Source organism: Gopherus evgoodei, chromosome 1 (assembly GCF_007399415.2).
Source record: "Gopherus evgoodei ecotype Sinaloan lineage chromosome 1, rGopEvg1_v1.p, whole genome shotgun sequence".
Taxonomy (NCBI): Eukaryota; Metazoa; Chordata; order Testudines; family Testudinidae; genus Gopherus; species Gopherus evgoodei.
Window position 1 is genome coordinate 300848325 of NC_044322.1, and position 72089 is coordinate 300920413.

A 72089-nucleotide genomic window follows, 5' to 3' on the forward strand; every position below is an offset into this window, starting at 1 on the left:
CACATGTTTTGGAAAAAGCTACCATCATGCTTTGCCGAAATCCTTTACATTTGAGAAAATATTCAGAAACCCACTAGCTTTTGTCACAAAACCAAGCTAACCAATTTAACCATTTTCTCTTCAGTAGGCCACAGAAGAAAAAGAAAGAAGCCTTTCAAAGTGAGCGCGAAGCTCTTCTTTCTTGGAAACCTAGCTCTTATTGCCAGTAAATATGGAGATGTCTTTTACAAACGTCACAGATGGTGTGGTCAAACTAGCTGAAAGTGGAGCAAGATGTATAAAAATAGAGAAACAAAAGTGATCTATCAACACATCAGCAATAAATTATCTATATGAACATCTCATCAGAGAAGCTGCTTTGAGGGTTAACAGAATTAGGTTAACCTTTGTCATCTAACTAGTCTTGCTATATTCCACAGGCTGCTGTGACTATACCAGAGGCAGGAAGGAGTGGGGAGAATGATCCTGTATTCTCTTTTCAGGTCTGGTCTTCTTTTAGTTCTACTGTGTCTTTTCATTGCTGAAGGCAAAAAGGCATCCTCAGGCAAGAACAGCTGTCGAAAAGGAATGATCTCCAAAGTGACAGAGAACCTATACGTCAAGGCAACTACTTTAAAAGCATCTATTCCAGTAAGTTAATCCCATTGGTTGGAAAGATTGTATGTTCATTTTTACTTATTTACAGATGTTTCTGTGGCATCAGAGTATCTGAGCACTTGGAAATTTTAATAAATTAATCCTCACTACACTGCTGTGAGATCAGACAGTATTGTTAGCCCAGTTTTAAAGATGGGTAAAACGAGGGGGCATAGACAGGTTAAGTGACTTTCCTAAGGTTATGGAGGAAGTGTGTGGCAGAGCTGGGAACAGAACTCAGATCTCCTGACTTCTAGTCCTCTGTATTAATAATTATTATTATTTATTTGCATTACCATAGAACCTAGGAGCCCCAGCCATGGCCCAGGACCCCATTGTGTTAGGTGCTATAGAAACACAGAACAAAAAGTCCATCTTTCCTCCTTATGGTCTGGAGGAGAAGGTTAGATGTATATTAATCTGAATTAATATTAATTCATTATTCTTTATAGAAAGATCTCATCAAGAACAGAAGATTGTTTAAAAAGACAACCAAAAAGTTGTTTCTGGTAAGATCTGGATTCTTTGTTTTCCACTTCTTTACTTTGAGCATATTTAATTCTGAATGAGGGCGGAGCGGCTGATCAAAAGGGATGGTTTCTGATGGAGAATTTGGTGATTTGTGTTTAATTCCAAGAGACAATATTAGACTGAAAACTATAAATTGAAAAACTCCCTGCTGAGGGTATGAGTAACATGTTGGCCTATTAACACTGAAAAAGATTCTCTTACAGGCCACAGAGCACTGGGATGTAGGGGGATGGAATGGGAAAGGGAAGGGCTGAGTGACTGTAGTGCCAGGTTGGAGCAGTTGGAGGCACTTTGTCCCTGTATAAGGTAGAGGCTGGCATAGTATCTAGGAGGATAATTAGGACGACAGTAGTGGTGTTTGGACTGGGGGGAAAAACATGCTCAAAAAGGCACTTGCTACACCAGTGAAAACAGTCTAGCAGGTGCTCTTCCCCAGTTGTACTTTCCAAGGGTAGCTAGTTCACCAAGACCACAGTTATGCCCCCAACTTGCCCCCATATGACCTATTAGGGGTGTGTATTATGGCAGGAAGGCTAGTGACCTCATATAGCACTCAGGAATCCCAAACAGCTGCGTTGAATCCTCCCCACCCCCCGCATATTGCGTGGAAAGAGGAGAATTGGACTCCTGCCTCCCAGAGAATCCACATAAGAACACCTATAATTGGCCCAAATAATGTAATACAGGGTTCACTATATTTGCTCCATGTCTATGTTTTGCATTTTAGGACAGAAAATAATAGATTCATTAATTGTACTTTTGTTAATGATCAGTCTCTGGTGTATTTTGCTTTTGGGTTAGCACAATATTGCACTGTCTTGGTTGCAACCTCAAATGGTTGTCCACTGAGATGATAAAGAAATTGACAAAAGGATTCCTATTGCCTGTGTGTTTTATAAATGCTGAATTTGATCAAACTTAAATTTTAGGCCAAATTTGATGTGACAATTTCACACTAAATAAATGTCTGACTTATTTTGTTTTCAGAAAAATTGCAGCGTTCGAGATCAGCTTCTCTCATTCTACATGAAAAATGTTTTTGGAGGCCTTAGTATTGGAAGTGACAAGGTGTACATAGTTAGTGCCTTTCAGACCCTGCAGGAGAACCTAAGCAACTGTGTGAGTATCTTCTTTGAAGCTAAATGAGCCAGGCTAACCCAAGTACTAGAAAAGAGCTGGATCATCCCTTTAGCAGGTGGGGTGATTCAGATCCTTGGGTGAGCACTGGGAGCTTTCTGTGGAGCTCAGAGCATTCCTGGGGCTTGCCAGTTGTGCCGGGGGAAAATTTTACTACACCCATTTAGCATATGCCTAAAGCTAGCCCTGCTCAGTCTCCACCTACTGCTTCCAGGGTGCAGCTACAACATGAGTACTGAGGCTGCAGTTGGACAGGGGGGGTACTCTGAACTCTAGCCAATGCCCCAGCACAGCAGGCCACAATCTCCTGGAGATTAGATGGAGGTTGTCTTGTGCCGACACAGAAAACACTCTGTGTGAGGGAAGCCTGAAGACAGGGTGTTTTCCCCTCACAGAAGACTCCTATCTCCACTGACCTCCACAATAACTAGAGGTGCTCACACAGCATAATGCCTGCTATGTGTTCCTACTTCAGCAAAGTACCTTTAATGAGTGCCTAATTCTTACTCACACTTCTTTAATGCAGCAAAAAAATATATATTTCCATTTGAAACAGCTGCTCGTGTTTCATGAAAAATAAGACAAGGATCCCAAAGTATTTTGAGACTGTATCATGAAACTTCTGTTATTTACTTTCCTGAGTTTTATTTGTACGAAAACAGGACTTGGTCCTTAGAAATTCATCTCCTCCACCTGCATTTTTCTCATTTGAAATCACAATCCCTTGCCATGTCATAATCTCTTCCAGGATTGCCAGTCACAGTGTCACAAATAGAGGATTCTGATTATAAGTGACCATAGGCGCTGGAACTAGGTGTGCAGTGGGTGCCGCAGCACCCCCAGGCTTGATGTGGTTTCCACCATATCCAGGGTTTACAGTTTGGTTCAATGGTTTTCAGCCCCCACCCCCACCCCACTGTACAAATTGTTCCAGCACCCCTTGAAATGACTAGCTGTTTATATACAGATAAGGAATGAAAGAGGGGAGAAATGTATGGCACAAGTTATAGAATCAAAATGTATCTAATTATATCTATTAATAAATGTATAAGAAGTAGATGTTAGTTTGATATAAATATTTGCAGTACAAAATAATCAGGTATAGAGAAGCCCTTGCAGCATTACAGCTCAACTAAACACATTCTACATGTTTGTACCACATGAAAACATTAAAATATCAATGGGAGAAACCCCACCAGTACTCAGACTCTATAGTTAAGGACATCCCAGGTTTTTGTATGTTATAGCTTTTAAAAAATATATATATATATACTACATTCATACATACATGCATGAACACCCATTATGTAGTGTGCCCTAATTTGATGTCTTTCACATGTGCAGATTGCCATATTGTATTTAAAATGTAAAGAAATTCCACTGTTTATTCTGAAAATCAATTATACCATTAAAGGCACCAACACATTCCAAGAAACTCAAACTACCAGCAATGGCTGAATTATGAATATCAATTACTACTAAATAATTGCACTTTTTGCAACCTGTAGTTCACTCTAACCTACAAATAACTTGGATCCTGTACTGTATAACTATGTAGACAAGATACACTGGGTTTTGTGTTGTAATGCTCATTTAGAGCCAGTGCTTACTAGATAAAAATCTAAATATGTTAGAGTGTATATTTCTGGAAATTGAAAGGAATTGTACTGAAAAAATATTAATAGAAGGGAGAAGTCCCCCTCTCTTTTTCTAGAAAAAAAAACAGGTATTTGAGAAAAGATTTAACATTAGCTTTCAGAATTTACTATAGGGCAAGATTTCTCATTTTTGTCATTTCAATAGCACTTTAAAAAATAAATGCTACACTGATTTTAAATCAATGATACAAAACCATATACAAGAATAACATAAAATGTGGACAAAGAATAAAACCAATGAATGCTTTACACAAAGTCCTGGATTGCTATAGTGCTTCATCCCCAAATAGCTTAGCAATCTCAGGATCCTCTTATTCGCACATCTGTTTCCTCCTTTAGATAGCATATAAATCATAAAAAGGAAGAATGTCTTATGTATGAGATGCTCATAAGAAGGCATTTCTTCCATGTCAACATACTGGTCACGGAGGAGTGGCACACAACGATGGTACCACCTTCTGGGAATCAAGTTCTTTGGACAACAAAGGCAATAGTAATTCATTATCAAACAAGCATCTTGTATAGTCCCATGTACTCCAGAAGAGTCATATAGCTAAGATAGTTCTGACTCAGTCAGTAACATATGATTCCATACTATATATAAAAGCTTATATTTTTGACCAAACATTTCTGATATAAAGGCATTGCCAAATAATGTGTAAATATCGTTGTTTCTTACCCCATCAGCTCAAGTTATTGTCCAGTAGGCTATGGGAAATTTTTTCACAAGCCTCTATGTGATTTAAGAGACCAAATCTCACTTTCAAAAGTGACTTAGGTACTGAGGACCCTCATTCCCATTTATTTCAATGAGACATGTTCTCTGGTGCCTAAATCTCTTTTGGAAATGGATTTAGGCTCCTATGTCACTTAAAGCTTTTGAAAATTTTACCCTACATTTGAGCAGTGATCCCAAGTCCAACAAATTCATTGCATGATTTGAATGGTTGCAATTTAATTTCGGACTCACTAGCAGATCTTACACCACAGCCCAAACATAATCCACCTAAACATACAGAGAGCTCACTTTTCCATTAGGTGGAAAGAACAGTGTGTATAATACATATGAACACTTGGGGCAGAATTATTCTCTAGAAATTATTTTGGGGCAGTTCTATGGTAATTCACAGAAGGTCACATTAGATGATCACAATGGTCCCTTCTGGCCTTGGAATCTATGGCTCTATGAACAGTCATTTAAATAAATAAACTCAGTGTCGTCTCTTTTGGATGCATTAGTTCTGTGGCATACTGTATCACTGTTTACAAGTATAAAGAATCATGACTAATTTGCCTAAAAAAAGCCTAAAAAGAAATGTTTAAATATTTTGTATAGAAAAGTTATAGCTTATCCATTAAAGTAGCTTTTGTTTACATTTTCACTTTCCAAGGCACCTCTGATAAAGGTTAAATGCAATCTAGACCTCAGTAGTTTTTTGCTTGATTTGTTCATAAGACATATCAGATCTTGACTTCCTCTTTTGCAGGAGAACTCCTAGAAGGGATGAGAATTAGTGGGACTATGACATCATAAAAGATTTAAACCTGAGTTGAGAGCAGTAGGGATCTTAAGTCAGAGTGTCTCCATTTTTAAAATAATTTTCAAATCACTTGGAAAACTTCTTTTAAAATGAACATTGCTAGTAAAAGACACTGTCAATGGCTTCACGCTCCTGACTTTGGCGGCTCTGTGATTTGTGTGTGGGGGAGTCTTTTTTGTGTGTGTGTGCTCTTTGGGAGAGTGAGTCTCCTTTAAGTTTCTCTTCTAGTCTGTTACACAAATTCCAAACCTGGACTCCCTACTTCGCTATCAAGTTAATCCGTTCACATTCTTATTATTTGTATTGTGGTAGCACTCGGAGGTGCCAGTGAGGTTTGGAGTTCCATTGTGCCAGCTGATGTGCAGACACAGCATAAACGACACTCCCTGACCCTAAATGCCAATTCAGTCAAAGAATCACAGCCAATTCAACAGGGATGGCTCAGTGATCTAAGCATCACACAGGCTCCCTGGAACCATAGGTTCAGGCACCAGCTGCTCAGCTCTTCATCCTTCTAAATAAAGCTCCTGATTTTGCCCTCCTTATGATGAGCAGGACCTTACTCCTGGAGCAGGCTCATTCACTATTTAACTCCAGCAGATGAGTCGTTTTGACAGTTTTTCCTGAAGAGTCAAAGGTAGGAAGTCTTTATGTTTGCTTTTTTTCTCTAATGTTGCTGCCAGCGCTCTAGGGCCCCATCTGCTGACTGATGCCATGAAGGTCACTGCAGAAGGGACCGTAAGCTGCAGAAGGGAAGAAAAAAACATTCAGAATGATAAAAGCAATGTGCTGGACCAGTATCTTACTGAATCCCAATCTTTAGTTTTTACAGTATGGGTTAGACTAAATAAACTCTTTCCCTCCACACCCAGATTCATTTTGATCCTTCAGTGATTACATAGATCTATTTTTCAGATATCCGCATGTGGCTGATTGGACACCACTACTTGACACTTACATCTATGGCTTCCTTGCAAGATTTAGTTACAGGAGAAAATGGTTGTCAGGTTTTATTCCGACAAAACTCCCAATGACTTCAATGGGAATTGAAATTTTGCACTTAAAGATTGCAGAATTGGGCCGTTAATTAGCACTAAAAATGGGAAGAACAATCATTAAAAATTCCACACGGAAATGTAAATTAACTTTGTAAGTAGCTTTAAACCCATTTTAAGTAACCATGTAAGGGAACAGAATTGCACTCACTATTTTGCATAGGGCTCTTAAAAGAAGGAGGTTCCCAATGTGAGTGGTCCCTTGTACAAGTTTCACTGTTTTATGTTTTACAGCTTTCCCGAGTGTGCTCACATATCTTCCAAAAGCTTATATAAACTCACCCATTTACAACAGCAAGTATGGCCTAAACATTGCCACCTTTACATATCTGTATCAGGAGCCCCGAGAAGGCCATATGACGGGCTCTGTTCTTACTTATTGTCAGTTGCTTACACTAGACTCCACATTTCAAGTTCTTCTGATTTTCTTCTTGTCCCTTCAGCTACCGTGTGCTCCAACCACTAGAGTAACTACAGCTGTCAAAAAAATTAAGAAAACGTTTGATAAGGTAAAGCCCTGGTAGTTGATTTCAAAGTTGCACTGTTTGAAAACATGGCTGACTTCTGCTTCTAACATCTTTCTCTTACTGACAGCTTGGAGAAAAGGGCATCTACAAAGCCATCAGTGAACTTGATATTCTCCTTCACTGGATTCAGACTTACATAGAAACCATCAAATAAAAGTCAAGGAAAAGGACACAAGGAAAATGCCACCATCCTGTGCTCGCTAATCAAAACAAAAAAGCACTGCAAGTCATCAGAAAGAGGATTATGCAATCAGCCTGTCAGTAACTGTATCTCACTGAAAAAGTGGCTTTGGTCCATAATGTCATCAAGGCTGGGGTTTCCAAGAGCGCTCAGAGTTGGTCTAACTGTTCCCATTGAAGTCAATGGTGGGAGAAAATTCAGGCCTACCTGGAGCACTTTTGAAAGTTCCACCCAAAGACCATACATTCCAGTAGCAATGCCAGCAAATTAGTACAGTACCACTGGCAGCTGACACAGCCCTTGCTAGTACTTCACTCATTGCTTTGTACTTCAGGATAAAGCGCTATATCTAGTGATTTTAGTTTCAGCACAAGTGGTTCTAATTACCTCACTGGCAACTGTCTTTAAGACTTACTTTTGTGCTTTGTTACAGTGTAGACACTGCTGGTGTGTAATGTTATATATGTAAATGAGACACGTTAAGTGTTTGTCATTACTGTTAATTTAAGGTACTTCATGATGTCTAATAAACATATACCATTGTTAATGACAAAATATCTACCTATTCCTCATGCGTGTTCTTTGAGATGCTGCTAACTATCCCTGAAATGATGCAATGCAGAAAGCATATCATAGCATGGAATGCAGAGATGATAAATAAATTAATACAATCACTGATCTGGGAGATTGGGTTTGCAAGGTAAATTTAGCCTAAGTGTAAGTATAATTAAAATGAGGCTAAGGATTTACAATGAATCTTTCATATTCTGTATAATTAAGAAAGAGCTCTAGTCTGAAATAGAACTGACTATTCATACACCTCTACCTAGATATAATGCTGTCCTCAGGAGCCAAAAAATCTTATCACGTTATAGGTGAAACCATGTTATATCGGACTTGCTTTGATGCACTGGAGTGCGCAGCCCCTCCTGCTCCCAGAGCATTGCTTTACTGCTTTATATCCGAATTTGTGTTATATAGGGGGGCGTTATGTTGAGGTAGAGATGTATTTTAAAAAATTCCCACTGGAGACTAATCAGGAATTCAAAATTATTTTAATCCATAGTATAAAGTATATATGTTAGTGTTTGCAAATACATGGTGGTATAGGTTTGCAGCACCAAGCTGCACAGTAACTAATGTTCATACATCACTTTTACTGACCCAGTGACACATAGGGCCACAACTTGCCTTGTGCAGTAACACTCCATAACCCAAGGGTGTGTTTTTTTCTCTTAGGGCAAAGGTCCCCAAACTGTGGGGTGCTCCCCCCAGGGGGTCACAGAGGAATATGCAGGGATGGGGCATAGCCAAGCCCACAGGAGTGTGGGGTGCAAGGAGGGAGCGCCACCCAGCTCCGCTCCAGGTCCCAGCTCCGGCTGCTGGTCCTGTGCCCAGGGCTCCGTTCCCGGCCCAGTGCCTGGGGTCCCGGCTGCCAGCCTTGGCTCTACTCCTAGCTCTACCCTTAGGGCTGCCCGGGGGGGGGGAAGTGGGGCAATTTGCCCCAGGCCTCCACAAGAATATAGTATTCTATAGTATTGCAACTTTTTTTATGGAAGGAGCCCCCGAAATTGCTTTGCCCCAGGCCCCCTGAATCCTCTGAGTGGCCCTGCCCACTCTTGCCCCCAGCTGTAACTCCAGCCCAACCCCCCTTATCCCTGTCCACATCCCCCTGTCCCAGAGCTCCTGGCTCTGGCTCAGGTGGGGGTAGGGTTTAAGCCTTAGGGCATTGTGCACTGGAGCCCCAGGGAATCTCATTGCAGGTGCTTCAGTGGCTGTGGAGCCTGGCCAGAGCAGGCTCTGCAGGGGAGGTTGTCCCCTGTCGGAGGAGTGGCGCCACACATGGCTGCTGGCCAGAGGAGGGTCTGCAGGGGAGGGAGTCCCCTGAAGGAAGAGTGGTGCTGCACATGGCTGCTGCCTTGGGAACAAAGCCCAGGGGACGGAGCAGCCCTGCGCTCCCTGGGACAGTACTGGGGCCAAGTTTGGTGGTGGGGTGGGGTGGGGTGAGATGGGGTGAAGATGGTGCTAAACCCCTGCCCGGAGGGCTGCTGCAGAACCTGTGAGTTAGGGCGAGAACAGGCTGGAAATCACTTCCCTCCCCCGACCCACTCCAGTGATGTTTAGAACCAAAGTTGTCTTAGTTTTTTGTTCATACCTTAAATTTTAACTCTTTGGCCTCCCCACTTCTACAAAGGCACTTGCATGCTACCCCTTATTGAGGCTGGAGCAGGGGGTTCCAATTCACCCTTTAGTGAAGACCATTCAGATGTGGTCCATACTGCCTCCCACACAAAACCTTCTTTGTCTTTCACAGTCAGGATTGGTCAGGGACCCACTGCATGGCTGGCTCTACTCTGCCTCCTCAAACTGCGCTGCTATATATTATAAAAGCAGGATTTTGCTCATCGTATACACAGTATCAACAAAATATCTATGTACCGTGACATGCAAAGACAACCAATATGCAGTGGCAATTTGCAAAGCTCTCTAATTTCCTTTAGCATCAATTACTTCATTTTAAAAATGAATACCATCATTTTGATAGATTTCTGGAAACCTGTCAGAAATCATAGCAGCATTTACGGATGACAACCTATTATTTTCAATCCATGGGTTAATTATAATGATTGATCACAGACTCTGTCACTCACACAGGAGAACAGAAAACAATCTCTTTATATTTACATATAACATGAAGAACGGTGAGATGAAGAAAGGAGCCTTTCAACACACGCAATGAACTGTCATAACATCAGCTCGCCATCTTTGCATTCTGGCAATTAACTTTCAGCAGCAGTATTTACCACAGACTGAAATAGGGGATTTTTTTCCCTGTTAAATTACAAGGACTGCTGTTCTTGGACAAATAGCATTGATTGAATAGTGTGTTTTGACAGAAATAGAATAAATTTCAGAGACAGAATGTATTTCATTGTTCAGCTAGACTGAGTGCAGCAATACCGGCTCAGATTCTTTGCTGGTATAAACTGAAGCAGCTCTGTTGACTTCAGTGGAACTATGTTAATTTGCACTATCAGGGAATTTGGTACACAGTGTTTGAAGAACTGAACTAGACGTGTCAGCACAAATACCACTGTTGTGTTAGTCTTGTAGCTATATACAGTGACATTTGTACTTACTAGACTTGCACTTATCAGTCCCCCACATCATCCAGAATAATACATTATATACATATTCCATATATTTGGTGAAAATAAGAGAATCTGGAGAGGTCTAAGCAGAGGAAAAATTGCAGCAGTTTCATGACCATGGACAATTTGCAGGTAAATATCTATATTTTTAAAGTTAGGAAATCAGATGCATTCACATGAGAAAATAACAGCTTTGAAAAAAAACCTTTGGTATCTCTTATGTGATTGATCAATGGATGACTGACAGCCTCCCAATGTTCAGTCTTTACTTTTCAATCCACATCAACCTTTTCACTTCATTCTTTCCTTACACTGCTGGAGAAAGCTAATGATTTTAAGTACCCAATGACAAAATGCATTATCTAGGTTAAAAGGACAGGAGAAAAAAGGAGGCGCTAGATGCTGGATGTTGAAGAGTAGAAGACTGATGTTACTAGAGTCTGAGAGTTTAAATTGTCACATAATATCTGTTAAAAACCTGATAAAATGAGCTGTCTGATTTAGCTGGAAGCACTTCAGTTTAGCGTGGCTTAGAAATACCTAAAAATCATTCCTGATAAAATCAACAGAGAATATATCACCTACCAAAAGTAACATCAGTTTACAATATTTTGGCACCACAAAGCCAAAAGTTCTTACTCAGAGAGGATAGTAAATATACCAAATGTTAGACTTACACATACCTTCTTATTCCACTAAGGGGCAACCTTGTAATAGTATTGTTCATTGTGATAGTAACTTTTGCAGGCACCTGGTAAACCTGAGCATATTTACAGCGACCACAGCACTATATTAAGCAAGAAACACCTGGCCCAATAACATCCCTATCAGAGTGCTCTGTGGAAATTCTGACCTGCTGCCATCTGGGCAAGGCCGGCTCCAGCTTTTTTGCCACCCCAAGCGGCGAAAAAAAAAAGAAAAGAGAAAAAGACAAAAAGACAAACCCGATTGAACTGCTGCCAACGTGCCACTGAAGAGGAACAGAAGGAGAGAAGGACCTGCTGTCGAATTGCTGCCTCAGACCCAGACATGCCACCGCAGCAACAGACGGGTTGCCGCCCCTTTCTATTGGCTGCCCCCGGCACCTGCTTCCTTCGCTGGTGCCTGGAGCTGGCCCTGCATCTGGGTGTTATAGGATGGGAGAAGCCATGTCAGGGCAGGATTGGGCCCCTTGTATATTTTTCTAAATCTTTCAATTGGATATTGACACTAAGCAATTGTGTGACCGTATCTGCTGAGGATTAGGAACGGTGTAACTGCTAAAGAAGGCATTTGCTTGCTCACTTGTGAAAACTCATGACAATAGGTTGCAAGGCACCTCACTCAATGCCACTTGGCTGTGTGGTGGTGGGGTCTCTGTTTTTCCTGTTGAAGCTGTTCCATTCTGTACATGTAATTCAATAGTCATGGGAGCAGAGGGGCTGGAATTTGGGTCTCCCACCTCCCAGGTAGGGGTCCTAACCACTTAGGCACCTAACTCGGAGAGAGCTCAGCTGAGAATCCCAAGAAGAGACTCTCTGGGCCAAACCTCAGTGCCTAAATCCTATTGAGAGGTGGGGCTTAGGTACCTTAGGTATTCTTAGGTACCTATCTCCCCCCATAATTGTATAGGGAGTCTAGGTGTCTAACTGGGGGCTGTGGATGCCACTGGGTGGCAAGACACCTAAAAGTTGGGAGTAGGAACATTGAGCATTGCAATTCCTATGTCTGGAGCGGCAGAAGCGCCCTAAAGGTGGGTGGCTACAGGGGCCTGAACCATGGTCCTTCTCCCCAGTGCCGTCCCCTGAGACCCCATCCCTACACCGCCCCTTTTCCCTCAGGCCTCACATTTGCACTGCCCATTCCCCCCAAGACCCCACCCTTTCTCCCTGAGCCCCTGCCTTCACACCACCCCTTCCCACAAGACCCTGCCCCTGAACCACCTCTTCCCCTGAGGCCCCGCCCTTGCTCACTCCTCTCCACCCCTCCTTCCATTGTTTGCCCTTAAAGCCAGTAAAAAGTGAGAGGGCCATGGCCCCCTGGCTCCCTTGTTCTGGCGCCCCAGCCTAAGTCCCTTTGTGGATCTAGCCCAAAGTTACTTAGCAGTTTTCACATCTTCAACAACAATTTACTCTGTGCAGCCAAAACAGCATGGCTAATGTAGGCAGGCTGTGCCATTACTATTTAGATTGGCGCTTTCCCACTAATTTTGTTCTCTAGTGTAAATGCAGCCCTAGATGCAAATCTAGGATCCAGAACCAAAATTCTCCAGAGCTAAGAGGTTTTCTGATGCCAGGTTTGGTTTAGGCCCATCTCTCCTTCAAAGCAACATGCAAATCAGATTATCTGTGAAAATAGTTTTCATATGCAGTGTTTACTAAAATCTACCTGCCAAAAGGAGGGAGCAGCTTCTAGCAGTTACAGCACAGCAATAGGAGACACAAGTCTGTGGTTCTATTCCTGGCTCATCCACTGATTTGTTGCATGACTTCAGTGACAAACTGCTTCTGTGGCCTGGTCTACACTACGTGTTTAAACCGATTTTAGCAGCGTTAAACCGATTTAACACTGTACCCGTCCACACAACGAGGCCCTTTATACTGATATAAAGGGCTCTTTAAATCAGTTTCTGTACTCCTCCCCAACGAGAGGAGTAGTGCTAAAATCGGTATTACCATATTGGATTAGGGTCAGTGTGGCTGCAAATCGACGGGATTGGCCTCCGGGCGGTATCCCACAGTGCTCCACTGTGACCGCTCTGGACAGCAATCTGAACTCGGATGCAGTGGCCAGGTAGGCAGGAAAAGCCCCGCAAACTTTTGAATTTCATTTCCTGTTTGTCCAGCGTAGAACTCTGATCAGCACAGGTGGTGGTGTAGTCCCAAATCCAAAAAGAGCTCCAGCATGGACTGTGCGGGAGATACTGGATCTGATCACTGTATAGGGAGACAAATCTGTTCTATCAGATCTCCGTTATAGAAGACGAAATGCCAAAGCATTTGCAAAAATCTCCAGGCTGTGATACAGAGTCCACAGCACAGTGCTGCATGACATGAGTAACGGAAAGCCAAAGAATCAAATGGACGCTTATGGAGGGAGGGAGGGGGTACCGAGGACTCCAGCTATCCCACAGTCCCCGCAGTCTCCGAAAATCATTTGCATTCTTGGCTGAGCTCCCAGTGCCTGTAGGGTCAAACACATTGTCCGGGGCAGTTCAGGGTCTATCTTGTCAATTTACCACCTGTCCCCCTCCGTGATAGAAAAGGAGGAAAAATCTTTTCTTGACTTTTTTATATGTCATCCTATGTATACTGCATGCTGCTGGTAGACACGGTGCTGCAGCAGTAAACTGTAGCATCCTCTCTTCTCCCCTCCCTGGTGGCAGATGGTACAGTGCAGTAGGACTGATAGCCGTCCTGGTCATGAGCCCATGAGTGCTCCTGGCTGGCCTCAGGTGAGGCTGGTCGGGGGCGCCTGGATAAAAATAGGATTGATTCCCAGTCATTCCCAGTAGATGGTACAGAACGGCTGGTAACAGTCCTCATCATAGCAACTGGGGGCTGAGCTCCATCAGCCCCCTCCCTTTCATGTGTAAAGAAAAGATTCTGTATTGGCTGGACTATCATAGCAGCGGGATGTTGGGCTCCTCTCCTCCACACCACTTAATGTCCTGCCTGGACTACCATAGCAGCTGGAGGCTGCCTCCCCCTCATTTTATCTCACTAAAAAGTCAGTGTTTCTTATTCCTGCATTCTTTATTACTTCATCACACAAATGGGGGGGACACTGCTACAGTAGCCCAGGAAGGTTTGGGGAGAAGGGAAGCAATGGGTGGGGTTGTTGCAGGGACACCCCCTAGTATGGCATGCAGCTCATCATTTCTGCGGGATCTGACACAGAGTGGCTATGCTCTCCGATACACTGGTTCTCTAGTACACTTGCCCCATCTTCTAGGCAGGACTGACTCTATTTTTAGATACCATAAAGGAGGGATTGACTCAGGAAGTCATTCCCATTTTTCTCTTTGAGCCCCCAGCCAACCTCAGCCAGGGGCACTCATGACAGCAGCAGAAGGTACAAAACAACAGATAACAGTCATCTCATTACCAATTTACAATAGCGCAGCAGATGGTACAGAACAACTGATAACTGTCTCTGCTGTCATGCAAAGGCAAATGAATGCTGCTGTGTAGCGCTGCAGTATCGCCTCTGTCAGCGGCATCCAGTACACATACGGTGACAGTAAAAAAAAGCTGAATGGGCTCCATGGTTGCCGTGCTATGGCGTCTGCCAGGGCAATCCAGGGAAAAAAGGCGTGAAATGATTGTCTGCCATTGCTTTCCTGGAGGAAGGAATGACTGACGACATTTACCCAGAACCACCCGCGACAATGATTTTTGCCCCATCAGGCACTGGGATCTCAACTCAGAATTCCAAGGGGCGGCGAAGACTGCGGGAACTATGGGATAGCTACAGAATAGCAACCCACTGTGCAACACTCCGGAAATCGACGCTAGCCTCGGACCATGGACGCATACCACCGAATTAATGTGCTTAGTGTGGCTGCGTGCACTCGACTTTATACAATCTGTTTTACAAAACTGGTTTATGTAAAATCGGAATAATCCCATAGTGTAGACGTACCCTCAGTCTCCTCATCTGTAAAATGAGTGAAATAATACTGCCAGGCATGGTGCAAGGCTTCATTCATTGATCAATCAACATGTGTAAAACAAAAGGATACCATTGCAGAGCTGCAAAAAAAAATCATTATTTAATAGTGGAGTATTAAATACAGCAAAAACAAGCCATTTACAAATCACTTAACAATAGTATATTTTCTATAAAAAATTCTTTAAAACACATAGCAAAATAATTATTAAAGGACATTACAAAATATTGCACATGGCCTAGAATTCATTATATTTTTGCATCATACACGTTAAATAAAAAGCCATTTTATATTTCAGCTAAAACTCTAGATGTCAGTCTTGGAAAACATGACTTAGGCCGGTCCAATTTTCTTTTGCTTCCTGTGTTAGTGGAGAAAGTATTAGTCTTTGTCTCAGAGGTAATTCCTGTTAATGTAACACTGAGGTGGAAGAGTCCAGTGATGCATTTCAAACTTTCTTATATAACTGCCACAAGGTGGCTGAGAATTGAAATTTAAGGTGCAAGGGAAGAAGAACGGGTGTATAGTGAAGGACCAGTACTAGACATTAATTCCTGGATTTGTCACATATTCTTTCTTTACCTCACTTTTCTCATTTGTAAAATGGGACTAATAATGCTTAAGTATCTACTATTAGGAGAAATTAATTCCTGTTTTCAATGTTTGCAGAAATCTTCAGATGGAAGTCAATATACAAGTGTTGTAGTATTATTAGTATGCTATGGTCTTATTTGCATAGCACAATTCACCTTACTGCAGTGTTTTTTAATCTTTTCATATTGACAACCCCTTATTCAAAGTCTTTTTTGTGTGTGTGACTTACCTTTATTATAAAAGTAAGAGTAAAAATGTATCATTGATAACAAGAAGCCTATATAATATGGGTGTGTGTGAGTGCATATTTGGAGAGATTCTCAGAGAACCTCTGGAATGAGATCTGGAAGGGTAAAGGTGTGCAGTGCATGGGGAAAGTGATTTTCTTTGCTTTAAGTTGTAATAAAATTTTCAGTGCCTCATGACCTCCCTGGGACTCATGACTGACCGGATGAGAAATACTGCACTGGTGCAAAATGACAGCACTGCATACACTTCTGGCACTAGTCACACAAAATAACAAAAATAATATTAAAACTAAGAGAAAGTCCTCTGAAGTAAATGTGTCAGCATGAAGCATTTCTGACTTCCCCCCTACTCTTTGTTTATCTTGTCTATTTAGAGTGTAAATTCTTCAGTGCATAGAGATAGGTTTCAGAGGGGTAACTGTGTTAGTCTGTATCAGCAAAAACAATGAAGAGTACTTGTGGCACCTTAGAGACTAACAAATTTATGTGGGCATAAGCTTTCTATATATAGTATATGAAAGATGTGGGTTGCCTTACCAATTCTAATGAGACAATTCAATTAAAGTGTGCTATTATCAACAGGAGGAAGAATCACTTTTGTAGTGGAAATCAGGGTAGCCCATTTCAAACAGTTGACAAGAAGGTGTGAGGAACAGTAGGGGAAAATTAGCATGGGGAAATTAGTTTTTAGTTCTTGTAATGACCCATCCACTCCCAGGCTTTGTTCAGGCCTAATTTGATGGTGTCCAGTTTGCAAATTAATTCCAGTTCTGCAGTTTCTCGTTGGAATCTGTTTTTGAAGTTTTTTTGTTGAAGAATTGCCACTTTTAGGTCTGTTATTGAGTGTCCAGGGAGGTTGAAGTGTTCTCTGACTGGTTTTTGAATGTTATAATTCTTGATGTCTGATTTTGGTCCATTTATTCTTTTGCATAGAGACTGTCTGGTTTGGCCAATGTACATGGCCTCAGTGGCACTGCTATGGGTACCCACATGGCCCCACAATATGCCAACATTTTTATGGCTGACTTAGAACAATGCTTTCTCAGCTTTCGTCCCCTAACATCCCTACTCTACTTGCGCTACATTGATGACATCTTCATCATCTGGACCAATGGGAAAGAGGTCCTTGAAGAATTCCACTAGGATTTCAACAATTTCCATCCCACCATCAGCCTCAGCCTGTACCAGTCCACACAAAAGATCCATTTCCTGGACACTATAATGCAAATAAGTGATGGTCACATAAAAACCACCCTATACCTGAAACCTACTGACCGCCATACTTACCTACAAGCCTCCAGCTTTCATCCAGACCACATCACACAATCCATTGTCTACAGCCAAGTTCTAAGATACAATGCATTTGCTCCAATCCCTCAGACAGAGACAAACACCTATAGGATCTCTCTCAAGCATTCTTAAAACTACAATACCCACCTGCTTTATAAAGCCGTGCACAAGCGAACAGGGAGCTTGCGACCAGGGGCTGCTAACAGAGAGTTTTGCAAGGGAGTTCTCCAGGTGAAGGAGGAGCAAATACAGCATATGTGAGGTAAGTGACTGTCTGTAGTGTGTGTGTGTTTGTGTTTGGGGGTTACTTGCTGTGTGCTGTGTGCTGAGCTTGTGTTTGTCAGTCTGTTTGGTTGTTTGGTTGTTTGAAGGACCATGTGCTGTGGCTGGCAGCTGGAGGCCATGAGCTTCAAAGGAAGGTTTGAAAGCTTGAAGCCTCTGGTAATTGGCTGAGCCTTAATCAGTGGGCGGGGCATTAACTCAGGCCAGGGCTTTATAAAGCCACGCACAAGCGACCAGGGAGCTTGCAACCAGGGGCTGCTAACAGTCTGTTTTGCAAGGGAGTTTGGAAGGGGAGTGGGAAGGGGCAGGGGTCCCTTGTCGGTCCTACCTGTTCCCCTGTAGTCCCCTTAAAACCTATAATCCTAACTATATCCCAAAACCCCTTTCTTTAAACCACCCTTTCATTAACTAGGAGACAATGCAGGCAGAAGCCCAGCAGCAGAGTGGGGGCTATCCAGCTGATTGCGCTGAGTGTAGCATGTGTGATTACCTGCCTTGTGGGCGGGTGGCGTATGTGTGCAGTCGGTGCAAGGAGCTCCTGGCCCTCAGAGACCACATACGGACTTTGGAGGCCAGGGTGGCGGAACTGGAGGAACTAAGAGAGGCAGAGAGGTATGTTGATGAGGCTTTCTGGGACATTGTAGAATTGTCCCACCTCCGCTCAGACAGCCTCTGTGCTGTTGAGGAGGAAGAAAAGCCCAGGGAAGCAGAGCAGTCAATGAGAGCAGAGGGAAACCTTCCCGTAGTTAGGACCCTCCTTCCAGATGGTGCTGGGGTTGCCTCTCACACTGAGGTTACCTCTCCGGGGGAGGGAACTCCAGTTGCTAGGAAAAGGCAGGTGTTAGTAATGGGAGATTCGATCATTAGAAACGTAGATAGCTGGGTTTGTGATGACCAGGAGAACCGTATGGTGACTTGCCTGCCCGGTTCAAAGGTTGCGGATCTCTTGAGGCATCTAGACAGACTTATGTGTAGTGCTGGGGAGGAGCTGGTGGTCGTGGTACATGTAGGTACCAATGACATAGGGAAGGGTAGGAGAGATGTCCTGAAAGCCAAATTTAGGCTGCTAGGAAAGAGACTGAAATCCAGCCCCTCTATGGTGGCATTCTCAGAAATGCTCCCAGTTCCATGCGCAGGGCCAGGTAGGCAGGCAGAGCTTCAGAGTCTCCATGCGTGGATGAGACGATGGTGTAGAGAGGAGGGGTTTACGTTCATTAGGAACTGGGGAAACTTTTGAGATGGGAGGAGCCTATATGGGAGAGATGGGCTCCACCTAAACCAAAGTGGAACCAGACTGCTGGCACTAAACATTAAGAAGGTTGCAGAGCAGTTTTTAAACTAGGAGATGGGGGAAAGCCGACTGCTGCAGAGAAGCATGTGGATCGGACACAGACTTCTTTTAGGGGAGAGTCTGATGATAGGGAATCTCCAGGTTATAGTCAGGAACAGATGACTGATGAGGATAATGTAAGGGCCAGATCAGATGATAAACAGTCACGTAAAAAAGAATCTGGCACATCAGAAAAGGGCAGACAAATAAACAGGGACAAGTTTTTAAAGTGCTTGTACACAAATGCTAGAAGTCTAAATAATAAGATGGGTAAACTAGAGTGCCTTGTGATAAAGGAGGATATTGATATAATAGGCATCACAGAAACCTGGTGGACTGAGAGCAATCAATGGGACACAATCATTCCAGGGTACAAAATATATCGGAAGGACAGAACAGGTCGTGCAGGAGGAGGAGTGGCACTATATGTGAAAGAAAATGTAGATTCAAATGAAGTACAAATCTTAAGCGAAACCACATGTTCCATAGAATCGCTATGGATAGAAATTCCATGTTCTAATAAAACTATAACGTTAGGGATCTATTATCAACCACCTGACCAGGACAGTAATAGTGATGATGAAATGCAAGGGGAAATTAGAGATGCTATCAAAATTAAGAACCCAATAATAGTGGGGGATTTCAATTATCCCCATATTGACTGGGAACATTTCACTTCAGAACGAAATGCAGAGATAAAATTTCTCGATAGTTTAAATGACTGCTTCATGGAGCAGCTGGTACAGTAACCCACAAGGGGAGAGGCAACTCTAGATTTAATCCTGAGTGGAGCGCAGGAGCTGGTCCAAGAGGTAACTATAGCAGGACCGCTTGAAAATAGTGACCATAATACAATAGCATTCAACGTCCCTGTGGGGGGAAGAACACCTCAACAGCCCAACACTGTGGCATTTAATTTCAAAAGAGGGAACTATACAAAAATGAGGGGGTTAGTTAAACAAAAGTTAAAAGGTACAGTGACTAAAGTGAAATCCCTGCAAGTTGCATGGGCCCTTTTTAAAGACACTATAATAGAGGTCCAACTTCGGTGTATACCCCAAATTAAGAAACACAGTAAAAGAACTAAAAAAGATCCACCGTGGCTTAACAACCATGTAAAAGAAGCAGTAAGAGATAAAAAGACTTCCTTTAAAAAGTGGAAGTCAAATCCTAGTGAGGCAAATAGAAAGGAGCACAAACCCTGCCAGCTTAAGTGCAAGAGTGTAATAAGAAAAGCCAAAGAGGAGTCTGAAGAACGGCTAACCAAAAACTCCAAAGGTAATAACAAAATGTTTTTTAAGTACATCAGAAGCAGGAAGCCTGCTAAACAACCAGTGGGGCCCCTTGATGATCGAAATACAAAAGGAGCGCTTAAAGACGATAACGTCATTGCGGAGAAACTAAATAGATTCTTTGCTTCAGTCTTCATTGCTGAGGATGTTAGGGAGATTCCCAAACCTGAGCTGGCTTTTGTAGGTGACAAATCTGAGGAACTGTCACAGATTGAAGTCTCACTAGAAGAGGTTTTGGAATTAATTAAACTCAACATTAACAAGTCATTGGGACCAGATGGCATTCACCCAAGAGTTCTGAAAGAACTCAAATGTGAAGTAGTGGAACTATTAACTAAGGTTTGTAACCTGTCCTTTAAATCGGCTTCGGTACCCAAAGACTGGAAGTTAGCTAATGTAACGCCAATAGTTAAAAAGGGCTCTAGAGGTGATCCCGGCAATTACAGACCGGTAAGTCTAACGTCAGTACCGGGCAAATTAGTCGAAACAATAGTTAAGAATAAAATTGTCAGAGACATAGAAAAACATAAACTGTTGAGCAATAGTCAACATGGTTTCTGTAAAGGGAAATCTTGTCTTACTAATCTATTAGAGTTCTTTGAAGAAGGGGTCAACAAACATGTGGACAAGGAGGATCCAGTGGGCATAGTGTACTTAGATTTCCAGAAAGCCTTTGACAAAGTCCCTCTATCATAACTGTAGTCCCAGATTTGGACCTTAGTGCCCAAAATATGGGGGTTAGCATGAAAACCTCCAAGCTTAGTTACCAGCTTGGACCTGGTACTTGCTGCCACCACCCAAAAAATTAGAGTGTTTTGGGGCACTCTGGTCCCCCTGAAAAACCTTCCCTGGGGACCCCAAGACCCAAATCCCTTGAGTCTCACAACAAAGGGAAATAATCCTTTTTCCCTTCCCCCCTCCAGGTGCTCCTGGAGAGATACACAGACACAAGCTCTGTGAATCCAAACAGAGTGACTCCCCCTCTCCGTTTCCAGTCCTGGAAACAAAAGCACTTTCCTCTTCACCCAGAGGGAATGCAAAATCAGGCTAGCAAATCCAACACACACAGATCTCCCCCTGATTTCTTCCTCCCACCAATTCCCTGGTGAGTACAGACTCAATTTCCCTGAAATTTCCCAGAAAAGAAAACTCCAACAGGTCTCAAAAAGAAAGCTTTGTATAAAAAGAAAGAAAATACATACAAATGGTCTCTCTGTATTAAGGTGACAAAATACAGGGTCAATTGCTTAGAAGAAATATGAATAAACAGCCTGATTCAAAAAGAATACAAATCAAAGCACTCCAGCACTTATATTCATGCAAATACCAAAGAAAAGAAACTATATAACTTACTATCTGATCTCTTTATCCTTACACTTAGAAACAGAAGATTAGAAAACAGAAACTACTTCTCCAAAGCTCAGAGAAAGCAGGCAGACAGAAAACAAAGACTCAGACACAAACTTCCCTCCACCCAGAGTTGAAAAAAATTCGGTTTCCTGATTGGTCCTCTGGTCAGGTGCTTCAGGTGAAAGAGACATTAACCCTTAGCTATCTGTTTATGACACCCTCAACAAAGGCTATTACATAACTTAAGCTGTCATGGGATAAAAGAGAAGGTCCTTTCATGGACTGAGAACTGGTTAAAAGACAGGGAACAAAGGGTAGGAATTAATGGTAAATTCTCAGAATGGAGAGGGGTAACTAGTGGTGTTCCCCAAGGGTCAGTCCTAGGACCAATCCTATTCAATTCATAAATGATCTGGAGAAAGGGGTAAACAGTGAGGTGGTAAAGTCTGCAAATGATACTAAACTACTCAAGATAGTTAAGACCAAAGCAGATTGTGAAGAACTTCAAAAAGATCTCATAAAACTAAGTGATTGGGCAACAAAATTGCAAATGAAATTTAATGTGGATAAATGTAAAGTAATGCACATTGGAAAAAATAACCCCAACTATACATACAATATGATGGGGGCTAATTTAGCTACAACGAGTCAGGAAAAAGATCTTGGCGTCATCTCTGAAGATGTCCACGCAGTGCGCAGAGGTGGTCAAAAAAGCAAACAGGATGTTAGGAATCATTAAAAAGGGGATAGAGAATAAGACTGAGAATATATTATTGCCCTTATATAAGTCCATGGCACGCCCACATCTCGAATACTGTGTACAGATGTGGTCTCCTCACCTCAAAAAAGATATTCTAGCACTAGAAAAGGTTCAGAAAAGGGCAACTAAAATGATTAGGGGTTTGGAGAGGGTCCCATACGAGGAACTAATAAAGAGGCTAGGCCTCTTCAGCTTGGAAAAGAGGAGACTAAGGGGGGATATGATAGAGGTATATAAAATCATGAGTGATGTGGAGAAAGTGGATAAGGAAAAGTTATTTACTTATTCCCATAATACAAGAACTAGGGGTCACCAAATGAAATTAATAGGTAGCAGGCTTAAAACAAATAAAAGGAAGTTCTCCTTTACACAGCGCACAGTCAACTTGTGGAACTCCTTACCTGAGGAAGTTGTGAAGGCTGGGACTATAACAATGTTTAAAAGGGAACTGGATAAATTCATGGTGGCTAAGTCCATAAATGGCTATTAGCCAGGAAGGGTAAAGAATGGTGTCCCTAGCCTCTGTTCATCAGAGGATGGAGCTGGATGGCAGGAGAGAGATCACTTGATCATTGCCTGTTAGCTTTACTTCCTCTGGGGCACCTGGCATTGGCCACTGTTGGTAGACAGATACTGGGCTACATGGACCTTTGGTCTGACCCAGTACGGCCTTTCTTATGTTCTTATGTTCTTAAGAAACAGATTGACAGAGCCAGAAGGGTAGCCAGAAGTCACCTACTACAGGACAGGCACAACAAAGAAAGTAACAGAACGCTACTAGCTGTCACCTTCAGTCCCCAACTAAAATATCTCTGGCGCATCATCAAGGATCTACAACCTATCCTGAAGGACGATCCCTCACTCTCACAGATCTTGGGAGACAGGCCAGTCCTTGCTTACAGACAGCCCCCCAACCTGATGCAAATACTCACCAGCAACTACACACCACACAACAAAAACACTAACCCAGGAACCTATCCCTGCAACAACCCCCACTGCCAACTCTGTCCACATATCTATTCTAGGGACACCATCATAGGACCTAACCACATCAGCCACACCATTAGAGGCTTGTTCACCTGGACATCTACCAATGTGATATATGCCATCATGTGCCAGCAATGCCCCTCTGCCATGTACATCTGATGAAGTGGGTTCTAGCCCAAGAAAGCTTATGCCCAAATAAATTTGTTAGTCTCTAAGGTGCAACAAATATTCCTGATTGTCTCCTACTATATGTTTTATACAGCGTCTAGCACTATGGGACTCTTATCTCAGCTGGGGACTCTAAGCACTACCATAATGCAAATCATACATAACAATAATGATGATTTTCCTGAGAATATGTTACAGGGAAAAATCATTTGCCTGGTGCCTGGGAATGAAGTTTTGGACACTGATTATTATAACCTGGGTTTTGGTTGGCTATTTGGTCACTGTTTTTCATTTGTTACAGCTGCACACTAACCTCCAGGGAAAGTAACAACTGGCACATCATCACAGAAGAGAATGTGTGAACAAATTGGAAACCACTGTGCCTTGTCCTAAGGTCTAGCAATAGGCCTCCCTGGTCCTGCCTCCTACAGCCATCACAGGGTGACCTTTCAAAACAACAAATAAAAAAGTCTCCCTTATTGTCTTAGAGCTCTCAGATGACCTTCTGTTTATCAGCCTCTCCCTATTTCCCAGGTGTTTGAAAGTGACCCACTATCCTTCTAAGACTTCTAATTTATTTCTTGTTTTAGGTTTGAATTAACTAAACTAGAAGGCAAATCCAGCTCCACTTCCTGTGGGGTCTCCTGCTAACAGAACCTGAGCAGTTCCAGGGTGCAGGGCATGGGGGACATGGATTGCACCCCCACCATTGTGCAGCATAGCGATCAGCTCCATTATGGCCAGCATCCAGGGATAGGCAGGGCACAACAAGGTGCTACACATATCCTATCCCACAGTCCCTACTTCATGATGGGGAGTATGAGATAGGATATGTGTAGCACCATATCTATCCAGACAGTGGCTGCTTCTGTAGCTGTGGAATGACTCTGCAGTCATTCACTGGCCTCAGGTAGGAGTTCATTTTAATGGTGCATCTCCCCTGTTTCAGCCCAGTTACTTTTTAAAGTAAGGCTGCTGCGGTAGCACCTGCTAATGAAGAGCGACAATAGGTGTAGAGGATAGAGGATCATAAGCCACAAACAAACAACTGGTGAGGATCTTATTTACTTTAACTAAGTGTTTACCTTTGAAGTTAATGCCTGACATACTGTTTCCTATGTTTCCTTCTAAGATTATAGAGAGAGTTGGAAACTCTCACTAGGTCCATGAGAAGCATTACTGGAAGGGAAAGAAAGATAATGAATATTCTAATAGAGATTGAAGTTTGGAGACTGTCATGGTAATAAAACACTTGGTGACATTTTACAGTGAGTTGACAGTAATGCTAAATTGCAGAGGAATTCTATGAATACCATTATTTCAACCCCAGGAACATCAAAAAAGCTTGTCATAGTTAGCAGTATTAGAGTGACTCTGAACGGCATTAATAACGAACAGTGAAAACATGCTGTTGGAAAGGCCAAGCTATGGAACTTTTTAATTCACTGTATAAAATCATAGAAATGTAGAGCTGGAATGGAACTTGAGAAATCTTCAAATCCGGCCTCCTGCACTGAGACAGGACCAAGTAAATCTAGACCATCCCTGACAGATGTTTGTTTAACCTGTGGGATTCTGCAACCTCCCTTGGAAGCCTATTCCAGTGCTCAACTATCCTTACAGTTAGAAAGTTTTTCTAATATCCATTACCTCTTGTCCTGCCTTCAGTGGACGTGGAGAACACTTTATCACCTTTCTCTCTTTAAATATGATAACATATTTAAAGCCCGTTATCAAGTTCCTATCTCAGACTTTTCTCAAGACTGAACATGCCCAGTTTTTTGAACCTTTCCTCAGAGGTCAGGTTTTCTAAATCTTTTATCATTTTTGTTGCTCTCTTCTGGACTGGCTCCAATTTGTCCACATATTTCCTAAAGTGGGGTGCCCAGAATTGGACACAGTACTCCAGCTGAGGCCTCACCAGTGTCAAGTAGAACAGGACAATTATCTCCCAGGTCTTATATATGATATTCCTGTTAATACACTGCAGAATGATATTAGCCTTTTTCACAACTGCATCACATTGTTGACTCACATTCAATTTGTGATCCACTATAACCCCCTTTCCCTATTTTGTAACTGTGCATTTGATTTTTCCTTCCTAAGTGTAGTACTTTATACTTATCTTCACTGACTTTCATCTTGTTGATTTCAGACCAATTCCCAAATTAAACAAGGTCATTTTCAATTCTAATCCTGTCCTCCAAGTGCTTATAACCTCTCCTAGCATAGTATCATCTACACATTTTATAAGCATACTCTCCACTCCAAGTCACTAGTGAAAATATTGCATAGTACCCAAACCAGGCCTGAACCCTCTGAGACCCCATCAGATACATTATCATAGTTTGACAGAAAGCTGTTGACAACTACTTTTTGAATATGGTCTTTCAAGTATCTGTGCACCCACCTTACAGTAATTCCATCTAGACCACATTGCCCTAGTTTGCTTATGAGAATGTCACGTGTGACTGTGTGAAAAGCCTTACTAAAATCAAGATATATCATATACATTGCTTCCCCCCACCATTAGACCAGTAACCCTGTCAAAGAAGGAAATTAGGTTGGTGTGGCATGATTTGTTCTCGACAAATCTGTGCTGGCGATTCCTTTTAACCCTATTATCCTTTCAGTGCTTACAAACTGATTATTAAAAAATGTGTTCCAGTATTTTTTCTCATATCAAAGTTAGGCTGACTGGTCTATAATTCCCTGGGTCCTTTTTGCTCCTCCTTTAAAAGATAGATACTATGTTTGCCCTTTTCCAGTCCTCTGGGACCTCACCCATCCTCCATGAGTTCTTCAAAACAATTGCTAACGATTCTGAGCTTACTTGAGCTAGTTCCTTAAGTACCCTAGGATGAATTTGATCAGGCCCTGCTAACTTGAAGACATGTAATTTATCTGAATATTCTTTAACCTGTTCTTTCCCTATTTGGTATTTCTCCTTGTTGCTAGTATTAATTGTGATGACTATTTGATCACCTGAAGACTGAAGCAAAATAGGCATTGAAAACCTCTGCCTTCTTGGCGTCCTCATTTATTAGCTCTCTTTTGCCACGAAGTAGAGGAGCCACACTTTTCTTTTGTCCTTCTTGTGTTCCTAATGTGTTTTAAAAACCTCTTCTTATTTCTTTTTATGTCCCCTTGCTAGGTGTAACTCATTTTGGGCTTTAGCCTTTCTGTTTTGGGCCCTACAGGCTTGTGCTTTTGTTTGTACTCCTCAGCAATTTGTACATGTTTATACTTTTTGTAGGATTCCTTTTTGATTTGCAAGTCATTATAGAGCTTTTGATGGAATCATATTGGCCTCTTGCTATCCTTCTTATTTGTCCTTCACATTGGGAAAGTTTTCAGTTGTGCCTTTAATACTGTCTCCTTGAGAAACTGCTGGCTCTCCTGAACTCTCCTTTATCCCTTAGATTTTTTTCCCAAGGGACCTAATCTACCAATTCTCCGAGTTTGTTAAAGTCTGGTTTTTGAAATCCATTATCCTTATTCTGCTGCTCTCACTTTCCTTAGAATCATATCTATCACTGCACGATCACTTTCACTCAAATTGTTTTCCACCCTCAGATTAGGAACCAATTCCTCACTATTGCTCAGAATCAAGACCAGAGCCGGCGCTACCATTTAGGCAGCCTAAGCAATCGCCTAGGGCGCCAGGATTATTCGGGGGGTGGCATTGTGCCAGGGAGGCAGCAGACGGCTCCGGTTGACCTGCCGCAGTGGTGCCTGCGAAGGGTCCGTTGCTCTGTGGCTCCGGTGGAGCTGCCGCAGTCATGCCTGCGGATGGTCGGCTGCTTGCGCGGCTCCGGTGGACTGCCCACAGGCATGCGTGCGGCAGCTCCACCAGAGCCACGGACCAACGGACCCTTTGCAGGAATGACTGCGGCAGCTCCACCGGAGCCGCGGGATCACCGTGGGGGGCGGCGAAATGGCTGTGCGCCTAGGGCGCGAGAAACCCTAGCGCCGGTCCTGGTCAAGACTACAATGGCTGTCCCCCTGGTTACTTCCTCCTGAAGCAAAAAGTTGTCCCAATATAGTCCAAGAACTTATTGGAAGTTTTGCGTTTTGCTCATATTATTTTTTGTACAGATGTCTGAGTAGTTAAAGTCCCTTATTACTATGTGGTCTTGTGTATTGGATATTTCTGTTATTTGCTTTAGAAATGCCTCATCCACCTCTTCTTCCTGAATAGGTGCCATGGAAAGTTTGCGCAATGCTAACTAGGAATTATGTGTGGTACATTAAGTGGAGAATAGACATATGAGAACTAAAACATTCAATGAATCATGAGATAGTGAAAAGAGGCATCTTTCACTATGAAAAATTATAGCTGTTTTTATTTTAGTAAGTCACTTATGAAGAAGATTGTTTGCCTGTTAGCCTTTGATGTTGGGGCTTTTGTTTATCACTTAAAATACACACACACATTAGGGATATTATATTCAAAGATTAGAATCCATTTGACATCAAGGTTGAGGAAACCAAACAGTGAAAAGCCAGGAAATTCCAAACATTTACATTTCTACCACAATTAGAACGGATCAAAAATGAGAAACATTTTTCCATTGAAATTTCAGGAACTTTCAACCAGCTCTAACTACACCATTAACTGGGCCACATTGCACAATTTCTATTCCTATTTTCCTTAATAAACACGAGAGGCTAGAGTGTGCCTGGCCTTTACATGGTGCACAGTGGGCGGGGAGGGGGGCATAAGGAGCTTTCTACCTCCTTGGTGTGGCCTGTATAAGGACCAGACACAATTCCTTGCTCCCTCCCACTCATATGGAGTGCCAAATGCCCCACTATTTTTTCCGTCTAACACCACACCAAACAGCTGGAGGACCAGGGCTCTCCTCTTTTACCCTCTAGCTCAGTGGTAATTCCCCCCACCTGAAAAAGAGAAAGGATTTGCACTTAGGTTTCCCACCTCTCAGGTGAGTGCCCTAACCACTGGACCATAGAGTCATTCTCACTCTCTCTCTCTCTGCCCCAATACATTTTTAATTATTTGATTATTTAGGGAATGGCTTCAACAGGAGAGATTGACAGAGATCCAGATCAGAATATCTCATAAAAGACTCATGTTCAAATCCCTTTTCCTTATCAGGCAGAGGGAGGAATTAAATTAGGTGTCCCCTTTCCTGGGTGAGTGCTCTAGCCACTAAGCTAAATGTTCTAACAGAGGATGTCTCTCCCATTTTGTCCGGTGTTAGGAATACTTTGAAAATTTCTATAGAATGGGTCAAATTCATGGGGCAACACCTGGTTTGAGGATCCCAATGGGCCTTGGGCATGAGATAGGCATTGTCCGTCAGAACTGAGGTAGCAGTACACACGCCCAGAGATGGAAACTTAGGTTCCCCAGGCATGCCTAATAGTGGAAATTTAGGCACCTCCAAGGATGGCTGCAGCTTAGCAGCAAGTTTGAGGTTTTCAATAACTCTTAAATTTTGGATTTATGCACCTAAAGTGGGAGTTAGATGTTTAAGTTCTTTTGTAGTCTTGGGCCCAGGATCCTAATCCATTCCTAGTGAAGACAAAGGGAGTTGCGTCATTGATTTCAATGCTAGCAGGATAAGGCATCTAAGACATATGATACTTAGGGCCTTATTTAGCTTCACTGATGTTAATGGGAGTCTTTCTATTGACTTCAAGGGGGTTGGATTATACCCATAGACTGGTGGTGGGGCATTAGTGGAAATTCCAGTAGACTCCATTGGATCTTCAGTTGGTGCAGAATCAGTGGACTAGCAGTCCCATTGTATTGATCCAAAATCTAGCTACCAATTGTAACTGGTAGAGCCTGATTAAAAAATTTAAATGGGAATTTCCACAACAGCATTACCGGATCTTTGTATCTAATGGTGTGTACTGTAGGAACTTCAAATTCCAAGAATACTAACTCATTTCTTGGGACCAATCTGGGAACCAACTTGCTTAGTGTACCACTTTTGCCAGATTCTAGATCACACAAACTGAATTATACAAACACTGCAGCTATAAAATACGCTGATGATGGGTGAATACCAATAGGTCTGGAGGTTTTATTTAGAACTTCATCAAGGTATCCAAAAGTTAGTGTACTTCTGAATTTCAACCCATTTTTTAAAAACTGCCTTATAGTTGATTGTCATATTTTAGCTATTTAGTTAGGTCTCTAGTAGCCTTTAGACATGTTTTTAGAGGAATGCAACATTTATTATTATTACTATTATTATTATTATTGTTAACTGATTAATGTAGTTAAGAGTCCTCAACATTTTTCTTTTAAGGTTTGTTCGTACTTACAGAAGAATTGTGTCTGATATATTCTCTACTGGGCAGGGCGGGGGAGGGGAGGAGTGGGAAATAACCTCAGTTGCAGCAGAGAAGCATGTAGTAAGTCGTTTCTGTTGCTAACTACTATGATTGGGTGATTCAGTCACCACTGATCAACGACATAAATCTTAGTTATACAATTCAGGGTCAGCATTTTGTTTAAGATGATGTATAATAGCACAAATTTAGTATTACTATACTATTGCTAGTTATTTCCTTCTTTACAACAGCCCTGAAAAAATCAATGGTATGCGCGCACCACCACAGCTCTTGGTCCCTAACCACGAGTGAAGAACCAAGTTACATTTCCTAGACAAATTTTATCATGTCAAATGCTAATGGGTTTCTCTGTTCCTGTGTAACACCTAAGGAATAACCAGCGGCACTTTCCAGATGATAAAGAGATTACAGAGATAAACCACAGGCTTGGTAAATTACTCACTTGATAATATTTGCAGTGTAACCCTTTACATATGAGGAAAACCATTTGTGAATGAGAAACCACAGTGTGCTGTGTCAGTGGAAAAGTCAGTTTGTTTTTCTCCCTGCATGAGAGGAAAGATTGTTTTACGTAAAATTCTCTATAATCAATTATAGTAGATGTGAATTCCAAACCAGCGGATGAACAAAACGATGACTGGAGAAGAGCAGCCTACGTGAATTTTAAATTAAGAAATACCTTAGTGCACATACAAAGTTTATCCCCCGCATTTACAAAGCCACCTTTGTTCTACCTCCTACCTCAAGTGGAACTCTAACATGGCGGATGATCGGGGACATAATACGGGTTCTCAATTGCATGTTATTTTTTCTACATTACTGACCCATCTGTAGTACCATTTCCAATATATTTTCTGCTCCTGTACATTTAAACTACTGACTAACCATAATACTTTAATAATATATTGGAAGGACAGAACAGGTCGTGCTGGTGCAGCAGTGGCACTATATGTGAAAGAAAGCACAGAATCAAATGAAGTAAAAATCATAATTGAATCAAATTGTACCATAGAATCTGTAAGGATAGAAATTCCATGCTTTAATAATAAGAATATAGCTGTAGGGATATATTACCAACCATCTGACCAGGATGGTGATAGTGACTGTGAAATGCTCAGGGAGATTAGAGCAGCTATTAAAATAAAAAACTCAATAATAATAATGAGGGATTTCAATTATCCCCATATTGATTGGGTACATGTAACCTCAGGATGGGATGCAGAAAAAAAGTTTCTTGACACCTTAAATGACTGCTTCTTGGAGTAGCTGGTCCTGGAACCCACCGGAGGAGAGGCAATTCTTGATTTCATCCTAAATGGAGTACAGACTCTGGTCCAAGAGGTGAATATAGCTGGACCGCTTGGTAATAATGACCATCAAATAATTAAATTTAATATATCTGTGGCAGAAAACCACCACAGTGGCCTAACATTGTAGCATTTAATTTCAGAAAGGGGAACTACACAAAAATGAGGAGGCTAGTTAAACAGAAATTAAAAGGTACAGCGCCAAAAGTGAAATCTCTACAAGCTGCGTGGAAACTTTTTAAAGACACCATAGTAGAGGCTCATCTTAAATGTATACCCCAAATTAAAAAACATAGTAAGAGAACCAAAAAAGAACCACCGTGGCTAAACAACAATGTAAAAGAAGCAGTGAGAAACAAAAAGGCATCCTTTAAAAAGTGGAAGTTAAATCCTAGTGAGGAAAATAGAAAGGAGCATAAACTCTGGCAAAGAAAGTGTAAAAATATAATTAGGAAGGCCAAAAAAAGAATTTGAGGAACAGTTAGCCAAAGACTCAAAAAATAGTAGCAATTTTTTTTTAAAGTACATCAGAAGCAGGAACAACCAGTGGGGTCACTGGACAATCAAGGTGCTAAAGGAGCACTCACGAACGATAAGGCCATTGTGGAGAAACTAAATAAATTCTTTGCATCGGTCTTCATGGCTGAGGATGTGAGGGAGATTAACAGACCTGAGCCAATATTTTTAGGTGACAGATCTGAAGAACTGTACCAGATTGAGGTATCATTAAAGGAAGTTTTGGAACAAATTGATGGATTAAACAGCAATAAGTCACCAGGACCAGATGGTATTTACCCAAGAGTTCTGAAGGAACTCAAATGTGAAATTGCAGAACTATTAACTGTAGTCTATAACCTATCATTTAAATCAGCTTCTGTACCAGATAACTGGAGGATAGCTAATGTGAGGCCAATTTTTAAAAAGGGCTCCAGAGGTGATCTCGACAATTACAGTCCTGTAAGCCTTACTTCAGTACCAGGCAAACTGGTTGAAACTATAATAAAGAACAACATTTTCAGACATATAGATGAACATAATTTGTTGAGGAAGAGTCAACATGGTTTTTGTAAAGGGAAATCAAGCCTCACCAATCTACTAGAATTCTTTGAGGGGGTCAACAAGCATGTGGACCAAGGGGATCCAGCGGATATAGTGTACTTAGATTTTCAGAAAGCCTTTGACAAGGTCCCCCACCAAAGGCTCTTACACAAAATAAGCTCCCACAGGATAAGAGGGAAGGGGCTATCATGGATTGGTAACTGGTTAAAAGATAGGAAACAAAGGGTAGGCATAAATGGTCAGCTTTCAGAATGGAGAGAGGTAAATAGTGGTGTTCCTGAAGGGTCTGTTCTGGGACCAGTCCTATTCAACATATTCATAAATGATCTGGAAAAAGGGGCAACCAGTGAAATGGTAAAATTTGCAGATGATACTAAATAACTAGAGATAGTTCAGTCCCAGGCAGACTGTGAAGAGCTACAAAAGGATCTCTCAAAACTGGGTGACTGGGCAACAAAATGGCAGATGAAATTTAATGTTGATAAATGCAAAGTAATGCACGTTGGAAAGCATAATTCTAACTATACATATAAAATGATGGGGTCTAAATTAACTGTTACCATCACTCAAGAAAGATATCTTGGAGTCATTGTGGATAGTTGTCTGAAAATATCCACTCAATGTGCAGCGGCAGTCAAAAAAGTGTACAGAATGCTGGAAATAATTAAGAAAGGGATAGATAATAGGACAGAAAATATCATGTTGCCTCTATACAAATCCATGCTACGGCCACATCTGGAATACTGTGTTCAGATGTGGTCGCCCCATCTCAAAAAAGATATATTGGAATCGGAAAAGATTCAGAAAAGGGCAACAAAAATGATTAGGGGTATGGAACGGCTTCCGTATGAGGAGAGATTAATAAAACTGGGACTTTTCAGCTTGGAAATGAGATGGCTAAGGGTAAATATGATTGAGTCCTATAAAATCATGATTGGTGTAGAGAAAGTATATAAGAAAGTGTTGTTTAGGGGCCACCAAATGAAATTAATAGGCAGCAAGTTTAAACCAAATAAAAGGAAGTATTTCTTCACACAACGCACAGTCAACCTGTAAAAATCCTTGCCAGAGGATGTTGTGAAGGCCAAGCCCATAACAGGATTCAAAAAAGAACTAGATAAATTCATGGAAGATAGGTCCATCAATGGCTATTAGCCAGGATGGGCAGGGATGGTGACCCTAGTCTTTGTTTGCCAAAAGCTGGGAATAAGAGACAGGGGATGGATGACTTGATGATTATCTGTTCTGTTCATTCCCTCTGGGGCACCTGGCAGTGGCCACTGTTGGAAGATAGGATACTAGTCTGACCCAGTAGGGCCATTCTTATGTTAATAATGGGGAATTGTCAACAAGTGGGGGCCTGAAGAGGCTGGTTCCCAGTTGTACACTATTCATTATTATCATCAGTGATCTGGAAGAAAATAAAAAAATTCTTGCTGATAAAGTTTTCAGCTGACTGGTGGGGTGGTAAATAATGAGGAGGAAGGTTGCTAACTCAGAGTGATCTGAGTTGCTTGGTAAACTGGGCACAATCAAATAATATGTATTTTAATACAGCCAAATGCAAGATCAGATATCAAGGAGTAAAAAGTAACATCTTGGCCTCATTGAAGTGAATGGCAATTTTGCCATTGTATTCATTGGGGCTAGGATTTCACCCAAAAATGTAGGAAACACTTATGAATGGGGGACTGCATTGTGGAAAGAGTGACTCTGGGAAGGTCTTAGGGAATCACTATTGAAAGCCAGTATGATACTGTGGTAAAAAAAGCATGAATCCTGATGAACATGATTCCTGTGTGCATAAATGGAGGAAGTAGCTGATATGAGCTCAGTATATGGCACCAATGAATTCACCAGTAGTAGACTGGCCAGTCCTGGTGTTCACATTTTTAAAAAACTATTAAAAAATTGGAGAGGGTTTGGAGATGAGCTATAAGTGTAATTGAGGGGAGTCTGGAAAACATGCCTTGCAACGAGACAGTAAAGCAGAGGTGGGCAAACTACGGTCCATGGGACCGTCCTGTCTGGCCCCTGAGGTCCCGGTCGGCGAGGCTAGCCCCCAGCCCCTCCCCCGCTGTCCCTCTTCCCCTACAGAGCCACGCCGCTGTGCGGGCAGTGCTCTGGGCGGTGGAGCTGCACGCTCCTGCCAAGCAGAGCGGCAGTATGTCTGGCTCTGGCCAGCATGGCAGCCAGACATACTGCTTTGCATGCTCTGCTCGGCATGGTAAGTGGGCTGGGGCTGGGGTTGGGGGGTTGTATACGGGGTGGGGGCCCTGGGGTACAGTCAGTGGACAGGGAGCAGGGGGTGGTTGAATGGGGCAGAGGTTCTGGAGGGGGATGGTCAGGGAACAGGGGGGGTTGGATAGGCGTGGGGTTCCAGGGGGCCTGTTGAGGGTGGGGCTGTGTATGGGATCAGAGCAGTAAGGGGACTGGGAGTGGGAGGGGGTGGGATAGGGTCCCAGGGGGCGGTTAGGGGTGGGGGGGTTCCAGGAGATGGCAGTTAGGGGACAAGGAGAAGTGGGGGGGTTGGATGGGTCAGGAGTTCTGAGGGGGGCAGTCAGGGGGCGGGAAGTGGGAGGGGGCAGATGGGGGTGGGGGCCAGGCTGTCTGGGGACAGCCTACATGTGGATCTACAGCCTTCCCTATCCAGCCCTCCATCCAGTTTTGCAACCCCAATGTGGCCCTCAGGTCAAAAAGTTTGCCAACCTCTGCACTAAAGGAACTCAATCTATTTAACCCTCTCAGAGAGGGTTAAGAAGAGGCAATTTAATCATGTTTTATAATTACCTGCACATGGAGAAGATGCTATAGGGTTCTTCACTCAAGCAGAAGAAAGCACAGGATCCAATGGTGCAAAGGTCAACTGGAAATAAAATGTAAATTTTTAAGTGAGAGTAATTAACCATTAGAAAAGCTCAACAGGTAAAGTCGTAAATTCACTATCACTTGGAGTCTGTAATTTAAGACCAGATCTTTCTATATGTTTTAGGCTGACAACAAGTGCTGGAATTACTGGGGGAAATTCTATGGCCTGTGTTACACAGGACATCAGAGTAGATAATCATAATGATCCCTTTTGGCCTCCAAAACTATGAATCCACTTTCAGTGTGATAAAGCTCCAGTATGTCTTTACAGACATATAGCAGTTCACTTCTTTCTAAAGTATGTATTTTAATAATAAGGACCTCAGCATGGTGCTCAGTTTGAATAGCTGGATTGAGCAAGAACCATAACCCACCCATGTCCACAGACTAGCTAGGGAGTCACTTTCTACCCATAGACGAAGTAATCTTGGGCATCCCTAACCCAGAGCAACCATGTGGAACATAGCAGGAGGGCCACCAAACCCATGCAGCGCTGGATCCTGTGAATCCACCCCTTTCCCTATCCTGTTCCCATCACATCCTTGTATACGCAATACATGCAGGGGATGAGGCTGTCTGTACAGCTCAGCTTTCCTTAGGTGTAATTCAAGTCATTATGCTACAATTATTATTTATAGAACATTTTATTTATGTGAAGCACTGCAGTATATGTGATCACCTTGGCTAAGGTTGCAGAACAGTTCCATTCTAAGATTCTGCTTTCTGTTGTTCAGAACTTTTCAAATGGTGAAACATTGGAGGCTTGAATCTGCCAAATGGCGAACATTTCTGAAGTATCCGGGCAAAACTGATTTGCCATTTTTCATTGTGAGAAAGTGAAAAAAATCCACACTTTTCTCCAATTTTAAAAATGTTTTGTGTCCTTTTCTGAGCAACTATACAGCCAAAATGGCTGGGTTTTGACAGCTGAAATTTGTTGTGGAAATACGGGGCCTTCGGAGTTTTGACAAAAACTAATTTTGATTTGACCGAGTTATGAACCTTTAACAATCTGAATGTACGTAATTTGATTTGTACATGTTTTTGTTAGGGTTTTAAACCTAAGAAGGGCTGTACTGTATATTGATTCTGGATAACATAGCCATGTACTGTATTGAAGGTGCATAGAAACTGAGGCAAGAACCCTGCAGACCCCTTGTATATATTTATGTAAAAAGTGGTAGAGACCAAGCAGTAGCCTGCAAATGTTTAATGTACATGTTTTTCATAGATATCACCCAGGATTTGATGCATTTTACCAAACCATTAAATAAATACAATCGCACTCACAAAAATCTAATGAAACATCAGCTGCCATTATTAGATGACTAACCATATCACAGTCAGCACTTTTACATTCCCAGCAATACCCGAAAGATCCCATTGCTTAAGCAGATTTCCTGACAAGTTACCAGCGTTACCCTCAGCATAGTCAGTAACCTGTGATGTAGAATCTATCCATGAGAGGAGAAAAAAAATAGGATGTGGCCTGATAGTATGCGCTTCTAGTCTGGTTATATTTAGGAAGGTCAGCACTATTGAAAACGGTGGCCCTGATCCTGCAAATACTTAACTTTGCACTTGTGAACAGCTGCACTGAAGTCCATAACTACTCACATGCATACAGTTAAGCCGATGTGTAAGTGTTTGCACAATTGGCACCTGCATAAGGAAAGCTATCCAATTCCAAACAAATGTTTAATTAATACAGATGTTTTTAAACATTAAAAAAAATTGCCACTTGCAAGCAGTGCTGTTTATGTTTTGATTATGTTAAATTCTGGTAATTAATTATTGACGTTGTTCTTCTCCACATTTGTTTTGCCCACCCATTGTTTTCTCATCTTATGAATAGGTAAATAAGCTCTTTGGGGTGGAGACCCGATGCCATGCTCAAAGAAGCAGAAACAAATTATTTTCGCTAAATTCTTTGGCTTTCTAAATGTTATTTCATGTTCATTTGCTCGTTAATTTTTTTTTTTTGAGTTTTAGGGATTTTCAGAATACTAAATCAGTATAGTCTCAAGCACCCCCCCCAGGCATCTCAACTTCAGTAGTTAAGATCTCTGAAAAGACAAGAAGTGTAACTTATAAAATGTATTCACAGGCTGCCCACAGTAGCTTTTCAATAGGCAGTCTTATTTCCTGTCACATCAAGAGGAAACACATCATGGCTGCCAAGTGTCACTTTAGTTTATTGCACGGCATCTAGAAACTAAAGTTGTTGCACATTTCTGGTTTGCATTTAAAATTCAAACCTGAACTGGAAATTCTTGGCAGTCAAATTTTCATTAACAAGCCCAGTTTAAGGTAAACTGGCATCTGTGGCTGGATTGATATACAACAGAATTTCTCACCCACTCATAATGATCCAGAGGCAGGACAGAGGAGGTAAGTCTGAATTTGCATACCTGCTTTGCCATGGGTACTCCTATTTCTATGATTAAAGAAAAATGGTTTGCTTAGTCACCACAGTGATGAATGGCAATAAAAGAGCAGAGACGGTGAGGGGAAACCCCACCGAAAACAATATAATGGATCATTTTAAAGGAAGGGATTGCATCACACTGCAAGTAGGAAACCAGGAAACTCCCTTATACATTTCTAAATGGCTATGACAAGGAAAGTCCATTCAGGTATTTCACAAATATCTCCTAAGCTGTCCTTAATATTTCTAATTAAATTACAAACAGACATACACACATTCACATGTGGACATTCACATTATTAAGTTATTATTCAGGGCCACTAATGGTGCTTTTTGAAACAAGTAAAAATACAAGAATCCTAGTGTGCAATCCAACTTATAGGAGTACAATTCAACATGCATTGCTATGTATTATATTTATTGGTAATTTCTTACAAAGTAAACACACAAATGAATGATTAATGACACACAAATCTGTACAGTTAGGGCATTTTTAACTGTGAAAGCTGAATTGTGCAAATTCACCCAGAGAATGGGATGGAGACTTTTTTAATTTAAAGAATGGAAATAAATAAAATCCAATGTGACAAAAAGCAATGAATCATCAAACCATTAACACATGAAGAGAGTTCAATAGACTTGTCATGTTAAGAAAATGAGTGGGGCAGGCTCAATGAGGGGGTAGAAAAGCCTAAAAGATCAGCAGATGATTTTTTTTTAAACCAAAATTCTATTTGACGTAAAATTTTATGAAAAGTGCTACACTGACAGTACCGGAAACAAAGGTTGTCTGTTCAAAGTTCAACTCTTGACTAAATTTCTAACAGAGAATGGACTACGATGATGGTTTTTACGATGTGGACACCTGTCCGCTAGGAAGTTGACTGTATTCTCTAACTTGTTTCACATGGATCCTAAAATAAGTATCAGATGATAATGATTTTCTGTAACCAGACAGGAAGCTATATGAAAAAGGATCTGTAGTTCATTACCAAGACCTTGAGAAACTCTAGTGTATTCTTTTGTCATATCCCTTTAAAAATAATAGAGTATATGAAGTGAGGATATCACACAATCTGGAGGTGGAAGTTCAGGGGGTATTTTCTTGGGAAATGGATAAGATCTTGTGAAAAGGAAAGTGAATATTAGACACCAGAGATATCTGTGGAGGTAGCAGACAGCTGCTTCCATTAGTGGAAAGCTAATACAAACTCATCTTTGCTTTGGATAAGGGAAAGTAGCCCTGAACTTCTGGATGGACCTGGGCAATCTGAGACTCATGGTACTATAACAGGGCCTGATCCTGCAACTGGATCTGCACAGGCAAACCTTTGCCCCTTCATGAATTCCCCATTGACTTCAGCACAGCTCTATGCTGGCACAGAATCTGTTTATTCAGATCTCCTTAAGGGATTTGGCTTTTACAAAGCTAGAAAGAGAAAGCAAATTTAAACCAAACGTGTATTCATACAGACCTGCATATGTGACACAGGCACACATCTATACACATGCACACACATACAACAAATAATGAATGATGACTGACCAATACGATATTGACCTGGGGAGGGGGAAGAATCTGTGGTTGTGAATATAATGTCTGAGGCCAAAGGATTTGGATTTCATTGGCCCAGTCCTGCTCTGATTTACATGACTCATAAGCCTTTGGACTTCAACAGAATTGAATGGAATTCAGTGAAATTGTCTGAAATGGGTGAAAAAAATGGCAGAAGCTGGCCAACGGGTGTTTATGAACATTGTTGCACTGATTTTAAATTGTACAGTGTATTGATTTGAAGGACATTTCTACACTTCAGAGAGGGCTTTATACAACCTCTAAATATATCTCATAACCTGGGATAAAGCAAGGGACAGAAGTTAGTCAATTATCTTATTCAATTGAAACAATGGAAAGTCTGATAGGTAAAGAGCATTAACAAAGTACTTGTGGAATGACATCCACACAGCAAGATATTGTAGATACTTGTAATCAAACAACCAAATTAATTTACTTATTCTTAGACTAAACAAAATTATCCCTTTCCCTGGAGTGGCAGGGAGAATAGAGATGAGAGGAGGAGTTCTGCATTTCCAAATTTGAGCAATAGTATTTTTTATTCCAAAAATCAAGTGACTGAGAAAATCTTTGCAGTTGTTCAAACATGGACATGGGGAACATGAATATGTAACCAGCAATAACATTACTGCTACTTGTGAGCTACCTGGGCCCCTATTAACATAAAAAGTAGAGCTGGTTTTGTGAATTTTCATGTTTTACATCAGAAAGTTTAAATTTATTAGCCAGCCCTAATAAAAACTATAGTCTTAACATGGTTATTGTCTCTGAGCCACAAGGAGTGCCAAAGGAGAATTAGGGCAGAATGAATGAGGGATCCTTAAGTTTCACTGACTTGGTAGGGCATAGGAGCTATTGTGAATGCAAAAACAGAATGCTAAGATGAGTCAAGGATAAAGCTGTTATTGCAGGTTATTGGTTTTGCGGAGGGCCATCCTGACTTTGGCAGAAGAGCATGAAAAACCAAACAAGAAGTTCCTTGTGTTATAAACTTCATGGAGAAGTGCACAGCTGCTATAGATACTTTTGGAGACCATGCAGTGCTTAGTGACTCTCACAGACTCATTCAGACTCTGAGACAAGAACCAGTCGCAAGGCTGAGACTCTAGTCAGGCTAGGTTACAGGTGCAATAGTTACATGTTTATTTTCTAAATCATTTCCGGCTGTTAATTAAATAAATGTCTTTCTAAAACCTACGTCAGTCTTCATGGAAATACCATAGTCCTTGTCCCAGTCAGAACAGTGTTAATTTGGGAAGGACTATCAGCTCATGGAAGATACTTTTTAGGGGATAACTAGTTTTCATAAGAAGTCATTCCTCTGTAGAGTACTATGCAGCCAAATAAAAAAAACGCCGCTAAAATAAACTCAAAACTCGTAACTGATTAAAGCTAGCTTTAAATTTTAAAATTAAAAAATAAATTTACATCTGGGTACAGTAATGACTCTTTCAGCATAATAGCAATGGGACCTTGCATGTTTTACTCGGTATTCAATAAAAGTACAGAATAAAATGTATATTTGCTCATATCACCTTATCATAACTAGGAAGACTTGCTTTTGCTAAACCAGATGAAAGCAGGAATGCCTCTATATTATTTTTAAAACCAGATTATCTAAACTAAATTAATAGGAAAACGGTTACACAATATTTTTAACTTGCTTGATAGCAAAAGCGACCGTATCAGTGCTTTCATAAAGTGCCAGCTGTTAGTCATCAATGTTTCAAGTGTTGCCAACATCAAGCATTTGTGAGTTAGGCCCCCCAAAATAAAGAGGTTGTCTTAAAATCATCAGATTTTAAATAATAATAAATGTGTGGTTCTTTTTATTTGCCTTCTGATTATTAGCTTTTAGGGTTCACATTTTCAAGCTTTTCTCTGCAACCACAAAGGCTAGAAAGTTACTTCTATGTTTAATGAAAGCTGGGATTCTCATGTGATCACAGATTCCAGTGGCTGAGGATTTAAGAAAAACACCAAATATTGTGAGACTTACAATAAAATTGTGAAAACGGGCAGCACTGCAACACCATATTCTGGTGCAGGAGAGGTGGAACTTTCAAGATTCAGATGTCTGGAGAGTAGCAGTTGGAGTTGAGAGGCTATTTGTGGAAAAATCCACTTAGGGTATGTCTACATGGGAATAAAAAAACACATGACTGGCCCAGTCAGCTGACTTGGGTTTGAGGGCTCAGACTCTGTGGCTGAAAACTTGCCATGTAGACATTCAGGCTTGGACTGGAGCCTGAGTTCTGGGACCCTGCAAGGGTGGAGGGTCCCAGATCTTGGACTCCAGCTTGAACCCAAACATCTACACAATGATTTTTACCTCTGCCTAAGCCCCAGGAGCCCTAGTCACCTGACCCAGACCAGTCATGGACAAGCTACAGGGCTTTTATCCCTTGGTAGCCGACCCTCAGACTCTGGTTTCAGGACTTTCATTCTCAGTATATTCACGAAACACTGACTGTACTTGGGGTTAGCTGTTATGACTACTCTTGTGCAGTTTTTCCACTGACATCCCTTTCATCTGAAAATTACATAGGAGTTGGAAGTTCCTTCCTTTTTCTGCATAGTAGGTTTTTCACACCCAGGGTTAAGAACATGAGAATGGCCATACTGGGTAAGACTAATGATCTATCTAGCCTAGTATCTGGTTTTCCAATAAGGTTGATGCCAGATGCTTCATAGTGAATGAACACAACAGGGCAATTTATCGAGTGATCCACGCACTGTTGTCCAGTCCCAGCTTCTGGTAGTCAGAGGTTTAGGGACACCAAGAGCATGGGATTACATCCCTGACCATCTGGGCTAATAGCCATTGATAGATTTATACTTCAGGAATTTACCTAATTATTTTTTTAACCCAGTTATACTTTTGGCCTTTACAGCATCCCCTGGCAACAAGTTATACAGGCTGACTGTGTGTTGTGTGAAGCAGTCCTTCCTTATGTTAGTTTTAGACCTGCTGCCTATTAATTTCATTGGGTGACCCTGATTCATGTGTTATGTGAAGTGGTAAAGAACACTTCCTTATTCACTTTCTGGGATGATGAGAACCCAGCTCTTCATAATGGGCAGGGCCTGCTCTAGTTTTTTTGCCGCCCTAGGCAAAAAAAAATTCTCCCCCCGCCACACTCCCTTTTTTTTTGTCTTTTACACATTTGCAATGTTTTGTTTTGGATTGTTTAAAATAAAAAAAATGAACACAGAATTTGTAGTTAGTGAAATAAAACAATTTCCTACTAGTGCACTCATTTACTCACCGGGCTGGTCAAGGCGTGAGCTGGGCTGTGTCTGCCTGGCCAGAGTTTGATTGCCTCTGTGCCAGAGGTCTTGGCATAGACAGGATGTCAGCCCCAACCCCAGGGCTCTTGTGGTTCATGCGGGTCAGACCAAGTCACGCTGCTGGTGGGCTACCCAGCCTGGTTGTTGCTGCAGAGTAGCCAGAGGGACCTGGAGCTGTGTGGGAGACACTGAACAGCTCTACCTCCTGTCTCTCCTTCCCCGCAAAGCACGCTGGGGGCTTGGAGCTGCCCTCCGGAGCTGTGTGTCGCAGCCCCATGCCGGCAGGAGCAAGCAGCAGGCGTAGGGAGGGGACTGCCTGGTCCCTCCAGCCAGAGCACAATCCCCTCTGCTCCTCTGGTGCCAATCCCAGTCTGAAATGGCTGTAGCTGCCCTGCCCACGGACCCACATCTTGCTATGCAGCACAGGGAGGGGAGGAGGCTCTGAGAGCAGGGCTGCGGCCCGGCTCCCACACTGGCCTAGGGTTCCTGTGGCTGGAGGGGCAGTGGACCCCTGGGACCCTGGCTTGGGGCAGTCTCAGCAACACACCAGAGTCCTGGGCTGTCACCCCGTGGCATGGCCGGGGACAGAGCCAGCTGGGCAGGGGGCACTGTCTGTAGCACTAACGTGGAGCGAGCTGGGGCAGCTGTGGGGTCCGGCTGCCGGGGCCTAGAGCAGAGCAGCCGGTGGCTGGTGATCACAGGGCAGCGTGCCTGGGTCTCCTGCTCCCTGGGACCCCCGCGAGCCAGCTGTGAGCTCGGCCTGCGCAGCGGCATGAGTTCGGCTTAGCCCAGGCTGCCACCCCCAATCTCCTGGCAGGAGGCGGTGCAGGGAGGAGGAGGTGGAGGCGGGACAAGCCGAGGAGGAGCCTGCAGCCAGCACTGGAGGAGAGGCCCGCTCGGCCGCCATGTTCTGCCACCATTCCCTACGCTCTGCGACTGGGGCAGGGCCATACTACTGGCTCCTGCCTAAGGGAGGCTGGTCGCTACCCATGGGAGTGCGGCAGGGACACACTCCCCACTGAGCCGATTCCCCCCATCCCGCCACACAGCCCCGGCAGCACCCGGTTAGAGAACAAAGAGGGGTCAGGATCCAGCCCAGGACACTGCCTCAGGTCTGAGCTGGGGCCCCAGCATTATGCCGCCTCTGGTAATTTGCTGCCTCAAGCACCTGCTTGTTTTGCTGGTGTCTAGAGCTGCCTGTGACAGTGGGTCACTAATGAGATACATCAGAATATTCAAAAATGTAGAAGGTCGGAGTGGGTGAAGGGCAGAGGCTGGTAGTAAGCATCCATATCAACCCCATAACTGCTTTCCAATGTGCTTGTGCAGAAGAACCCACTCAGCATAAATGGAAGCATGTTGGCTTTACCTCATTGCATCCATAAGTCTGGGGATGTCAGTCTTGGTCAATGAACTGCCAAGTAGTAGGCATCCAACTTAATCTTGCCTTTATGAGAGTGAGGCACATTGTGGAGGTGGTGAAGAAGGTCTTAGCCATCCAGCCTGCAAAGGGCATGATAATCCTTGGCCAGTGTGCTCCACAAGAGACATTACTCGTGCTCCATAAAAGAGCAATATGAAGTCCCCACACCACTTCTCCCCACAGCATCATGTACACAGGGTAGCTGAAGGCCTAGCTACTTTTCCAAACCAGAGTGGAGCAATGGAACACCATCTATTGTAGCTTGACAGCTGGGTCTTCACCCTGGCTGATGCACAAGGAAGCACAGAGACCTGCCCTACTTCTGCACAGAAGAAGAGAGAAAAGAGGCTCCCTACAGTCTCTTCCTCCCCTCCCTGGCATACTAGGCAAAATCTATGCATTGAACAATAGCTATTCATGATAAAGGGTCTTGAACTCACTAAATTGTACATAGTATGTTTTAGGGTATTTCTATATTCTCATTTGGTGAGCTGCAGAGCAACTAATACTTAACCCCCCTTTCCACTTTGTACTTAAAATGATCAAGATTCGGTTTATCACGGTGTTTAGTGGTACACTTTGAAAATAAACCCTTTCCTTTCTGCTTGCTCTAAATCATTACAAAGCTCCTGGGAAATTTAGTGAGACATGGCCAAATATTACTGTTATGCATAACATAATTCTCCATTTTAGATGAGGCTTTGGATGCCATTTGCAATCCAACTCCATTGGAGGTTGATTCATCAGTGCTGGAATTTAAGGCCTGTCCAGCAATCACAGGGAAATTTCAGGTAAGATCCAACCTGAGACAGCTGAAGGGGAAAGTGATTTCCTTAAGTTGCTTTTCAATGACTCCTGGCCAGCACTTGCGGAGAGGCTCTGACAAGTTCTAAGGGAGCCACATCCACCTCACCCACAAGGGAGAGCTTCCTCAAAGTAGGGCCTTTTAAAAGTGGGGGATGAATAAAAGAACAAAAGGATGGAAAGGATAATGGAATAGCTCTCAAAAAGGTCAGGCTAAATATAAATGCCTACTCAGACCGAGGCTGTGGGCACCCTGATTTTCCTTTACTCTTTATTTATTTATTTGGGAAGTATTAATAGGTTTACAAATCCTACCCATGTAAATATCAGAGCTAGAACAACGCTCATTAAAACAATGAGCTTTTCTTTAACCAGACATTATACAGTAATATAGTCATCAGCTCTTTCTGTTTAACGGAATGAGTATATTGCAGAATGAGCATCTTTCCAAGGACGCCAATGGTGGAAATTGCTGTCAGGTGCTGCTTGAACAGATAAATGTGAAACCTCTACTTTTGCTTGAATGATCAGGTGACTTACAGGCAGCAAAGTGAAAAAAATGCTTTGTTTTTTCTTCTGGCTGCTTCTGAAATAGTTAATAGCCAGCTGAAGGAGCTAATAATTAGAACTTAAACCACCTTTTGAGACTTGACCATTCACAGCACAGGTGTGGAGCATGGTTCACATGGGAGCAGGATAAGAAGTGATGAGTAGGACAGAGTGCTAGGGAGAACCTAATCTTGCATTGAGGAGAGAGGGGCTGTGTGGCCACCAAGTTATTCCAGCCTTGCAGCAGAAACAGAGTTGTGCAAACTAATTCTGGCCAAACATTTGCTGGAAAAATGTTGCCCCTTTTTCTGTTCCCTGACTGTTCATGACCAGACTTTGATTTTCACAAGTGCTTAGCTATTGACAAGTATTCAATTAATGTTTTATGTTAACAACATTTCAGCAATGCAAACGCAAATCTATGGATTGTGCACATGCTCTGTTCACTGCATGGATTTGTTATTTGGTATTACTACTGTGTGGCTGATCACCTTAATCAGATCTTTCTTCTCATTTCCGAGGGGAGGAGCATCACCTGCAATAGACGGAGTGGGCATGGTCAAGTTGCTGAGTCTTTGACTCTTTCATGGAGCGGTTGGGAGCAGTTTGCGGAGTTAGGAAGAGCTAGGCCAGCAGGATTTGGGAAGTTTTAGATTGTTTTAAGCCATTCCAAGTCACCTGAGCCAAACCTTGCTTCAGACACCATTGCTAGAAATATTAGGTTATTATGATATTATTAGCGGGGACAGATCTAAAGTGAATGTTCTCTTGTAATATTAATGCCAAGTAATTGCAGCTGTCATATGCACATCTAGTCTCAGCTGTAAAAGGTCACATAAAATACTGCAAAAGACAAGGATGCAATTCAGGCCATCTCATTTAACTGCGTCAATGTCAGGGCTCTGTCCTGGTGTTCTGGGACACAGGCTCCCCTATGTTGCACTGTTGGTAAACACCAAGTCTCAGCTCATTTGCAGCAATATTTCATAAATTAACCAAGTGCATTTATTGAATTATTGATCCCCAATTTCTGTTCTCTGATCCACAAATCAACAGGCTTAGTTGGGAAAGACATAGTCATATCCTTATAATAGGCTGTGTCCTCCATGTCAGGGTTCTGGTCTGGGCTCTGAGGCTCACCCATGGTGTTGTGCTGTTTCATATACACAACAGAATTCCACGTAGAATAAGGGCGTTTTGTTCTTTCAATTTTTTGACTTTCTTTTTTTTTTTGTCATCTATCCCTTTTGGCACCTGACACACAGAAATTGCAGCATGGATACATGAATAGTCCTAGCTGGAAAGGGAGTGATTGACTATTCATAACAGCCTCCATGTCCAGGACTGGAGAAAATGTTAGAAGATCTCTCCCTCTGTTGTTGTATTTGTAAATGTTTTTCCTGCTCATCAGCACAATGGGAGTGGAAGTGGAAGGAGAAAGGGATCCAGCACAAAGACACATTTAGGCCCCATTGTATCAACTCAACTTGGATACTCCTAACAATTTGACACGATGATATTTCTGTTTAGAAGATCTGCTAGTACTAGCCAAGAGTAGTCTGTTCTGATCACTTTGTTTGGGAAAAACAGGATCCCGAGGACTGCAGGCCCCAGTTGAGTTAAGAGAATGTATTGCAGGCAGTTGTCCAACCTCAGGATGATGAAGATGAGGTCAGTGCATCTAGAGAAGAGCACTGATCTGGGGATGACCCACATCAAGGATTTTCTTATCAAAGAAAGAAAGATGCTAATACTGATAGTAGTCTGGTGCCATTTACTCACAGGAGATAGATAACGTAAAGGGACTCTGACCATAAATAATATGTCCTCCATTCACAACACCCACAGCAATTGTCTTATTTATTCAGGAAACATGTTGCCTTTTTTTCTGGAGAGCATTTAATAATTGAATTGATTATTAAAGGCCAAAGAGAGGGGGAGAGAATCTAAGTAAGCCTGAAACTTCTAGCCTCAATATGCAGACATTGGCACTTGGCAGGCTGGCTGCTCAGAAGACAGCTTAGCACTAGTGCTAGTCATCACAGCACAACTGTTTCCATCTCCCTCACTCTCAAATGTCTTGTTGTCATATATGATGACACAACAGTTGTATTCAATTGTGGCTTTGTTCCTAAGCAACATCTACTTGTTTAAGGGTGAGTTGGAGTAGCCCCATTTTTCAAATTGAGTTGTCATCCTTGGTTTCTATTTTATACCTTTTGCAGAACAAATGTTCTGTAGTAGAAAATCAATTTGCATTCACTTGAACATCTGCAGTCTGCTGTGGACATGGGGGGTACGGATCCCTACCTTAGCAGGCTGGGTCACACTAGCACTGCTGCTGACGTTAAATCGGCTGTGTGAAAAAAGCAGTGACTGGAAGGCACCTCAAGAGGTCACTCATGGCAGGACTAAGTATTATCTAGACTGGGGTAGGCAACCTATGGCATGCGTGCTGAAGGCAGCACGCGAGCTGATTTTCAGTGGCACTCACAGTGCCCAGGTTCTGGCCATTGGTCTGGGAGACTCTGCATTTTAATTTAATTTTAAATGAAGCTTCTTAAACATTTTAAAAACCTTATTTACTTTACATACAACAATAGTTTAGTTATATATTATGGATTTATAGAAAGAGACCTTCTAAAAACGTTAAAATGTATGACTGGCGAGTGAAACCTTAAATTAGAGTGAATAAATGAAGACTCGGCACACCACTTCTGAAAGGTTGCCGACCCCTGATCTAGACCATACCTGATGTATTTGTCTAACCTGCTCTTAAAAATCTCCAATGATGCAGATTCCACAAGCTCCCTAGGCAATTTATTCTGCTGCTTAACTATCCTGACAGGAAGAGTTTCCAAATGTCCAACCTAAATCGCCCTTGCTGCAATTTAAGCTCATTGCTTCTTGTCCTGTCCTCAGCGGTTAACAAGAACAATTTTTCTCCCTCCTCCTTGTAACAACTTTTTTATGTACTTGAAAACTTTTATCGTGTCCCCTCTTAGTCATCATTTCTCCAGACTAAACAAACCCAATTTTTTCAATCTTCCCTCAGAGGTCATGTTTTTTAGACCTTTAATCACTTTTGTCGCTCTTTCTCTGGACTTTATCCAATTTTCCACATCTTTCCTGAAATGTGGTACCCAGAACAATACTACAGTTGAGACCTAATCAGCGCGGAGTAAAGCGGAAGAATTACTTATCGAGTCTTACTTACAATACTCCCGATAATACATCCCAGAATAATGTTTGCTTTTTTTTGCAACAATGTTACACTGTTGGTTCAAATTTAGCTTGTGGTTCATACATGTATGTATGCCTTTCTGCAGTATTTCTTCCTTGGCAGTCATTTTCCTTTTTGTATGCATGCATCTCATTGGTCTTTCCTAAATGGAGTACTTTGCGTTTATCCCTATTGAATTTCATCCTATTTACTTCAGACCATATCTCCAGATCATTTTGAATTTTAATGCTATCCTCCAATGCACTTGCAACCCCGCCCAACTTGGTTTTATCAGCCAACTTTATCAGTGTACTCTCTCGGCCACTATCTCAATCACTGATTAAGGTATTGAATAGAACAGCACCAGGACCAATCCCTGTGGGACCCCACTCAATATGCTCTTCCACCTTGACTGTGAACCACTGATAACTTCTCTCTGGGAACAGTTTTACTTAATTAAGGGCTGTAGCTCACTCCAGCAATGATCCTGCAGGGCAGTTCAGAGTGCTAAGGTGTCAATCCAATCCTCCTCAACACCTCAGGCTGAATTTTACAAAGGCTGCAATGAGCTCCTCCTCTATAACCTCTGTAAAGCAAGTCCATAGATGTGATGAGCTGGTTCTTCTTTTGACCCTGCCTCTCTTCTTTTTCCCTCATCCCCCTCCAGTAGCACCCCTCCATTCTCTCTACTGCCTACCCTGCTCCTTCCCTAAGGTGAATGCTACCCTACTTCTACCTGACACTGTTTCAGTTTCTTCACAAAACAGATTTTGCAAATAGCCTGATCCCTTTACACATGAACATCCTTCTGAAGAAAGCTTCATTCCCACAAATGGCCATGGAAAATGAGTGTGAGCCCAGCAAATCAAAATCGAGCAGATTTCCCCACTGTGTACCCCATTCTAAGCAAGAATAAGACCGGAAGTACATAGCTCAGCACTTCTGAGGAGGATTGTGATTAGGTCCATGTCTCCTTAAACATGCCCATTCTCCACCCATGCCCAGGGGCTTTTGTGCCATACTAATTTTGTGCAAGCAAAAAGTCATACAGGGCGTGAGAGTTAAGTACAGCTCAGTGTCAAGCTTAACCTCACTTGCACCCAGCCACAGTCTCCACTTGAAGTTGTGCTGTAGCATAACCTTGCAGGCCCTGCTTTGCATAAAGAAAGAACCTGCAGAGCCAAAGACTTAATAAAATACATCCTCACATTGGTATCAGAATTTCATTTTCTACAGTCACTGCGGCTAGACTGGAAAAAAGAAAATATTATGAAAACATTTCTGTCTTTAAAGAAAGGGCTATTTAAGTTGCATAAAATATCACACTGAAACGATCATCTTAAATTCTTCAGAGCTCTGAAGAGTCCAACATTAATCAAAGTGGTTACTTTAAAAGCACACAACAAGTGACTTGACTGTCAAACTGACCCCTTAACCACACAATATGATTTCCTTGCTTTCTGATGGTTTGCAAGAATCTTGTCTGAGCCACAGCATATACGCTTTGTAAGACTCCACTTCCCCAAGTTGTACCAGAATTTCCTTTCCTGCTTGTTCCCAACCACAAACAAATGATTGAAACTTTTCAGCACACCATGTAAATTTTACCTTTAAATGGGGCTGATGAGCCATCTGGAAAATTTCCAGTGCCAGGTTGAAAATGCTTTCGAGGGATCCCTCAACGGTGGCAGGGCTGGACACGTAACCGAGCATCATATTCTGTCACATGGGAGACCTAGTCATTTAAAGGAAACTTTAAACGCTAAAGTCCCACAAACCATACCTATTAATAAAACCAATGAGCATCACATCCTATCTAACACCATCTCATCTTCTAAAACTTATGAACAATGCGTAATTCTGATGATGAGATAAAAATATTCAACACCCAGGTATAAATACCACCAGCAAGACAGATGAAGTTCACTACTCGGCTTTCTTCTAATACCAGACCTGACTGTTAGAAGGTTGACTCCCTGCTTTAGGCCTGATAGTCACATTCAGAAACTACTTCAGCAATTTTACTTCAGTGTCTCCACAGCAATGACTCCTCAGATTTATCTCTTCATCCTTCTATCTATCAGCTCTTGTTTTGGATGTTTCTTTTGTCAATCAGTTCTTCCTAAAATAGAAGAAGATATAGAAAAACTCAAAGCTGACTTTGTAAGTATAACCATCTAATAATTCATTCTTCTTCCTCTCTTACTGCTTATGCTTTAGACACCAATTGGACTTAAATATTACTGAAAGTTGGCTAGAGTTTGGTTTATGACAATCAATGTAATATAGTCCTGTTACAACGTGTAGGTTTGCTTTTACAGTTAATTGTTTATTTGAATATAGTTTGATGCTAGACAATGTCTCTGTGCTATTCACCTTTGTCACCAAAACTCAGGTCCCTTCAACTGAACTAATTAAAGTAATGTAGTATTTTGAATCTATCTGGGAAAAATTAATACAACTGTTTCTGCTTCATGGTGGGGAACATTCTCCCAGTTCCCTTAGCAATCAATTACATGGAACAATGCATAATGAGAAAATCTTGTAACAGTTAGGATGCAACCTCTTGGATGATCATTAGTTTTAGGGTGATAAAGTTACATTTACCAGAGATAGGGGATTAAGTAGTAGTTAAATGTAATCAGGAACAAATGAAAATGATAGAGATGAAAGGAGATCCTTTGCTTTAGCAAATGCATCTGGTGCTTTTTTCTTGTTACATTGCTCAAAGGCGGCCCCTAGCGCTTATTCTTTAGTATTTTTGAAACATTGCTATATTAATCCTGCTTGCATACACTGAAATTATGATGTTTGCAAAAATACTAGATCTGCAACATTAGCACTTTTCATAGAGATTGTGTAAATGTTATGTTAATAAATGTATGATCACTTAGGAGTCAGTCAGCTGGGATTATTAATGGGAGTAAGAGCTGTAGGATGGGGTAGGTATTAATTTTTTTTTTTACATTTTAAATTCATTTCCTTAAATGAATGAAAGATGCAGAATGCTCTTGTAGCCACAGCAAAGAACTTGGGGCTAGGATCATGGGCTTCCATTTCCAGATCAGCCACTGATTTTGGGTGTTTATCTGTCAGTAGAATGAGTACAGTAATAACCATAAAGGAATGTTGTAAGGTTTGTTTAATTTTTGTCAAGTGCTTGAAGATTAAATGCAATATTGATTTTATATAAATAAAATTATTGTGATTATATGTTAGATTCCTATTATAGTATATGTGACTATGTAGGGCCAGATCCTGGGAGGTGCTGAGCACTTATTGTTTTCACTGAAGTCAAGAGTTCAAGTCCACTGCAGGTGCTCAGCACTTCTCAAAATTGACAGGAAAGCCCTGATCCAGCAAAGCACTTAAGTATGCAGATTATCTCACTGAAGTCACTGTAATTACATTATTCAACAAACAAAAAATGAATGATTCACATTGTATTGTTAGGATTATGTTTTATCAGGGCTAGTAAAAATAACTAAATTTCCCCTAGAAAAATATTTTTAAAGCCCTGGATTTTCTAACTCTGCAATCATTGAGCTACAGCATACAGAACACCAGTTTTCCAGCTATGCGAAATACTCTCTAGTCCACAATATCTTTGCATCCCTCAGTCTGAGAGTGGGATATTGGACTTTCCCCCAGTTTTTACAGACCTCTGATATTACAGGAGTTCTGACTCTGAAATGACAGTTTACTAGAACTGGGCTCTTTGCAATTCACCCAAACAGGGAAGGCCTATGGGCACTACTTAAGCCACATTCAAATCCTTAACATGGGAATCACGTGCGCACAGATGATACAGGGGAGGGGCATATGCAGTGTCACATGCCTTCCCCTCAGATATGCTGCTTGGCATATACTGAGCATGCTCACACGGACAGAGCCTCCTCACTAACATTGCTGAAGCCAGCTGCCCTCACTTTGCTCCCTGGCTATTGGCAGGCACAGGTGGTCTCCGCATGTGAGAATCACTCTGAATAGGCCCTTTGCACTGTAGGGTGACCAGATGTCCCAATTTTATAGGGACAGTCCTGATATTTGGGGCTTTTTCTTATATAGGCTCCTATTACTCCCCACCCCGTCCCGATTTTTCACACTTGCTGTCTGGTCACCCTATTGCACTGGGATCTTTACTGACACAAAATTTTCACTAAGGTAAATGAATTCCCATTCCTTCGCTAAAGTCAACGGGAGATTTTCCTAAGTACTGTGAAAGGAATGAATGAAGGGTTAGGCCCACTGATTTTGCACTGCTGGCCTTAAATCCCTCAGAAAACAAGATAAAACTAGATCAGACCATTCAAAGAACAAATTGCTGTGTCTATTGGTATTTATTTTTTAGTCGTTAATGTCAGCATCCACAAAGAGCACGTAGTAACCTACACACTGTGAGTAGCTAGTTGCTTGTCAGATGAACTGCAGGCGGAAAAGGTATAGGTAAATCAACTAATGATATTTGTTGTGCAATTAACAGAATGCCAGTGGGACTTGACAGTTTAGTGAATGTAATTGTATAATTCCTCCGATATGAAAGACTTATAACAGCTGAAAATCCTTAAAGCAAAAATAATTCTTGTATGTATTTCACTATTACTCCCATCCATTACAATGGAGGGCCCTGTTTGTTTTTCGGTAAATCTTGGTGTCTCCTAAGTCATTTCTATGTTCCATTCCAGAATTCAAGTCAGTCAGATGTAGCTGAGGGCGGATCTATTTTCACAGAAAGACTGAAAAGTTGGACAGAGGTAAGCTTACATCCTTAGAACCAGATTTTGAGCACCGGTGCAGCTGCTTTGCATTGTGCTGCTTGTGCAAAGTGGCTCTCAACCCGAAGTAACTGGCCACAGGAGAATCACCTCAGAGTCTGGGATCCCTTAGTAGCTTAGCATGACATAGTGGCTCCTATGACATTCTGCTGCCTTCTCTGCTAGTGTAGGGGACATGGCTTGGAAAAAAAGGGGGGGTAGCCAGGGAGCTCCTATGTATCATTGATCACTGGGCTGCTGTAATTGCTCCTTGGGATTGCGGCAGCTGGCACAAGTTACAACAGCCCTCAGGATACTTTAGTTTATGCCAGGTGCTCAGCTCAAGGCCCAGCCAACCCAGAATCAAGGTTTTAGGCGATCCTTGCATTGCCCTGTCCTGAGTACTCTTTGATCACAGCAGAGGGCCTTCATTTTGATTTTCTGCATTTTGCTGTTGATGGAAGTTCATTAAACGCTTTCATGTGCTGTATTTCTAACAGGCAACTGAAAAAAAAATCATACTCAGCCAGATCATTTCCATGTACTTGAAAATGTTTGATAATATTGGCCCAGCTACGGATAAATTGCACGTCAAGAACATACACAATGCCCTGCATACGTTGAGTAACAGCCTAACTGAAAGCTTCAAAAAAGTAAAAGACCTAATGGAGTTGGCAAAACTTCCGGTAAGGATATTTCTTTTTTTCCTTTTGTTTTATAAAGACAAAATCTAGAATTCATTCCCCTTTTGCGGCAACAGAGCCTCAGCTTCTTGACTTTCAGGACAAAGTCTAAAACCCCTTTACTCTTTTAGGCTTTTGTCTAAGTGGATAGCTCTTTGAAATCATCCACTCAGTGTGCAGCAGCAGTCAAAAAAGCGAACAGAATGTTGGGAATCATCAAGAAAGGGATAGATAATAAGACAGAAAATATCATATTGCCTCTGTATAAATCCAAGGTACGCCCACACCTTGAATACTGCATGCAGATGTGGTCGCCCCATCTCAAAAAAGATATATTGGAATTGGAAAAGGTTCAGAAAAGGGCAACAAAAATGATTAGGGGTATAGAAGGACTTCTGTATGAGGAGAGATTAATAAGACTGGGACTTTTCATCTTGGGATGATATTATAGAGGTGTATAAAATCATGAGTGGTATAGAGAAAGTAAACAAGGAAGTGTTATTTACTCCTTCTCATAATACAAGAACAAGGGGCCACCAAACAAAATTAATAGGTAGCAGGTTTAAAACAAACACAAGAAAGTATTTTTTCACGCAACGCACTATCAATCTTTGGAACTCCTTGCCAGAGGGTGTTGTAAAGGTCAATACTATAACAGAGTTCAAAAGGGAGCTAGATAAATTCATGGAAGAAAGGTCCATCAATGGCTATTAGCCAGGATGGGCATAAATCATGTCCCTAGACTCTGTTTGCCAGAAGCTGGGATTGGGTGACAGGGCATGGATCACTTGATGATTACCTGTTCTGTTCATTCCCTTTGGGGCATCTGCCATTGGCCACTGTCGGAAGACAGGTACTGGGCTAGATGGACCTTGGGTCTGAGCCAGTATGGCTGTTCTTATGTTAAGTGTTTTCACTGTGGAGAAGACAATCTAGTCATAACCTGCAAGGCAATTTTTTAGTTAATGTTTTTATCTGTGTTTTTTTTAATTATGTATGTGTGCTCACAAAGTAGCTCAACTGATGCATTTTAACATCTGAAACATTTTAATCTAAAAATTAATGAATGAAAATAGAGTCAATGAGAGTAACAGACAACCTTAACCTTACATCAGATTATTACATAGTTAATAGCCATTTGTCTCCTAAACTGGGTTGAGGAAGTAGTAATCAGTTCATAGTCAGACCTCAAGCAGGATTAAAAGAAAGCCTCCAAAAGTGACATTCTGTATCAGATTCTACCATTAATACCAGTTTAACGCCATTGATTTCAATTACAGCCATCAGCATATGGCTCTGCTTTAATAATTTGTCCTCCAATACCACAGTAACTCAAATGTTATCCTACTATATCATGATGAGCCGCAGAGCAGCTCAGTTGCATAGTATGCTGTTGACTTGTACCATGTCATAAAGCAGCCTGGAAATTGGACAACAAAGTTCATTAGAAGATTGCTCTTCCTTATCTGAACTGGTTGATGGATTGATGGGTTATTGCTATTCTTCATCAATGTGCTACTTTGCCCTATCACGTAATGCCCCATACAACATCTTAGATCATAGGTTCTCAAACTTCATTGCACTGCAACCCCCTTCTGACAACAAAAATTACTACACATCTCCAAGACAGGGGTTGAAGCCTGAGCCCCGCCACCCCAGAGGGTGGGGGTGGGGAGTGGGCAAAGCCAAAGTCCGAGCCTGCTGCCTCAGGTGGGGGCCAAAGCCCAAGGGCTTCAGACTCAGGGTGGAGGGGTCTTAACCTGAACCCCACCACCCAGGGCTAAAACCAAAGCTCGAGGGCTTCAGCTTCAGCCCCAGGCACTGGGGCTCGGACTTCAGCTTCAGCCTCAGGCCCCAGCAAGTCTAATGCCAGCCCCGGTGAACCCATTAAAATGGGGTCGTGACCCACTTTGGGGTCCCAACCCACAGTTTGAGAACTGCTGGCCTAGACCATAGCACATGCTAATAAAGGTACAGTACTTTTTGAAATGACCATTTCTTTTGTCTTTTGAACCAGATGAATGATAAGAAAATCCAACGCAAAGCTGTTAATGAACTTTTCCCCACCTTACAAAAGCTACTACTGGACCATCCAACTACTCACATAAAGAGAAAAAGGAGCCAAAATCAGAAAAGGAAATGTAAATGTTGAAAGGCTTAGTTATAGCTTTTGTTATTCCGTTTTTATATAAATCTATTTATTAATATTTAACTATTTTCAATCATTATTTATAATGAAATCTATTTTGTAGAAACACCAGCAAAGTATTTATAATTCCTACTGTTGCGTAAGAAATAATATGTATAGAATTCCTGTTTATCTTCTATATGTTTATTAACTGGATAATGCAGAGCTGTGCAACGTTTACCTGATATTCCCTGTGAACTTCATATAAACATACCATGTAGACCCAATACTGTATTTAACAGACCTTCTGGTACTATCTTGATAGCTAAAATTAATATGGTTATGACTGATCATTTATTTAATTGGGCTGAAAAGAGGGCACTGAATCAGAAAAGCATCTCAGGAAAGCAATGAAGAATGTCCTTAAAATTAAGCAGACACTGAAGTCCCACTCAACTCTAAGGGATTTAAGTACATGTTTTAAAATGAGCATATGTTGAAATGCTTTCCTGAACTGGGGCCTTGATGGCTGATGGATGCTAACTATTTTTTAAAATCCTGAAATTGTTAGAGGGATAAGGCAACTAAACATTGCCAGCTGTCTAACAGGAAGTGAGACTATATATTGTACATGTATTATGTCTGAATTTTGAGCCACTGATTTTTTTAATGTTTCATCTCTGTATTAGAGAATTTAAAAGGTGCCAGATATATTTATTATATAATAAGTAGCATACAAGTACTTTATCTCAGGTGAATATGCAAATAGTTGCACTACAATATTATTTAAGACTTTGATTTTACTCAATGAAAAATAATCCCCTTATTATTTCTATATTTAATAACAAAAATGTTTGAATAAAAGTATAATTTTACATTTATTCATCCTGTGTGTTGGTTCTTTGTGAAAGGTTCCCAGCTTGGGAGTGGGTCCATTACTCCATATGATTCCAAGCTATTCAGTTATGCTGATATATGACAAATACGTTTTATTTCACCTCATGTCAGAGGCTTTGTACAAATACTGATAACTTTGTTGTGCTGAAGAAGCGTTACCACAGCGTAACTTAGGGCCTGATTTTTCAGAGTACGCAAGGCTCCCACTAAGAGCTGGGCACAGAAAGGTAGTTGTTTCATGGAGAAATTCGATAGTTTGAAATTTATTTGGTTCTGTTCCAATTCATACCAAACCCACAACATTTCAAATTTTTCCATGAAAAGGAACAGGCAGCCTGGGAAACATGCATAGTAAACAGCAAACATTCCAAGTACCATTGCAAGGTAATAAGTTGATTCAGAACTTCATTTTTGCCATTATTTTTGGAGTGTAACAAACTTTGGGCTAAATAGTGATTGGCCCTAGAAAAGCTGCAAAGGGTTGTGTGGAGCATGCAAAGACCTCCAACCAATTCCCCACTGTTTTCACCAGGCAAGAGACTTTGACAGTCACAGTCCTCAGATTTGGGAAGCTTAGAGACTGCTTTCCCTTGTGCCTTTGGGAGAAAGCATATTGTCTCAAAGGGACAAGAGAGGAAGTAGAGTCATGATCTTGGTCATCCACAGTGGCTCAGGGAGAAGCAAGCTGCACCACCATAAGGGATGATGCAGCCTGCGTAATCCCCTCCATACAGCAGTGAGCTACGGGGGGACAATGCTTTCCTGAGCACATACTCTTTTAGAGCTCTCCTTTCTTCCTTGCCTGTCACTCCTCTCTTCAAATATCTCTACTGCCTCCTCTTTTTCCACTCTCCCAAGCTCAAGGTTCCGGTCCTCACCTTCAAGGCCCTTCATAAATCTGCTCCTCCCTACCTATCTGCTTTGGTCTTTCTTTCCATCACTCTTTTCTCCTCCTCAGTGATGGCAGCCTAGCTTGCTTGTTTGTCCACTTCTCCCACAGCTGTTTCTGCACTTAGCTCCGCACTGTCCCCCCATGCATCAAATAACCTCCCTGAGCTAGTCCACAAAGCCACTATCCTTCAGATCTCTGCACAAGGCCCACTTCTATCATGATGCCTGCCAGAAATCAGCCAACTAATGACGGCTAAACTAAAATACCTTAAACAGAGTTGAGCCCTTACGCTCTGATAATCAGGCCTCTTTAAGGGGTCTTGAGTTGTGTGCCCAAAATCACTGGTCATTTTTCAAAATGTAGGCAGTTGTGCCTTATCTGAAATTAGAATTTCAGCTCTTCAGGATGATGTCATTCTAAGTGTTTATACAGCATCTAGCACAAAGGGGCCAATCCTAGGCATGACAATATTGTAAATTCTAATAGTGGCATATTAATTCATTGGGAATTAGTGCTATACACTCAAGTTTCAGGATCTTTTTCTATGCTATAAGCTTCTGTGGGGTTTTTTAAAAATTTTTTGGTGTTTTTTAAGAAACAAGAGCATAAGCTGCTACAGTTGGATTTGCTTCCCCGGCAGCAAGTTTTTTCATTAAGTAATCTCCCATGAAATGACACATACTCCAAATGAGAAAGAGAGAGAGAGAGAGACAGAGAGAGCAATGTATTGTGTATGTTAAATACATACAAAGGATTCTCAGGGCTACAGTCCAGAGCTATTTCAATGAAAATCACTTGTAATGCCTACATACACGTTTGTGATGAGTACAATCGAGAACAACTGTTTCCTCCAAAACTGGTTCAAGTCTCCAGGTTTACTGAGTTACTTTGTTGTGATTATAAACAAAGGGCATGAATTTCAGAGCTGTGGCATATGCATGATTCCAGTTGCAGTCAGTGAGAGTAACACTGATTGGAAAATATTTTTTTGCTTCACCGAGCCAGTTTGATGTCAGTGAAGGTCCAACAGAACCCAGGAATGCTTTTAAACCTACTTAGTTAGCTCCAGAGCAGCCCACCTGACAAGCTGGTAAGGAACGATGAACCCAGAAGCCCAGGGAACTCAGGCTTACCGTTCCTCATCAGCCTAGGCTTTCCAGGGGTCACAGCTCTGGGACAGGACGCCATACAGTTTTCCTCAGAGCAGAAAACCCCAGAGCTTCCATTGTCTATGGCTCTGGGGCAGCCAGACAAGAAGACTGCCCTGGAGCTGGGGCATACTGGCTGTTCTGATAATTATAATATCCTCAGGCAGTGTCATAATTTGTCCTCGAGACTGAGATATGTCTTTATCTATGTGAACCCTGCATTATGGACCCCTGACAGAGTGTCAGGTTCTAGGACTCTGTAGGATAGAGATGCAGGGCTCTTTTATGGATTCACTCAGATGTCAGGTGCTAGGAACCTACAAAAAGACAGGGGAGCTATCTCACTCACCAGATCAAGTGGCTCTTGTCACCTCCAGCCTAGAAATGAAGAAGGATGTAGTCTTACTCTCTGAGGAGGGAATTAGGGGCAGGGACAAAGATGTCCAAAAGGAAGAAACCTGGGAACAAGCCCAGCTCAGGAGAAAATTTAGATTGAAGCGCTAGTCCTTTCAATTAGAAATAAACACAACACCCTGGAAAGTGGGTGTGGATGCTAACATAGTGTGAGCGTGCTGCACTAAGAAAGCAATTTAGGGATCTTGCCCATTCACAGATCACTTACTTCAGAAAACCCTTGGGTACAAGTGAGCATTTGATCCAAAATAACTTTGTGTTTAAAAAGAGACAAAATTATTGACTGCAATGTTTAAAATGTTATTTCCCTTTCATTATCCCAAAAGTAGAAGCCTACATCTAAGGTTTTCTTCATTAGAGAGTGCAAGTAATTTAATTACATTTCTGTTTCATCATTACCTAGAATAAACAACAGTCATCAACCTAATCCATATATATATATATATATAATATGCAGGCAGAATAAATTCCAGATTAGTAATATATATATACTTGGGGTTTTAATAAGGCCAATTTCACAAAACTGAAAACAATTATGAAACAAATAATCTGAGAGGAAAAATTTAATCAGAAAATTTGAATGATAATTGTGAATCACTTAAGAACACCTTAGTAGATTCCTGAAAAGCCACAAACCCACAACTGAGGAAGAAGGCTGTACTGGTTAAAAAACTGACCTGGTTTAGAGGGGAAGTGAAGGCAGCCATAAATAATAATATATAACAAATGGAAGAAAGGGGAAGTTGATAGCAATGAACATAAATCAGAAGTTAGGAATTGTAGAACACTGATATGGAAAGCAAAGGGATACAGGGAGAAATCTATGGCCAGCAGAGTTAAGGGAAATGAAGAATTTTTAAAATATATGAGGAACAAAAAGAGTCCCTACAATCGTATTGGTCCATTACTAGATAAAAATGGTAGAATTAACAATAATAATGCAGAAAAGGCAGAAATGTTCAATAAATATGTCTGTTCTGTATCTGAGGAAATAATATGGTTAACTGTAAATGTAAACATCTAGAAATAAAGAATGTAGGTCATACTTCCAGGATGGGGGAGTCCATCTTGGGAAGCAGTAACTCTGAAAAAGATTTGGGGATCATGGTGGATAATCAGCTGAACATGAGCTCCCAGCGTGACACTGTGGCCAAAAGAGCTAATGTGATCCTCGGATGCAGAAGCAGGGGAATCTTGAGTCAGAGCAGAGAGGCTTTGCATCTATATTTGGAACTGGTTCAACTGCTGCTGGAATACTGTGTCCAGTTCTGGTGCCCACAATTCAAGAAGGATGCTGATAAATTGGAGAGGGTCAGAGAAGAGCTACGAGAAGGAATAAAGGACTGGAAAATATACCTTATAGAGATAGATACATAGGGTATGTCCACTCTGCATTTAAACACTAGCAGCTTGCCCATGTCAGCTGACTCAGGCTCATGGGGCTTGGGCTGTAGGGCTGTAAAACTGCAGTGCAGATATTTGGCCCTAGGCTGAATCCCAGGCTGTGGGACTCTCCTCCTTCGCGAGGCCCAGAGCTACATATAAATGGCTAAATATAAATACAAGTCAAATATGTGAAATTTATGGGTAGAGGCTCACAAAACATTGAAGAAATAACAAATACTGTCCAGGAAAATCAATGGAGCTTCCATATGACTTCCGCAGCAATCTGATTCTTCTCTCACAATCTTAGCAGATTTCTTTCTCTCTCTCTCTCTCAGGACCAAAGAGGAGAAAATCAAAAGTTTGCCCAGGCTAAATTCATCTGCCTCTCCTACAATGTCCTTTTCCTCCACTGCTCTGGGAACAGCCTCTTGTATTATTTCTGGTTCAACATGGGTCAGAAGTAAACAAAGAAAAAAAAATACCAGTGAAGGTGCCTACTGGAAGCAGCTGCTTGTGTGATCTCGGATTAGATTTAAATCCTGTGGTGGCTCCTGCTTGCTTGTAGGAACATGGGACCATTTGTCCACACCCCTTCTCCAGCTCCAGCCACCTCCTTTTTCCTCTTGCTGGGGATATTGATTTCCACTCATGCCAGCAAACTTCTCCTGGGAAGGAGCAGAGAGTGTGATGACTACAACCTTGTCTATGTAAGACACCTGCTGAACGAAGTACGTGCAGTGATTTCTTTATGTGTGGCAATTTTTTATGTGCCCTTTTCATAGATTCTTTCCCATCACATGCACTATTCATGCTCTACTATTACAAAGGCCCGCAGCTGACTTTTGTCAGTACTTAAAAGGGGCAGGGGCTGTTGCAAGGGTCGCAGACCGGGCAAAAAGAATGAAAAATAGAGCTGGCTCACTGAGGGGCGCACTCTAAGAATTCTTTTCCCAAAGCTGCTTCAAGATTATGACAGACTGCCCCCCTTCTTTTTCTGATCACTTTAAGCCTCGTTGTTAATATACAAGAAGGATTTTTGTTCTCTTTTCAGATAAAGACTACCCCTGAGGATCATATCCTGAATTATCACAAATATTTAAAAAAACTGAAGGTAAATTCATGGATACTGCTTTGTTGTGGCTGCACAGGCAGACACATACACCATGTGCTAAGTCCTAAGGTCCTTTCTCAGGCAAAACTCCCATTGACTTTAAAGAGTTCTGTAGGATGATCAGTCTTTCCACCTTCCATTCCAGGGAAAAGGTGTACTTCTTCAACCTGGCCGTTTCCAACACAGAGCACTGTGAATGTTTAATAAAAACAAACCCTACCAAAACATGACACTACACTACATACACAATTCTCCACCTGTGGGGAGGCTAAAGGGAGAACAAACCCATCCATGACAGGTGTTAGTCATGTTAGTAAAGCAGTGCTGGAAGGTGCTCAGATAATACAGTGAGGATGGGGGTACAAGAACTTACATAGAGTAGAATAGCCCAATGCTATGTGGTGTAGAGCACCTTCAGCTCCCATTGTCTACAGCAGGTGTTGGGGCACATCCTCAGCATCTCATAGGATCATATTCTAAGAACTCCAGACTTTGGCTTTACCTTTGTAGGCACACACATACAAGCATAGTGTACATATACAGCACACACATTTTAAACATGTAGTTTCTAATCAATAGTGGCAGTGTGGAAATCAACTTTATTTGTAAGTAGCTGTGGGGTGATCTCTCCAGAGAACGTTCTATTTATCCTGGGGTAGATACTCATAGTGACTTCAAAGGGAGTTAAGGGCACCCAGTACTTCTCAGGCATTGTTCATCACCTCACAGGGTTGTGGCCTATATTTATAAAATCAGACGTAGCAGGACTTTATACTTATGCATTTCAATAAAGAAATATTTTCTTAAAGGATAGATTAGCTCTCATATAGGCACCCACTCTGTGCTCCAAGGTCAATTATACTTCAGAAGTAAGTCCTCCTAGAAGACATAATTTTACATTAACCACAGAGGTATTAACTTCACCAGAGCTAGGGAAATTCCTTCCCAGCCACCTATTCTATGTCCCACTTCAGGTTAAACACTGGATGCAACCCAGACTGACAAACCTCATGAAATTCAGGATAGGGCATATACTCTGTCTGTAGCTCATTCATTTGGCCACTTGCCTTAATAATGAGAGTTACAGTAAGGCTGTAGAGATTGTAGTATCCTTGGATATTCTGTGTTTTATTAATTTATATTGCTATCAGAATGTCCATGTTGTTTTTATGTAACAGGACATGTTTTAAAGATAAAATGTTTTCACATTAATTTTAAATTAATGTGAGCGCCTGAAATAAAGAGTCTTCTTTCCTACTTACACAGATGAAAGGTAATGCTGTTCAGTTCAATCATGCAATTCCAATGATTAATGTGTGCATGAGTTGAAAATTTAGTAGCTATAGCCAGGTTATTGTAGTACCCATACCTAACTCTTACATTTAGAATTACGGTTGCTTAATTTTTAGACTGTATTTCTTCACAACAAAAAGACTACAAAGTAAGTATGCACTAAACCCATGCAAACCCCACTAAAAGTACTGGGTGAATTAAGACAGCATTCACACTCAACATAACGTCACCCTCCGAGCACTAGTCCACTGCTATCCCATAATATTTGACCATAGCATCACACTAATGCACTCCTGTAAAGATCCACTTTCAATACAAAAATATTATGATAGAAAGAACTTAAATCACACTCTCATGGTATCAGGAGAAGGAAGGGAGTTAAGATTGTATAAAAGGAATTTCTTTACTGCTTTTGGGAATGTCTTAACTCTACTGTCTCTGGTTTTTCTTCTTCTTCTTTCAAATGCCTGTTTATTTACAGCATTATTTAGTGATTCTTCTGCAAGGATTTTTATTCCTAACAGAACCATCCCTTTTCTAACTCAAGAAGAAAGCCTGCCTTTTGAAGAAGATATTTAACTTGGCTTCAACAAAAGTTCAGAAAACAGCAATATCAAGGTTCACACATCATCTGCAGTGGCCTTCTGACTCTTGCATACATTGTATAAGTTAAATATCAGTGCTACCTAAACAAAGTCATTTTCTAAAACTATTTTTAATTAAAGCCTACTGTTTAGTAGTATATAGTAATGCTAATTAGGAAACAAATAATCCAGGAATGACTAGTGAATAGGAAATAACGTAATTCCTCAACAGGCAAATACTATGTGTGACGGATTCAGTCACAGAGACCCCCTTTGGGACTGTCACCTGGTATGCTGAGACTACCTCTGAGCCCATTTTCTCTGGCAGTTTGGGACTTCAGAACCCTGTTCTGTTGAGCCGGGTATGTTAAACTGCTGCAACAAAGACCCAGGGTCTGACCCACACCCCCAAAGCTGCAGACTTAACTAGAAGCAGGTTAGAAAGTGCTCCTGTCTCTAGCACCCAGATACCCAGTTCCCAATGGGATCCAAACCCCAAATAAATCCGTTTTACTCTGTATAAAGCTTATACAAAGTAAACTCATAAATTGTCCGCACTCTATAACACTGATAGAGAGAGATGCACAGCTATTTGCTCCCCCAGGAGTACTTATGCCAGCAATGCCCCTCTGCTATGTACATCGGCCAAACTGGACAGTCTCTACAGAAAAGGATAAATGGACACAAATCAGACATTAGGAATGGCAATATACAAAAACCTGTAGGAGAACACTTCAACCTCCCTGGCCACACTATAGCAGACCTTAAGGTGGCCATCCTGCAGCAAAAAAACTTCAGGACCAGACTTCAAAGAGAAACTGCTGAGCTTCAGTTCATCTGCAAATTTGACACCATCAGCTCAGGATTGAACAAAGACTGTGAATGGCTTGCCAACTACAGAACCAGTTTCTCCTCTCTTGGTTTTCACACCTCAACTGCTAGAACAGGGCATCATCCTCCCTGATTGAATTGACCTCGTTATCTCTAGCTTGCTTGCTAGCATATACATACCTGCCCCTGGAAATTTCCACTACATGCATCTGAGGAAGTGGGTATTCACCCACGAAAGCTCATGCTCCAAAACGTCTGTTAGTCTATAAGGTGCCACAGGATTCTTTGCTGCTTTTACAGGAGTACTTACTTACTCTGGGTCAATTAATAAGCAAAAAGTGATTTTATTAAGTATAAAAAGATTTAAGTGGTTCCAAGTAATAACAGACAGAATAAAGTAAGTTACCAAGCAAAATAAAGCAAAACATGCAAGTCTAAAGCTAATATATAAAGAAACTGATTACAGATGAAATCTCACCCCCAGAGATGTTCCAATAAGCTTCTTTCACAGACTGGATTCCTTCCTAGTCTGGGTCCAGCAATCACTCACAGCCCAACAGTTACTGTCCTTTGTTCCAGTTTCCTTCAGGCATCTCTTTGAGGTGAAGAGACCATCTCTTGAGCCAGCAGAAGACAAAATGGAGAGGCTTCCAGGGCCTTTTATATTCTCTCTCATGGGTGGAAACCCCTTTCCTCTTCTTTGCAAAGTCACAGCAACAAGATGGAGATGGAGCCACCAGGGCAAGTCACTGCCTATGAATGATTCATCTTTTTGCAGGCCTGATGCCATTGTTTACATGTTAGTTTGAATGTTCCCAGGAAAGCTCAGATGTGGATTGACATCTCCCAAAGTCCATTGTCAGTTAAGTGTTTCTTGATTGGGCACTTATTGAGAATAGTCCTACTTATTGAGAATAGGCTACTTAGAATCAAATACATTGAGATACACGTACATAGCCAATATTCATAACTTCAAATACAAAAATGATACATATAGACAGACAGCATAATCATAACCAGCAAACTACAACCTTTCCATAGGCACCCCATTTGAACTCCTTTGTACAAGACCTGTTGCAACCATAGGACCCTGGTTGCAACAATGATCTATACGGTCACAGTACATGTCAATAACGTCAGACTATGCATGACTTAAACTTTCAACATTTGAATAAAAGACAAATACTTTAATACAGGGGTCTCAAACTCTCAACCTGTGGGCCATCTGCATCCTGCAAACCTCCCCAATGTGGCCTATGGGGCTCCAGCAGTTTTGAGGCTGGGTCTCTCCCTTGGCCCCACCTGTCACCCCCAGGCACTTCCCCCCTAGGTGATTTACAATGGCCTGGGGCCCCAGCAGTGCAGCAGAGCTGAGCGGCATCTGCCTGCGTGCTCCATGTATCTACCGGCCCCTCCTTGCCCCAAGCACCCCTGCAGCCAATGGGAAGCTGTGGGGGTGGTGCCTGGGGCAGCAGCATGCAGAGGCCTCCTGGCTCGCCTCACCTTGGAGCCCCAGGTAAGTGCCGTACCCTCCATCCTTCCTAGAGCCAGCACCCCCTCTCCCTTCCCATTCACCCCTCCCACTCCCAAACTCCTTCCCAGAGCCTGCACCCCTCCCCCTTCCCCACACCCCCTCCCACCTCCAAACTTCATCCCAGAGCTGCACCCCTCCCTCCTCCTCCCTCCCAGACCCTGCACCCGACCCCCTCCCTCACCCAAACTCCCTTCCAGAGCCCAACCTCTCACCCCTTCTGCACCCAAACTTCCTCCCAGATCCTGCACCCCAATCACTTACCCCAGACCTCCTCCCACACCCAAACTTCCTCCCAGAGCCTTAGCCAGGTGGGGAACAGAGTTTTGGGGGCGGGTTCTGGGCGGTATGAGTGACAGTACTGGCCTGCTGGAAGGATTTGAGGACTGGTACTGGCCCTAAGGTAAATTGAGTTTGAGACCCCTGCTTAATAGGTCCTGTTGACAAGATCCATTTCATATATAAGAAGCACAGTCATTCTTTTTTTTCTACCTTGGTGCCAATTAAGCTGCAGGGGCAATCCAGTGTTCAGTTCTGGAATCAAATTTTCAAAAAAATACAGGCAAATTGGAGAGGTGTTTTTTTTTAAGAAGAAGAAATATGATGAAGGGTTCACTATGAGGAAAGGTGAAGAGAACTGAGCATGTTCCATTTAGATAACCACCACTAAGAAGAGATATATCTGGTTATAACTGGGTTTCCCAAATGCTTTCTTGACAGGAGCCTCCGTTTACCAGCTTAGAACTTTCTTATCCGCTTAATGACTCCCACAATAGTTGTAGCTAAAAATTTAAAATCATTGGGTCAAATTAAGGAAATATGTTGCAGGGAGGTGGGAAGTAAGATGACTCCCTGAGCCAGCTAAGTCCATAGTGCAAGGGAAGGTTCCCTCAGTGCAGGACGACCCACATTCTGATGGTATTTCTCTTCCCTTCCCCGCCCCGCTCTGATAGGTTTATCATTATTTTGGAAGTCTCTCTATAACTAGTTTGATTTGTCGGGGGCACCACACACCAAAATAAACTCAGCAGAAAGGAGATGTGGTAGAGAGGGGACGGAGGTTGTGGTTACAAATATAGAAAAATCCAGCCCTTATTTTAGGGCTGACAAACCAGAGCTCTTGCAATGTTAACATCATGGTCCCCACTTAGATCTAACATCCTCTTAACAAAAGCAGAGCTCCCTATATCCCCCACATGCACTACGCAAAGTCCTCAGGACTGTTCTTGTAGAACAAGGGATGCAATGGTTGCCTTTAAATACTCAACGCATATGGAAAGTTACTCATGTGGTATTGGGAACTGTGCCTTAAAGGGTCCCAGCTTCCCTTCAAGATACAGTCCCCATACCACCCCCCACAGTTGTATCTGAGATCCGTCTGCACAGAATAGGAACTATCCTATTCCAATAACTGTTGGCTGACTTTTTAATGGCAACCACCTGATATTTTGTCTTCAGTTAGTGTTAGGTTTCTGATTTCTTGTGAAAATGGAAATTTGACATTATAAAATGTTCATAGGTAAACTCTAAAACCTCCCACTGGGGAGACCCAGCATGACTTCCCAAGTTGTTATGACCCAGAGTTTGTAAAATGACAGTGAAATGCTGTATGATTGAAATATGACTTTGTGTATCATTAATATTGCCACTGTTAGACATTGCAACAAATCTTGTACGAAGTATGTAGTGTAAGGTGTTAATGTGGATAAATGTAAAGTAATGCACATTGGGAAAAATAACCACAACTACACATACAATATGATGGGGGCTAACTGAGCTACAACAAATCAGGAAAAAGCTCTTGGAGTCATCGTGGCAGTCAAAAAAGCAAACAGGATGTTACGAATCATTAAGAAGGGGATAGAGAATAAGATGGAGAATATCTTATTGCCCTTATATAAATCCATGGCATGCCCCTTGAATACTGTGTACAGATGTGGTCTCCTCATCTCAACAAAAATATACTGGCATTAGATAAAGTTAAGAGAAGGGCAATTAAAATGATTAGAGGGTTGGAACGGGTCCCATATGAGGAGAAATTAAAGAGGCTAGCACTTTTCAGCTTGGAAAAGAGGAGGTATATAAAATCATGAGTGATGTGGAGAAAGTGAATAAGGAAAAGTTATTTACTTGTTCCCATAATATAAGAACTAGGGGCCATCAAATGAAATTAATAGGCAGCAGGTTTAAAACAAATAAAAGGAAGTTCTTCTTCACACAGTGCACAGTCAACTTGTGGAACTCCTTGCCTGAGGAGGTTGTGAAGGCTAGGACTATAATAGGGTTTAAAAGAGAATTGGATACATTCATGGAGGTTAAGTCCATAAATGGCTATTATCCAGGATGGTTAAGGAATGGTGTCCCTAGCCTCTGTTTGTCAGAGGGTGGTGATGGACAGCAGGAGAGAGATCACTTGATCATTACCTGTTCATTCCCTCTGGGGCACCTGGCATTGGTCACTGTCGATAGACAGGATACTGGGCTGGATGGACCTTTGATCTGACCCAGTACAGCCATTCTTATATTCTAATGGAAAATTATGATTTGCTAGATATGACTATTCTGTGTAAATCATCACTGTATATGAGGTTATGAATATTGGCTATATATTTGTATCCCAGATGTGTTTGTTCCTGGGGTAACACCAATCAGGTAAAATCTACATTGAAGCCAGACATATGTTTTGATGACCCATTAAAGACACATTACTATCACAATGGCCACAGACCCAGCAAGTCTTCCTGTGGGTGCCTTAGCACAGATATGGACAGTGACTGCCACTATGAGTCAGCAAGCCATGTAAGGACATGTGATATGCTCATATGACCCTAGACTCCATCTTGTGCCAGTAACTTTCTACAGACAGGGGCTGTGGGCTTGGTTTGGGACAATAAAATTCCACACACATGGCAGAGGATATAAAAGACCCTTGAAACATCTCCATGTTGCCCCTTTCCTGCTCTGATCCTCTGGACTGTGGATTTACAACTAAAAGGAACATATTGAACTATGGCCTGAGGACCTTCCCATCTTTTGGAAGTTACCAGAGACTTTACAAGCCAGCAGTCTATAACATAACTGCTACAAACCTGCTATAAGAACATTACCACTATTGTATGTATATCTATTAACCATTTTAACTCTCTTCTTCTTTTCACTTATAAATAAGCCTTTAGATTTTAGTTACAAAAGATTGGCAGCAGCATGCTTACTGGGTAATATCTGAGTTATATATTGACCTGCCTATGTGGCTGATCTCTTGAGAGCACAAGAACCTATTGTTTGATTAAATTGGTTTTCAATAACCACTTCATAAAATCTAGTGCAGTGGCTCTCAACCTTTCCAGACTACTGTACCCCTTTCGGGGGTCTTTGTCTTACTTCACCTAATTTAAAAATGACTTGCTTACAAAACCAGACATCAAAACACAAAAGTGTCACAGCACACTGTTACTGAAAAATTGCTGACTTTCTCATTTTTACCATATAATTATAAAATACATCAATTGGAATATAAATATTGTACTTACATTTCAGTGTATAGTATATAGAGCAGTATAAACAAGTCATTGTTGGTATGAAATGTTAGTTTGTACTGACTTTGCTAGTGCTTTTTATGTAGCCTGTTGTAAAACTAGGCAAATATCTACATGTACCCCTGGTTGAGAAACACTAGTCTAGTGTTTGGATGGTTAAATAAGGGCTAGAATGCCTAATCTCATTTTTGACTTCTTGTTAATCAGTGTGGGGAGACAGACGTTTTCTTTACTACTGGCTTGGTATATCCACCAGGTTGGGTGAGGCTGCCCGATTTCTCAGCAGTTTGTCCTGAATCTGGTATTCGCAGCTGTGACCCACTGAGGAATAGTGACAGACAGTCTACAGATAGATGAAATGATGTATACATACAAAGAGAGGTCATTGCAGTCAAGTGTAAGTAAGAGCAATCCTGAGGCTGGTCTAATTTCTACTATGGGCCAGGAGGCTCCAGCCAGGCCCAGGACCAAAGTCCAAAGAAGGCAAAATATGATATTTGTTCTTCCCTCCTCCACTGTTCTTGCACCTAGAATAACTCCAATGGAATTGGGGATGTAACAGTTTGCAAGATCAGCCTTTTAAGTTGTAATTAACATAACCTCAAAGAGGCCAATAGCAAGACAGATATGGATGGGGAGGAGGGAGGATTTAATTTCAAAGTAGACAGTAAGTAGGAAAGGCTAGATCTATGTGTCAGTTACTTTTTGATTTGTACAATAACTTGTTTTGGTAAAATATTGTTCTCCCAGTTTCCACCCTCAGTCTATTCCAACCTGCTTGGTGGAAAAAAATTACTTCAGAGGGTTTATCTCCCTAAATATGCATTGCAACTCCTTAAATAATCCCAACAGATACACAGTTGGAGAAACAGAAGGTGGTCTGAACACCTGTGTCACCAAAATCCTTACAGAATAGAAGTAGTAATCCTGAAGACCTGAGCTTGTATTCCTGGTTTACCCAAATAATCTGCTGCCTTTGGGAGTTTTGGATGCACAAGAAATCCAGGACGGGACCTTGAGCATTTACCATAATTCCAGATCAGATTCTATTCCACAGGAACTGCTTATTGTAAATGTCCATGAGCTTGGCTTTTATTTTATTTTTGAACAAAAAACTGCGTGCCCTTTTTGATTCCATTTAAAATTTCTGCAGTATGAAAGGTCTCTGAGTGGAGGGGCCTAATAAACGATCAGTTGCAGAATCTCAAAGCTGCACAAAAAGAGGTAATTTGTAACTGAAATTGATATCAGTGTTTTATCAAATATTTGGAGAATAAGAGACTCCACCATTAATCATATATTGTTGAGGAAAAATTGTCACTTAAGCTGCAGACAGAGCAGAAGTTCAAGAAAAAATGATATTTGAACTTTGGGATTTCTTAACCAAGACAAACAATGATGAAAATCCATGGACACTATCCAACTGCTGAAGCTTATGTTATGTAACCTACTGACTCTACTTTTCCATAGAAAATTTTCAAAAAAAATTTTTTTTTTTTTGCGCATGGTAGATAACTTCTTGATATGTTATTTTTTGAGACTGTACAAATCAATGGATTTAAAAACAGAAATGATTAATTAAAAAATTTTGTATTAATCTTTCTATTGATTATCTGAAGTCATCATGTCATCAGTATTGTTACTAATGTCTTTTCATTATGTATGAATGAATTACAGATTTTATAGCAACTCCAGAAGAAAAATCCAAGTGTCAGTCTGTATCTCAAATAGAAAGAGCCCACATGTTACAGGATTAAAGAGAAACTTATTAATTAACCCAGAGTATGCATTAATACCTGGGGGTGGGGCAAGCAGCTGTTTGTACCTCTTTATCAGTGTTATAGTGTTATAGAGGGTGAACAGTCTATGAGTTTACCCTGTATGAACTTTAAATGTTTTAACGTTAAAGCGCTGCAGGGCCACCAACAGGGGAAAGGGGCAGTGCTTTAAGGACAGTCCTTTGCCATGGCAGCGCTTTGAGGATCCTTAGAGCTGCCGCAGCAAAGGAGCGTTAAAGTTGCTGCCCCTTCCCCGCCCCCCATTGGCAACCTTGCTGGTACAGACCCTACCAGGAGGGCTGCCAACAGGGGAGGCAAAAGGAGCAGGAACATTAAAGAGCTGCTGTGGCAGTGCTTTAATGTGAGCTGGGTATGGGCTGGTGAGGGTTCTTACCAGTATGCAGTACTGGCCCATACTGGCTCACTTTCACCCCTGTCTGTGTCCCATGCTGTAGAGAAAGGTAAAAAACCTCCAGGATCTCTACCAGTCTGACTTGGGGAAAAATTCCTGCCCAACCCCAAATATGGCAATTTATCAGACCCTTAGCATTATAGGTCTGGGAACTAAGGATGTGAGGAGTGCTGTAGCACCTTCAGGTTTTGTGCGGGGCCCTGGCCACTGGCCCCACACCCGGGGTCTCAGCTCTGCTGCTCGTCCCGGTGCTCCACACCCAACCCCAGCCTTACCCCTATCTGCATCCCCGCCTCCAGGAGCCACAGCTCTGCCCCCAGCCCCAGCTCTCGGGTGCAGTGAGGGGCACAGACAGGAGTAAGGGGGTGTACAGCTCAGCACCCCACTCTAAAAACTGTTCCAGTGCCACTGCTTCGCATGTGGCCGAGATCCACCAAGCAGACACTTCGGAAAGAATTCTTTGTAGTAACTCAGAATCCTCCC

General features: G+C 41.8%; 2 protein-coding genes across 2 annotated transcripts; both read left to right on the forward strand.

The window, feature by feature from the left end:
- The first annotated feature begins 459 nt into the window (after positions 1-459).
- Positions 460-7239, forward strand: IL26 (interleukin 26). The gene is made up of 5 exons (XM_030549498.1): positions 460-630; positions 1089-1145; positions 2155-2286; positions 7002-7067; positions 7153-7239. Exons 1-5 carry the CDS (start codon positions 460-462, stop codon positions 7237-7239), a joined length of 513 nt encoding a protein of 170 aa, XP_030405358.1.
- Positions 7240-50271: 43032 nt separating this feature from the next.
- On the forward strand, positions 50272-55817 carry IFNG (interferon gamma). Its single transcript, XM_030554140.1, has 4 exons — positions 50272-50391; positions 52914-52982; positions 53483-53668; positions 55683-55817. The coding sequence occupies exons 1-4, from the start codon at positions 50272-50274 to the stop codon at positions 55815-55817; spliced, it is 510 nt and encodes a 169-aa protein (XP_030410000.1).
- The last annotated feature ends 16272 nt before the right edge of the window (positions 55818-72089 follow it).

What these genes read in the sequence shown, in the direction of transcription:
- IL26 (XM_030549498.1), top strand. Translation starts at nt 460, where the DNA reads ATGATCCTGTATTCTCTTTTCAGGTCTGGTCTTCTTTTAGTTCTACTG. An exon ending in CTTTAAAAGCATCTATTCCA is followed by an intron (nt 631 to 1,088) that starts GTAAGTTAATCC and finishes TATTCTTTATAG; the next exon opens with AAAGATCTCATCAAGAACAG. An exon ending in TTAAGAAAACGTTTGATAAG is followed by an intron (nt 7,068 to 7,152) that starts GTAAAGCCCTGG and finishes TCTTACTGACAG; the next exon opens with CTTGGAGAAAAGGGCATCTA.
- IFNG (XM_030554140.1), top strand. Translation starts at nt 50,272, where the DNA reads ATGACTCCTCAGATTTATCTCTTCATCCTTCTATCTATCAGCTCTTGT. An exon ending in AAAAACTCAAAGCTGACTTT is followed by an intron (nt 50,392 to 52,913) that starts GTAAGTATAACC and finishes GTTCCATTCCAG; the next exon opens with AATTCAAGTCAGTCAGATGT. An exon ending in TGGAGTTGGCAAAACTTCCG is followed by an intron (nt 53,669 to 55,682) that starts GTAAGGATATTT and finishes CTTTTGAACCAG; the next exon opens with ATGAATGATAAGAAAATCCA.